The sequence below is a fragment of the Triticum aestivum genome, chromosome 1D (assembly GCF_018294505.1).
Source record: "Triticum aestivum cultivar Chinese Spring chromosome 1D, IWGSC CS RefSeq v2.1, whole genome shotgun sequence".
In the NCBI taxonomy this organism is placed as follows: Eukaryota; Viridiplantae; Streptophyta; class Magnoliopsida; order Poales; family Poaceae; genus Triticum; species Triticum aestivum.
Genome location: NC_057796.1, coordinates 375052356 through 375124444, shown reverse-complemented (window position 1 = coordinate 375124444; position 72089 = coordinate 375052356). Strand labels below are relative to the sequence as shown.

At 45.7% G+C, this 72089-nt stretch overlaps 2 protein-coding genes and 1 long non-coding RNA gene across 5 annotated transcripts; 1 reads left to right on the top strand and 2 right to left on the bottom strand.

Annotated features, from left to right (window-relative positions):
- Positions 1 to 48304: 48304 nt before the first annotated feature.
- On the bottom strand, positions 48305 to 57600 carry LOC123182185 (solute carrier family 35 member F2). Of its 2 annotated transcripts, XM_044594673.1 has the most exons (15): positions 56419 to 57599; positions 55600 to 55965; positions 54983 to 55161; positions 54134 to 54212; positions 51203 to 54032; positions 50969 to 51063; positions 50826 to 50883; positions 50520 to 50714; positions 49925 to 50004; positions 49756 to 49838; positions 49551 to 49602; positions 49384 to 49452; positions 48975 to 49061; positions 48830 to 48894; positions 48305 to 48738 (listed from the first exon to the last, which is right to left on the bottom strand). In XM_044594673.1, the coding sequence occupies exons 5-15, from the start codon at positions 51318 to 51320 to the stop codon at positions 48594 to 48596; spliced, it is 1047 nt and encodes a 348-aa protein (XP_044450608.1). In that variant the 5' UTR covers positions 51321 to 54032; positions 54134 to 54212; positions 54983 to 55161; positions 55600 to 55965; positions 56419 to 57599; the 3' UTR covers positions 48305 to 48593. The 2 variants fall into 2 exon arrangements, with proteins under 2 accessions (XP_044450608.1, XP_044450609.1); XM_044594674.1 differs by lacking the exon at positions 49551 to 49602 and having other exon boundaries at positions 49758 to 49838; positions 56419 to 57600.
- Positions 57601 to 57826: 226 nt separating this feature from the next.
- Positions 57827 to 62386, top strand: LOC123182183 (uncharacterized). 2 transcript variants are annotated; one of them, XR_006492054.1, is made up of 4 exons: positions 57827 to 58554; positions 59402 to 59469; positions 60919 to 60968; positions 61082 to 62386. It is a non-coding gene; the product is annotated as an uncharacterized lncRNA (long non-coding RNA). The 2 variants fall into 2 exon arrangements; XR_006492053.1 differs by lacking the exon at positions 60919 to 60968.
- Positions 62387 to 62515: 129 nt separating this feature from the next.
- On the bottom strand, positions 62516 to 65402 carry LOC123182182 (solute carrier family 35 member F2). Its single transcript, XM_044594672.1, has 11 exons — positions 65105 to 65402; positions 64891 to 64985; positions 64745 to 64802; positions 64439 to 64633; positions 63983 to 64062; positions 63811 to 63893; positions 63566 to 63617; positions 63382 to 63450; positions 63104 to 63190; positions 62961 to 63025; positions 62516 to 62885 (listed from the first exon to the last, which is right to left on the bottom strand). The coding sequence occupies exons 1-11, from the start codon at positions 65394 to 65396 to the stop codon at positions 62738 to 62740; spliced, it is 1224 nt and encodes a 407-aa protein (XP_044450607.1). The 5' UTR covers positions 65397 to 65402; the 3' UTR covers positions 62516 to 62737.
- Between the last annotated feature and the right edge of the window lie 6687 nt (positions 65403 to 72089).

Below are 72089 nucleotides of genomic sequence, written 5' to 3'. Positions count from 1 at the left end.
ACATTGTATTGAGGGCTAAGGATAAAGAGACGAAGTTTATAATACGGTAAGCATAGTATGACATCATTCATATCACAAAACAACTGAGAACAGACAAACAGGCAATTGTAACGTTGTGTGGGCAAGTCCAGCACGGAACTAGATTACGGGTCAAGATCAAAGGAACATCACTCCTCTCTTTTAAACCTTGTAAGGTGCAATGATACGCTAAGACAATTGTGTATAAAATTGAAAAGAGTAATAGACATTGGCTGCAAACCATGCAGTTCAAGGCACAAGTCAGAGTAAGTAGTAGTTAAAAGGTATGAGGATTAAGGACTTACAACAGCGGCTTTGACTGGTGTAGTCATGCCCTTCTTCTTGCTGGTGTGATAGTCCTTGAAGATTTCCACAGCATTTGGTTCAGGTACTTTTTGGTCCTTGCGGGCTTTCCTCTGCATTTCGAACAAGTCAATATAGATCTGATAATATGGTACAACGAAAAGAGTGAAACAGCAGCTAATTACAAGAGCCTCGCAGTGTGCAATATAGCTACGAGATCCTGTCGTCTGTTGGAATTTCACTTTCGTACGGTTGGCCTTGTTCTTTGAACAGTTCACCTACAAGAAGATAGATTTGTGTGGCACATGCGTAAATAGGACTTCAACATGTGATCTGATCACATATATATAATGTACCTGATACTTCGGATCAGACCAGTGTTTAACAAGGCCCCTCCAGTCTTCATCCGATATATTTTCCACTGGAGCTGTTTGGGAAAGTTCACTGTTAGCCTTGCCTTCAAAGTGAGTTTTCCTCAAGTTATACCGATACTGTCGCAGAGCAGACTTAAAAACATGGGTGCAAGCTTGTCTGGTTGCATCATCTTGGCTATCCAACTTGAACCTCATCTGTTGAAAATTATGGGAGTCTCATTATCAGCAACCTAGAAAGTATGGGATAGAGCAAGACGATATTACTAGTTTCCATACATAACCATACTTACAGATAAATGGTCAAGGAAGGTGTTGAACTGGGTTTCGTCTTTGTCATTCCTGTAATGAATCCATGTTGGGAGGATACGTACATGACACCTAACGGCAACCGCTGCCTCTGATACTAACTTGGCTGACTCTGTAGCATCACGTGGCCTTTTTAAATCCGCCTCAAAACGGATCTCTATTCTTCCTCCTCTAGATTTAGTTAACCTATCGAGCATTATCCCTGATGTTTGTTTCCTCTTGCGCCTAGGTGCTAGTCCAACAACAAACATAGGAAGTGTTAGTGTACATCAAACTGCGAGACTACATATAAAGAAGCATGCAACTATAACTTGACTCCACCAACTACCTTCTTGCTGTTGAAGCTCACAAAGTTCATCTGATCTTGCCAACTTATCTTGTGTCAAGAGTGCTTCGGAAGTAGTGTCAGGTGGCAAGGGAGCTTGGGAATATGCTGCTAGCTGAGTTGACCAACGAGTAAATCGTGCAGCTGGTGGTGCTGTGGAAGGTGTTGCAACAACTAGGGTTGTCTCTGCTTGTTTGGTGGCAGCTATTTGTTTCTTTTTGGCTTGTTTTGCAGCTCGTGTATCACGGGATACCCTGTCGGTACAATTTTCCACTGGACTTTGACCTTCTATTGCACCATCAGTACTAGCAGAATCTGCAGGATTGTTCCGCTTCCCTTTCCCTGTCGTTCTGTCTTGCTTCCTCTTTCTCTGTGCCATGTTAAGTCAAGCCGACAAGAAAAACGAATAACAATTTAGTTCTTCAGAACAAATGTACTTTGATGTAAGAACATGGTGTGATAGACAGATATTGTATGTTCTAGAAACAGGAACACGTGTCTTAGTCACAAGTATAATGTGTAAAGTAAGCAGATGAAATTCAACAAAATTAGAAGCAATACAAGCTAGACATCATACATAACATGCAACCACATATAACAGTGCCAAGTTAGAGGGAGCACCTGTGATGGCGCACTAGGGGAGACGTGCTCATCACCAACACAGCTACGTTGAGTGTCTATGCATGTATTGTCTTGGAAATCATCTTGGGGGGATGGAGGTGTAGAATCTGTAGAGGCCCTCCATTTGGAAGGAGCACCTTCATCCGTTGCCTTGCTAACTTCCTTCCGCTTTATTGATTTTGAATTGTCAAGTAAAACCGACAAGAAAAAGCAATAAAATTCACTCTTCAGAACTCATTCGTGCATGATACTGACAATCACTACTTTGATGTAAGGCAAACACATGATTCCAGGATGGAACAATTGTTTGTGTAAACTAAGCAAAAAACCAAATAAGAAGCAATGCAAGCTAGCCACCACGTGAAAGATGCAACCAATATGACTCTGCCAAGTTAAAAGTGTCCCATCATAAATGGCATTTCAACAAATTAGAAGCAGCGCATGCTATAAATCATATCAAAGATGCAACTAATATCACACTGCATATACTGAAAGTGTCTCATCATATTGATTTATGCGGGATACAAAAAAAACAATAGTTTTATGTGAGGACATGCTTAATAGACAGATGTACTATGTACTAAATATAGGAAGGCATGTCACATTAACAGGTATAATGTATAAGCTAAGCAGACTAGCACATGCAGTTTAACAATTTGGAAGAATTACAATCTAGACACCATATGCAACATGCAACCACATATCACGCTGCCAAGTTAGAGCAAGCACCTGCGATGCTAGTGTAGGGGAAATGCGGTTATTAACTACAGAGCTACGTTCACTATCTTCATCTAGCCTTGTTGTTTCTTGAGAATCATGTCGGGAGGCTAACGCTGCATTCTTTAAATGAGGAGTAATCCACTTGCCTGACTGCCTCATCATAAGTGATTGATGAGGGATGCACAAGAACATTAGTTTGATGTAAGAACATGGTTAATACACAGATGTACTAGTATGTACCAAAAACAGAAAGGCATGTCATATTCAAAGGTATAATGTCTAAGCTAAGCAGATGCAATTTAACCAAATTGGAAGCAATACAAGCTAGACATCCGGCTGGAGTGGTGAGCATGATCATCTAGGACCTGAGAGCCTGGTGGGAGGCGGGCTGCTTTGCCACCATCGCGGCTTTTTAGTTGGCTTCCAGGTGATGCCTCTCTTTGCTGGGCTTGTCACTAGCTCGGCCAGTGCCCTGACTAGCTATTTGTCTTCTGGTGCTCACGGGATGGTGGTTCATGTAAAAAATATCTTTCCTTATCTTAATAATGACCGACTTCGGCCTTTCGAATACAAGCTAGACACCATATGGAACATGCAACCACATATGACACCGCGAAGTTAAAGCAAGCACCTGGGATGGTGGTTCATTGCGAGCGAGGTCATCAACTCCAGAGCTACATTTACCGTCTCCATCTGCTGACACTGAACCTATTATAATGCTGAAACGTGTCTGGCCTATCCACGTACGACGCAAGAGCGACTTCTCTCTGTTCTTTTTTGCTTCTCTCATAGAAGCAGAGCCTAAAATACCCTTGCATAAAAACACAATAGTGAGAGTATGGGTGAAGTGTGTGTAGAACTAGTGCACTGTAAAAGTAGCAGATAGAAGGTGGCTGAAAAATAAATGACAGGAGACATATGATAGCTCTACAACATTGCATGGCAAACAAAATTAGATTCTACTCCGTATGATTTTGTAATATATGAGCACAGGAAATGCTGGTACTCCTGCAGCACACCACCACATGTGGTCATATCAAGATAACAGTCGACTGAAGATAAATAGGCCAGTCGTTTTTTTAATGAACCATCCGATCTATAAGGAATGAGCAGATGGCCTTCGTCTACCTCCCGCCAGTCACTGTTGACGATCTTTCTTGAACCGCCAGCGACCACCGGCCCAGACCCCTACCTCCGCCGCCCCGCCCTCCCCTCGACCTCACACCACCGCCGTGCTTGGCAGCGCCCCTAGGCCATCCCTTTAATCCCGACCGACCTCCAGATCGGGCGCCAGTAGCTCCAGGCCCCACACGCCCCTAAGATAAACACCGAGGTGCTGCTTCCCGGGTGTAATAGGTGGACTAGCGCCTGTTACGCCGGGGAATGCTTCCGTTAATTGGGAATCAACTGACCAGGAATTGAAATTCAGGGGGGCGACGAACGTCTAGCTAAGGTGAAATAGTATATGAGGAGAAACCTTGTGCATCACGAGTTACTAGGAGCATCTAGTATCAAGAAGAAGCGGTCAACTAGTGTCTTCTGTGGGATGAATACCGTGCAAGCAGACACGTAAGATTTGCATGAATAAGGGAAGAGGAGTACCATTTTCGGTTGCCGGTGTGGTCGCCTCCACATGTCGTGCCGATCTTCTTCTTTTTGCCGGGGAAACCGATGTTCTGGAGGGTGCAGGCTTGGTAGAACCCATGGCCAAATTGTTGACTGTGTTGCCATGGCCGTATGTCGGCGGAGGGGAAGCAGATCCGAGGCGGCGAAGGACGGCGTAGCAGGAACAGCTCCGGTGCGGTGGAGGGTGGCAAAGTTGGAGCGGCAACGGTGAGGCGCAGGACGGCGTGGTTGAACTGGCTCGGGTACGGATGGCTCGACCTCGGCTTCAACTACTAGCCGTGGAGGGTGTTGCGGTTGAGGTTGCGGTGGACGACGACGTTGGGGTATCGGCTCTGTCGTGATGGAGGAGGGCGGCAGTTGATGGGTGGAATGGGGTGGCGGACGGAGGACGCCGGGGTTTCGCGGCTAGTGGAGAGGTAGTTTTTGCGCCCACGGAGTACGAATGGGGAATCAGACAGGTGGGCGGGGGGAGGGGGGAGAACCATGTTTCGGTCTGGGACGCGCTTGTTTTTGGCTTTTTTGAAAAGAAGATGGGACGCGCTTGTTTGAAATTTGGGGAAAGTACAAACTTTGCCCCCCTCTTAAATTTCGGACCTACTGCGGGTCGGGGTAGGATGGTAATCCCAGGTGTCCCAAATAGTGGGCAGGAGCGATTTCGGCCGCGCGCATGTGTGCTTAGGCGGCCATTGTGTATGAATGTTTTTCGGAGGCGGTTGCATGGCGTCTAAATGAGGCTACAAACCTACCACGGTTTAGACCTTTGGACGTCGGGCCGGTAGGTTTCACGGGTCGGAGTTATTAGAAAAGTAATTTCCTTGTACTACCAAACATTGGTCTCACGTGGTTTCGGGCGAGTACAGGCTCTTTTGGCGCTTCGTTCGAAATTTTGAAACACAAGCATTCACGTTTAGAGTACTCTTGAACTTTCAGGATTGACCTAAATAGACAATGTTAAATTTGACCTTGTATGTTTGAAAACCTCATTAAATTATCCGCTTCTTTTTGAAATTTTGACACTTGAAAATCCTATAACTACGATTATTTTGGAATGGAGGAGCTAAATTAGAATCTATTTTGTACACGACTACATATGCTATTATGTACAAAATCAGAGCAAAGATTGGTGCCCCCATAATTTATGTATGATTTACAAATGCCATGATGTCAAATTCAAATAATTGAATGGACTTCATGTTGAATTCGATTTTTTAAAACCACCTTAAGTAGAATTCAAATGTATGCTAGTTCATAGGTAGCTATTTATAATGTTCATTGTGTAACTTTTGTATGTATAATGTGCTTTACACACACAACATGAACTATACTCACGTTTATATTCGATTGCTAAAGCGATGCATTGTCTGGAGTTCAAAATAATAACTATGTGGATCAATTGTGTCAAATAATAAAATAGACATGCTCAAATTCGATAGAATCTTGATGTCTGATGGATCAATGACCGTTCCTTACGCGAATTGCAAATATCATGATCCCATCCTAATATTTGGATACAATTTATATCTTTAATCAATGTGTACAGCAGTCTTTTACATGTAGTTTCACTCTCCATCGGTGGCCTCTCACACATGCTCACACACTCTCTCCCGAGGTGTCTTTCTCGCACACATGCTCTCGATATAACCCTCCCTCCCTCTCGTAACCATTTACGACTGTTTTCACTAACCTTTATCACAAGCACTCTTCCTCTCGCAAGCATACACACGCACAATCCCCATCGACCCTTTCTATGTACATAGACCTGCCTACGTGTCTCCTGTACGCACATTATCTTTAGGCCTGTCTCTCACGCATTGTCTCACACCTCTCTTCCTAATCGACGAGTATGATTCTAGCAGAGCATTTTGTAGGATGCCCCTTAAAGTTAGGTTGGATGAATAGTAATATCAGAGATAAAGGGGTTACCTTAGTCCGAGAACCTAGGGTTACAAATCCTAGCCGGCTTTGTCAGTGGACATAGAGTCCTTCACAATTATGCTATCTTTGTCTTGTACGACTAGTCATCCATGGGTCTCCCTAAATGCGTCACGGGCCGAACAATGTGGCGCAGGACGGAACCGAACGAAGGGCCTCACCTCGACCCACCGAACCTCACGCGGTGACACACCCTCTGCCCCCACGTCTCGTTATCTTCTCACACCCACACATACCAACACAGACACCACACACAAAAAATATATTCTCCTGGTGCCTCTATCCACTCCCCCCTTGCATATACACACTCAAGGGAATCTCTCGCCGTGACGTCATATTCGTCTCCCTCTCTCTAGACCACTCTCATTTCTCGTGCTATCTCTCCCACGCCCCCCTGTCGCCCCTCTATCCATGCCTCTCTCGAATACGTAATACACACACATACCTCTCTAGGCCCTACCAAATGCATCAACTACACATTCACACATGTTACATCGCGTACCCCATTGATCTAAAAAGCCCTCTCTTCAAGTTTATTTCACATAAAACATTCCTTACGAATAAAGTGTGGCCAAAAATATTTTAGAATTTCTACATATATACAACATTACAAAGTTATATGGAGGAGTATGAACGCTTACATTGCATGGTGCCCACAATGATATTTATTCCGCACTATGAATTTGTATATTTTTATACTATATATAAAGTTAGTCATAATAAAGACAAACGAAGAGCATCTCTCTCTCCATTGCATACCCCCCCTCTACGCCCCTTTCACGTACGCACACAAACTATCTCCAGGTCCTCTAAAAGTAAGCCCCCAGCACATCCACGCATGTTTCATCTTTCTCTCGCGATATATATACAGTGACGATCATTGTATTTGAAGCGAAAGCACGATACGTACATTGGACTTCAGAATCCACTCATTACGGTCACCATTTACGTTTTGTGGTTATTATACAGTCACGGGCTCACCGTACAACTCTGTATTTCCTCAAGACACGACTAGTTGACCAGTTAAACGCTCCACGTGGCACCTCTAGTGTTGCATCACATTATCTCACTACCATCGGGCCCACATGTCGGCTTGTATCTACTCTACATCTACACTCTTATAAAATACTAGCAAGATGCCCATGTATTGCATGGAACATCAAGATGCATTTGTATGAGTAGTTTATCTTGTGGGAGAAAAGGATGAACAAGGGAAGGCCTTATTTGCAACTGTGGTGAGGGGTGTGGGTATCTTTTTGCAAAATTGCCATAGTTTCCTTCCTATCCGTCAGATATGGATCGGACGGCCTATATTGCAGGATGGCAGGCACACGATCATCACCGACTATGCTTTTTATAAGAGTAGGGATAAAATACACTCTTATAAAAAACAGAGTTGGTGATGATGATGTGCCTGCCATCCTGCAATATAGGCCGTCCGATTTATATCTGACGGATAGGAAAGAAACTATGACAATTTTGCAAAAAGGTACCCACACACCTCTCCACATTTGCAAATAAGGCCTTCCCTCGTTCATCCTTTTCTCTCACAGGATAAACTAGTCATACAAATGCATCTTGATGTTACGTGCAACGCACGGGCATCTTGCTAGTAAGAATGACAACAAACGACAAAAAAATATTGGACGGTGGTTCGAAGTCATGACCGCGGGCACAACGGACAAGGTGGCCTTGTATTGGTATGTTGAGCCGTCTGTTTTAACAAACAAGAGCTAGTGTCATTCCTGTACTGAATCCATGTTGGGAGGATACATACATGACACCTAACAGCAACCGCTGCCTCTGATACTAACTTGGCTGACTTTGTAGCATCACGTGGCCTTTTTAAACCTGCCTCAAAACGGATCTCCATTCTTCCTCCTCTAGATTTAGTTAACCTATCGAGCATCATCCCTGATGTTTGTTTCCTCTTGCGCCTAGGTGCTAGTCCAACAACAAACATAGGAAGTGTTAGTGTACATCAAACTGTGAGACTACATATAAAGAAGCATGCAACTGTAACTTGACTCCAACAACTACCTTCTTGCTGTTGAAGCTCACATGGTTCATCTGATATTGCCAACTCGTCTTGTGTCAAGAATGCTTGGGAAGTAGTGTCAGTTGGCAAGGGAGCTTGGGAACGTGCTGCTAGCTCATTTGATGCACGAGTAAGTCGTGCAGATGGTAGTACTGTGGTAGGTGTTGCAAGAACTAGGGCTGTCTCTGCTTGTTTGGTGGCAGCTATTTGTTTCTGTTTGGCTTTTTTTGCAGCTCGTGTAGCATGGGATACCCTGTTTGTAGATTTTTCCGCTGGACTTTGACCTTCTATTGCACCATCAGTACCAGAAGAATCTGCAGGATTCATCCGCTTCTCATTCCCTGCCATTCTGTGTTTCTTCCTCTTTCTCTGTGCCATGTTAAGTCAAGCCGACAAGAAAAACGAATAACAATTTAGTTCTTCAGAACAAATTGATGCGTGATGCAGACGAACTGCTTTGATGTTAGACAACCACATGATAGGAGGATGTAATATGTATGAAAAATAGGACGGAAGAGATAACCAGAACTATGATGTGTAAACTAAGAAGAAGACATTTCACCAAATTAGAAGCAATGCAATGGAAGGTAGACACCATATGAAAGATGCTACAAATATCACTCTGCCAAGTTAACAGTGTCTCATCATAAATGGCGTTTAAACAAATGTGAAGCGGTACAAGAAATAAATCATATGCAAGATGCAAACAACATCACACTACCATGTTAGAGGTCTCTCGTCATTAGTGCCATTGCATATTCACAGCATTGCATATTCACATCATATGATGTGTAAACTAAGGAGAAGGCATTTCAGCAAATTAGAAGCAATGAAAGCTAGACACCATATGAAAGATGCAACGAATATCACTCTACCAAGTTAAAACTGTCTCGTCATAAGTGCCATTTCAACAAATTAGTAGTACAAGCTAGAAAAGAATGTGAGATGTAACCTATATCACACTCCGAAGTCAAACGTGTCTTATGATAAGTGATTGTTGTAGGTTACACAACAGTAGTAATTTGATGTAAGAACATGGTGTGATAGACAGATATTGTATATTCTAGAAACAGGAACACGTGTCTTATTCAAGTATAATGTGTAAAGTAAGCAGATGGAATTCAACAAAATTAGAAGCAATACAAGCTAGACATCACACATAACATGCAACCACATATAATAGTGCCAAGTTAGAGGGAGCACCGGTGATGCTGCACTAGGGGAGACGTGCTCATCATAAACAAAACTTTGTTGAGTGTCTATGCATGTGTTGTCTTGGAAATCATCTTGGGGGTGTGGAGGAGTAGAAACTGTAGAGGCCCTCTGTTCGGAAGGAGCACCTTTATCCGCTGCCTTGCTAACTTCCTTCCGCTTTATTGATTTTGAATTGTCAAGTAAAACCGACAAGAAAAAGCAATAAAATTCTCTCTTCAGAACTCATTCATGCATGATACTAACAATCACTACTTTGATGTAAGGCAAACACATGATACCAGGATGGAATATGTACGAAAAACAAGACGGCAAGGCATGTTCACAACTGTTTGTGTAAACTAAGTAGAAACCATTCCAGCAAATAAGAAGCAATGCAAGCTAGACACCACATGAAAGATGCAACCAATATGACTCTGCCAAGTTAAAAGCGTCCCATCATAAATGGAATTTCAACAAATTAGAAGCAGCGCATGCTATAAATCATATGAAAGATGCAACTAATATCGCACTGCATATACTAAAGGTGTCTCGTCATGTTGATTGATGCGGGATACAAAAAAAACAATAGCTTTATGTAAGGACATGCTTAATAGACAGATGAACTATGTACTAAATACAGGAAGGCATGTCACATTAACAGGTATAATGTATAAGCTAAGCAGACTAGCACATGCAGTTTAACCAGATTGGAAAAATTACAATCTAGACACCATATGCAACATGCAACCACATATCACGCTGCCAAGTTAGAGCAAGCACCTGCGATGCTAGTGTAAGGGAAATGTTGTAATCAACTACAGAGCTACGTTCACTATCTTCATCTAGCATTTCTGTTTCTTGAGAATCATGTCGGGAGGCTGACGCTGCATTCTTTAAATGAGGAGTAGTCCCCTTGCCTGCCTGCCTCGTCATAAGTGATTGATGAGGCATACACAAGAACATTAGTTTGATGTAAGAACATGGTTAATACACAGATGTACTAGTATGTACCAAAAACAGAAAGGCATGTCATATTCAAAGGTATAATGTAAGCTAAGCAGATGCAATTTAACCAAATTGGAAGCAATACAAGCTAGACATCCGGCTGGAGTGGTGAGCATGATCATCTAGGACCTGAGAGCCTGGTGGGAGGCGGGCTGCTTCGCCACCATCACAGCTTTTTAGTTGGCTTCCAGGTGATGCCTATGTTTGCTGGGCTTGTCACTGGCTCGGCCAGTGCCCTGACTAGCTATTTGTCTTCTGGTGCTCACGGGATGGTGGTTCATGTAAAAAAATATCTTTCCTTATCTTACCGACTTCGGCCTTTCGAATACAAGCTAGACACCATATGGAACATGCAACCACATATGACACCGCGAAGTTAAAGCAAGCACCTGGGATGGTGGTTCATTGCGAGCGAGGTCATCAACTCCAGAGCTACGTTTACCGTCTCCATCTGCTGACACTGCACCCTTTATAGCGCTGTAACATGTCTTGCCTACCCGCATACGAAGCTGGAGCGACTTCTCTCTTTTCTTTTTGGCTTCTCTCATGGTAGCAGAGTCTGAAATATCCTTGCATAAAAACACAATAGTGAGAGTAAGGGTGAAATGTGTGCAGAACTAGTGCACTGTAAAAGTAGCAGATAGCAGGTGGCTGAAAAATAAATGACAGGAGACATATGATAGCTCTACAACATTGCATGGCAAACAAAATTAGATTCTACTCCGTATGATTTTGTAATATATGAGCACAGGAAATGCAGGTACTCCTCTAGCACACCACCACATGTGGTCATATCTAAGATAACAGTCGACTGAAAATAAATAGGTCAGTCGATTTTTTTAATGAACCGTCCGATCTATAAGGAACGGGAAGATGGCCTTCGTCTACCTCCCGCCAGTCACTGTTGACGATCTTTCTCGAACCGCCAGCGACCACCGGCCCAGACCCCTGCCTCCGCCGCCCCGCTCTCCCATCGACCTCACACCACCGCCGTGCTTGGCAGCGCCCCCAGGCCATCCCTTTAATCCCGGCCGACCTCCAGATCGGGCGCCAGTAGCTCTAGGCCGCACACGCCCCTAAGATAAACACCAAGGTGCTGCTTCCCCGGCGTAATAGTCGTACTAGCGCCTGTTACGCCGGGGAATGCTTCCATTAATTGGGAATCAACTGGCCAGAAATTGAAATTCAGGGGGGCGACGGACCTCTAGCTAAGGTGAAATAGTATATGAGGAGAAACCTTGTGCATCGCGAGTTACTAGGAACATCTAGTATCAAGAAGAAGCGGTCAACTAGTGTCTTCTGTGGGATGAATACCGTGCAAGCAGAGACGTAAGATTTGCACGAATAAGGGAAGAGGAGTACCTTTTTCGGTTGCTGGTGTGGTCACCTCCACATGTCACGCCGATCTTCTTCTTTTTACCGGGGAAACCGATGTTCTGGAGGGTGCAGGCTTGGACGAACCCATGGCCAAATTGTTGAGTGTGTTACCGTGGCCGTATGTTGGCGGAGGGGAAGCAGATCCGAGGCGGCGAAGGATGGCGTAGCAGGAACAACTTCGGTGCGGTGGAGGGTGGCGAAGTTGGAGCGGCAGCGGTGAGGCGCATGACGGCGTGGTTGAACTGGCTCGGGTACGGACGGCTCGGCCTCGGCTTCAACTACTAGCCGTGGAGGGCGTTGCGGTTGAGGTTATGGTGGACGACGACGTCGGGGTATCAACTCCGGCGTGATGGAGGAGGGCGGCGGTTGATGGGTGGGATGGGGTGGCGGACGGAGGACGCCGGGGTTTCGCGGCTGGTGGAGAGGTAGTTTTGGCGCCCACGGAGTACGAATGGGGAATCAGACGGGTGGGGGGAACCATGGTTCGGTCTGGGACGCGCTTGTTTTTGGCTTTTTTGAACACAAGATGGGACGCGCTTGTTTGAAATTTGGGGAAAGTACAAACTTTGCCCCCCTCTTAAATTTCGGACCTACTGCGGGTCGGGGGTAGGATGGTAATCCCAGGTGTCCCAAATAGTGGGCGGGAGTGATTTCGGCCGCGCGCATGTGTGCTTAGGCGGCCATTGTGTATGAATGTTTTTCGGATGCGGTTGCGTGGCGTCTAGATGAAGCTACAAACCTACCCCGGTTTAGACCTTTGGACGTCGGGCCGGTAGGTTTTACGGGTCGGAGTTATTAGAAAAGTAATTTCCTTGTACTACCAAACATTGGTCTCACGCGGTTTCGGGTGAGTAGAGGCTCTTTTGGCGCTTCGTTCGAAATTTTGAAACACAAGCATTCATGTTTAGAGTACTCTTGAACTATGAGGATTGACCTAAATAGACAACGTTATATTTGACCTTGTATGTTTGAAAACCTCATTAAATTATCCGCTTCTTTTTGAAATTTTGACATTTGAAAATCCTATAACTACGATTATTTTGGAATGGAGGAGCTAAATTTGAATCTATTTTGTACACGACTACATATGCTATTATGTACAAAATCAGAGCAAAGATTGGTGCCCCCATAATTTAGGTATGGTTTACAAATGCCATGATATCAAATTCAAATAATTGAATGGACTTCATGTTGAATTCGATTTTTTTAAACCACCTTAAGTTGAATTCAAATGTATGCTAGTTCATAGGTAGCTATTTATAATGTCCATTGTGTAACTTTCGTATGTATAATGTGCTTTACACACACAACATGAACTATACTCACGTTTATTTTCGATTGCTAAAGCGATGCATTGTCTGGAGTTCAAAATACTAACTATGTGGATCAATTGTGTCGAATAATAACATAGACATGCTCAAATTCGATAGAATCTAGATGTCTGATGGATCAATGACCGCTCCTTACGCGAATTGCAAATATCATGATCCCATCCTAATATTTGGATACAATTTATATCTTTAATCAATGTGTAGAGCAGTCTTTTACGTGTAGTTTCACTCTCCATCGGTGGTCTCTCACACATGCTCACACACTCTCTCCCGAGGTGTCTGTCTCGCACACATGCTCTAGATATAACCCTCCCTCCCTCTCGTAACCATTTACAACTGTTTTCACTAACCTTTATCACAAGCACTCTTCCTCTCGCAAACATACACACGCACAATCCTCATCGACCCTTTCTATATACATGGACCTGCCTATGTGTCTCATGTACGCACATTATCTTTACGCCTGTCTCTCACGCATTGTCTCACACCTCTCTTCCTAATCGACGAGTATGATTCTAGCAGAGCATTCTATAGGATGCCCTTAAAGTTAGGTTGGATGAATAGTAATATCAGAGATAAAGGGGTTACCTTAGTCCAAGAACCTAGGGTTACAAATCCTAGCCGGCTTTGTCAGTGGACACAGAGTCCTTCACAATTCTTCTATCTTTGTCTTGTACGACTAGTCATCCATGGGTCTTCCTACATGCGTCACGGGCTGACCAATGTGGCGCAGGACGGAACCGAACGAAGGGCCTCACCTCGACCCACCGGACCTCACGCGGTGACACACCCTCTGCCCCCACGTTTCATTATCTTCTCACACCCACACATACCAACACAAACACCACACACACATAAAATTTCTCCTGGTGCCTCTATTCCCTTCCCCCTTGCATATACACACTCAAGGGAACGGAATCTCTTGTCGTGACGTCATATTCGCCTCTCTCTCTAGACCACTCTCATTTCTCGTGCTATCTCTCCCACGCCCCCCCCCCCGTCGGCCCCTCTATCCATGCCTCTCTCGAATACGTAATACACACACATACCTCTCTAGGCCCCGCCAAATGCATCAACTACACATTCACACATGTTACATCACATACCCCATTGATCTAAAAAGCCCTCTCTTCACGTTTATTTCGCATACAACATTCCTTTTGAATAAAGTGTGGCCAAAAAATTATTTTACAGTTTCTACATATATACAACATTACAAAGTTATATGGAGGAGTACGAACGCTAATTTGCATTGCATGGTGCCCACAATGATATTTATTCCGCACTGTGAATTTGTATATTTTTATACTATATACAAAGTTAGTCATAATAAAGAGAAACGAAGAGCATCTCTCTCTCCATCGCATACCCCCCTTGTACGCCCCTTTCACGTATGCACACAAAACTATCTCCAGGTCCTCTAAAAGTAAGCCCCTAGAAAATTCACGCATGTTTCATCTTTCTCTCGCGATATATGCAATGACGATCATTGTATTTGAAGCGAAAGCACGATACGTACATTGGACTTCAGAATCCACTCATTACGATCACCATTTATGTTTAGTGGTTATTATACAGTCACGGGCTCACCGTACAACTCTGTATTTGCTCATGACATGACTAGTTGACCAGTTAAACGCTCCACGTGGCACCTCTAGTGTTGCATCACATTATCTCACTACCATCGTGCCCACCTGTCGACTTGTATATACTCTACATCTACACTCTTATAAAATACATAAAATACACTCTTATAAAAAACAGAGTTGGTGATGATGGTGTGCCTGCCATCCTGCAATATAGGCCGTCCAATTTATATCTGACAGATAGGAAAAAACTATGGCAATTTTGCAAAAAGGTACCCACACACCTCTCCACATTTGCAAATAAGGCCTTCCCTCATTCATCCTTTTCTCTCACAAGATAAACAAGTCATACAAATGCATCTTGATGTTACGTGCAACGCACGGGCATCTTGCTAGTAAGAATGAAAACAAATGACAAAAAAATATTTGGACGGTGGTTCGAAGTCATGACCGTGGGCACAGCGGGCAAGGTGGCCTTGTATTGGTATGCTGAGCCGTTTTTTTTAACACACATGAGCTGATGTGGTGATTATACACACACACGCATGCACACGAACTGCATCCACGCAACACTCACACGAACACATGCACCCACGCACGCACGCAACACTCACACATACACACGCAGCCACGCACGCACGCAACACTCACACGCACACGCACGCATGCATGCACACACCAGTACACCACACGACCAACACACACTCTCACGCTCAAGTGCTCAACCTACACGTGCATGCGCACACATCAGGCCCTAACAGACACATACACAACCAGGTGATTCCCGCGCACGGGTTGGAGCCTTGTCGCGCCTGCGTAAATTTGTGTTTATCTGACCTTTTGCCTATGCGAACTGACAGGTGGGACCCACAAGGAACGTGGTCCATTTAACTAGTCAACATGGCGCCACGCAGACTATTTGGCCGGTCAACAGAGTGCAATCCGATGCTGAACTGTGAGCAAGTGACCGTATAATCACCGCAAAACGTATATAGTGACCGTAATCAGCTTATTCTGAAGTTCGGTGGCCGTATTACGCTTTTCTCTCTGTAGGCCCTCCAAAACTACATCTCTACACGTTCTCGCATGTTACATCTAACAACTATGCAATACAGCACTACTACTACACTCTAACACAATAAATCATATGTGTTTTTAGTTTTACTAGATATCATGTTGTTACGTATAATTATTCAGTTTGCATACATTAAAATTGCCTTTGAAATGTATGGACAGTATCATCTACCGCGCGGGAAAAATCCCGCCCTTTCCTGTTTAATCGGGTTTGTATCGATGGATCGTGCGAAACAGCAAAACTATAGTACTATACAGTACAAGTGACAGTTCACTGGGCCGTCGTGTCGTCTACTCCTCCGTCGTAAGAGTGGAGCGCTCGCTTTCATAAATCTTCTAGTCCCTTTCGCCGACATGTGGGACATCAAGCTACCGGGTCCACGTGCCATACCGGAATACAGTGCAGAGCAGCCGGGGTGAAGCACCCCAGTCATGGCGCCGACGTAGTAATGAGCAATGAGGCGTCAAATCACAAAGCTGCACCTTTCCCGCAATTAAGTTGGAGGGACGAAGCAACCATCATTTCACTCGTTGCTGAATCCGCTTCTCCCTCATCTTCTTCAACTTAACTACGTGGTGCTTCTGTCGTTGTTCTGCCTCATATGGGACGCAGATCGGCTTGGTAAAGCACTGACACGTGGGACCGCATGTTAGCAAACCGCCAGGACAACGTCCTCCGAAAATAAGAAGCCTAATCCTAGACTTACAAAGGGCTACGTAGCTGCTACGTATACTTTCCATCTAATCTATATATGCCCCCCTGATTTTCAGGTGGGGTGGGCCTAATCCTCTCCTTTAATCCAATCAAATAGTCTCACATCACATCAGTTCGTAACTTTACGTAAACCATTACGTGGATGTAGCATTGCTCAAATAAAAAACCTCCCGCGCCATCCGCGCGGCAAAATCACCTCCTTTTTACTAATCTTGATTCTATAATTTTTTAGATCAATATAATTGAGATTTGTATAGATAGCACACAGGAGCAAAACCAAGTGGTACGGTTAAGGGCATCCACAATGTGTAGCCAAATGTGAAAATAGCTTTTGGCATCGTGGGAACCATTGTGGACGGTGTTGCCAAGCCAAAAAGATGGAACCAAAGCTCCCTGATTGATTGATTGAAGGAATAGAAAAATGCAACGTCTCTCCTCTTTCTCCCATGCTTGGACACATGTAGTACAGTATAGAGCACAGAGTCTACTCCCCTGTCCCTTCTATCACAAATCACAAAGCAGTGAGGCGTCAAATCACAAAAGCATGGACGAAGCAACCATCATTTCACTCTTCGCTGACTCCGCTTCTCCATTGTCTTCTTCGAGAAACCATCTCACCGCACTAGTACTCCTAGTAGTACTAGTAAAGGACTTCCTGGATGCAAATAAGACTTCCTGCCGCATTAGTTATCGACCTTTATTTTTTAACATACAATCTGAGTGGATAGCTCCTGTGGTCATCACACGTGAGCGGATATATAGGTGGGCTAGGTGGGCAGGCGGCAACAATCTAAGTGCTAAAAGTGTTGATCTGGACAAAAGAGTTGATCCAATGCTTGGTTTTGTTTGGATTTTCCAACTATGACCATTGGATAGAGTGGATCAATGGCTTACGTTCAAAGTTATTCTCATTCTATAGAATGGTATAGGAACATGGAGAGATTTGGTTGATTTTATATCGCTGAATAATATAAAATATTATGAGTGCACACGCTCCACCCCGAGGTTTGTAGCTCCTTCTCGGCCGTCGGGAATCTATGTTCTTCCACTCTTTCATTTAAGACATGAGCTTTGTTCATCTTGTTGCCGACACGCGGGATATCTATATGCCTCCATTTTACAAAGTCATACTATATGCCTCCATGACACGCGGGACATCTAGCATCAAGGTGGCGTGTCATGCAAGAAAATGGAGATATGCAGTGCGTAAGTGAGTCGTGCACTTCGATGGCACCTAGTACTACGCAATATTTTTTCTCCTCGATGGCACGTGAATAGTGCACGTACTCAATGACAGAGCACGGGATGGTAGCCATGGACATGGTCGGCCCTTTTTGAAGAGAGTACTAATAAATAACTTTGATGTGTCCCGTCAACTCGCAAAACGACGAGAAGCTTGCTTACTACGCCTTCTCCCTCGCCAACGCGTGCACGGTGGCTCGCAGCACGAGGAGAAACTTTTGCTTACAAGCGGTGGATGTGCAGCAGTTCATTTGGTGTCAGATTGCCAAAAGTATTACTGTAGTGCCATAATTATTGTTCGACTTCCGGAAGAGGAGAAGATCCAAGTGCAAGGTCACCTACTAACCTAGTACAGTACTACTATAGCCAAAGCTGGTCCACCTTATTAGAGCATGGTTAATTAATATAGGCGGCTCTTGCAGCGGCACATCATTTAGAGCAAGTACTCTCTTCGTAGGAACAAAGGAAGTGAAACAAAAGTTGGAGTGGATGCTAGATTGCCAATTAAAACATGATTACATAGGAAAAAAATCCTATAGCATTCTATCCTATGAATCAAACGACCAATGTAGGAAAATTATGAGGGGGGTATCTCCAACAGTGTTCATTGGCTCGCACCTAGCATCACGGTGGTCGTACTTGGAGTCATTCATCTGGTACACGTGGCATCTCAGATCTGGACACAAGGTGACGCGAAGGAGGTACACTTGCGCACGGCTGTCGCGGTCGCACCGCACCCTCACATGGTCGCTCCTGCACGCCGCGGTCGCACCGCACCCTCACACAGTCACTCCTGCACGCCGCAAACCCAACCAAGGGAACGCACCCTCACTGACACGTGATGTCGCATGTGAACAAACCAAATTCAGCCATCCTATCGCTGACACATAATTTTTGTTCATAGAGTATGTTTATCCAACCGCATGTTGGGGAGTATCCGTACGGCCCGTGCGGTGGTCTGTTGGGGAAGAAGAAGAGGTGAGGAAGAAGGGTTAGGAGACGTAGGATATTCATCCAACCGCCTGAAATGGTAGACTGACCCAAGTCAGGCGACTTGCATAACAAATATATGTTTTTACATAGCAAAAGATCCATAAAAACAACAACATAAAGAAAAACTATCACTGCTCGCGGAAAGAGACGGCCTCGTCGTCTTTGGCTGCCGGCACGAACCAGCCATCGCTGCCGACGTGTGTCTCCGCACCGTGGTTGTCCTCGGCCTCCAGCTACTCGTTCAAGCGGAGCGTGCGAGCGCTCTGCACGGACGAGAGCACAGCCCGGTTCAAGTCGAGGACATCCGGTTCCGCCTGCAGGAGGGCCTCGATGGCAGCGGCATCCGCGCGCTCAGCGTCGAGTCGAGCCTCCGCCGCCCGGTTCAAATCAAGGACGTCCGGTTCCGCCTGCAGGAGGGCGTCGATGAGAGCGGCATCCGCGCGCTCTGCTTCGAGTCGAGCCTCTGCCGCCCGGTTCAAGTCCAGGACGTCCGGTTCCGCCTGCAGGAGGGCCTCGATGGCAGCGGCATCCACGCGCTCCGCCTCAAGTTGAGCCTCCGCCGCCCGGTTCACATCCACGACATCCGGTTTCGCCTGCAGGAGAGCCTCGATGGCAGTGGCATGCGCGCGCTCCGCGTCGAGTTGAGCCTCTGCCTCCCGGTCCTCCTTTAGTATCGCCATGTTGAACCGCTGGTCCGTCTGCACCATGGGGGACTCGGACGCCGGCACGAAGTCGACGTCCATCGTCTCATACCCATCCGGGGCCTTCTACGTCGCGACCTCCGCCATGAACATTGGATCGGCTTCCTCCTCCTCGTAGCTTGGCTCAAGAGAACTCGGGGATTGGCCCGCCGCAAAGCGAGCTTGGGAATGGAGGTCTATGGCGCCGGCCGCCGCCGCGATTTCTGCGCGGCGCTCCGGCGTTAGCATCTTGTAGTAAGTGATCTTGCGGCGCACCATGGCTTTCCGGCGAACTAGGAGACGCTTGATGCGGGCTAGGGGATCGAAAGGTGGGGGAATGGGCTGGAGATTTGGTGTGGTTTTAGGGCAGTGGCTGGTGCAGGCCGAGCAGCGAAGGTTCTGGTGTGGATAATGGTTCCGGTGACGACCGATCAATCGGTTTTGACTGTACATTGCTCTTGTCGTGTTCGCGTTGCAGCCCGGCACGCTGGACCCTCCACGTCGATCATCGAATGGAACGCGCTTCGTCTTGCGTTTTCGCTCGCTTGTGGGACCGCAGTTGTGAGCAAACCGACGTCCCTCCCCCTCCCCCGCCCGCGTCATTTATTATGCCACCACTCCCTCCGTTTTATGAGGAGTAAATAAAAACAGAGGGAGTATACTACGGATGAGGATCCCCTGACGTGGCCGAACCCATTGAGTAACTGACATGCAGGGCCTAGCAAGCATGGGGTCCGCCAGTAAGTGACCGAAAGGGAGGGTAAGGCAGGGATACCTACGTCAGAGGATCCACTTCCACTATACTACTTTGACCAAATGTTAGAGTAATAATATATGACATGCAACTTACACAAATGTTAGAGTAATAATATATGACATGCAACTTACACAAAGCATACAGGGTCTAATGCGTTTTTCGAGGTTAACTTTGACCAAATGTTAGAGTAATAATATATGACATGCAACTTACACAAAGCATACGGTCAAATTCGTATGTGAAAGGAGTTTCCAATGATATAATTTTCACATTATACATCTCATGTACTATTAATCTTGTCAATAGTCAAATTGGAAACCATCTCGAGTACAAATCTAGGAGTACGTACGAATCTAGCAATATTGATTGGGCGTTGTTGAATGTTGATACCTTTTTGATCAAAGTAGAGATACTTTGACTACACATAAAACTTATATGTAAACTAGAAAGGATAGAGGAGTATATTGTACGTTCAAAAATGAAACGAACATTGAATACCCTTTATATATGATTTGCGGATGCTATGATCACCGGTTCAAAATTTTGAATCCGCCTTAGGTATCATGTGCCCCCACTCGTTCCCTCTCGATTTCATCCCGGGGTCCGGAGATCTATTGAAAGAGGACTAGGGTGGGTACATGCGAATGATACTCGGCGGAATGTTCAAATGAGGAATGCGGGAGGATGGACTCGACTGGAGGGCGACATGATCGATGGAGAAGAGGGTTGGAGAGGAATGAGAAATAAGCAAACGCCACATGATTATACTTGAACGGCTCAAATAAACAATAAGTTGTCTCGCTTGGCCTACATAGTGAAAGGCCTAATGCGCAACACGGAGCACTGACGCTCGAATATGGCCGGGAAAACAGGGAAACCGACATGTGGGGCACACCTGTTGGGACGACGTAGTGCAGACTAGTCCAATGGAGGAGCTGGCCCACGACCTCCTCGCCACCGACAACCGTTCATGTGGGTCGTTGGGGCCAACAACGGGGTGCAGCTCCAGCGCCGCCTCTGGACACGGCGACCGCGGTGAGCGACACGCTCATATCGTCGCTAGAAAAGAAATGGCAACCATCCAAACAAAGACCAATCTTTGGGTCATGACCAAAATTTTGGTTGAGGTATTGGTTGCCCATGATTTGGCCGACATTGGCAAGAAAAATGAACTAGAGTTGGCTAGAGTTCATTAGCATGCCAAAAAAATGGCAACCATCCAAACAAAGACCAATCTTTGGGTCATGACCAAAATTTTGGTAAGGTGCACTTTGGCCACAATCCAAACACACCCCAACACCCGGCTCGTCGAGGATGCACGGGGCGCCGCGACGCGTCCGCGGAGTGGTGTAGCGCGGCCAACTGCATCCTCTGTACTTGAGACCATGCCGGGTCATCTTGCTTTTTCAATGACATGCGGGGATCGCATGTGAGCAAAGGGCATCTCCAACGTTGCCACGACCGCAGCTCACTACCCTGGCACACCAAAACCCTCGTCCCTCGCGCCGTCGCGCGATGCGTTCCCAGCCGGCGCCAGCTGCCCGCATTCATGTCGTCCGTTCGTATGTCGTTGTTAAGAGGCTCGGTGCCCGAGGAACCAACTCCGGTGACTTAATGACGCACCCGGATGCTTGGCCTCACCGGAATGCGCTACTTAAAGCGGCAACGCCCAGCTAACCTCCACACCATAGCGCATCGTCCTCCTACCTGGCACCACATCCGCCATGACCGCAAGTGCGAACGCTCTGCGGGAGAGCTTGTCTTCGGGGATGAAGCTCGAGGTCGCCGCCCTCGCTCAAGTCGCCTCTCGCGACGCAATAGCGGCATAGCCGGACGCGGACGCGACCGCACAAGCGGTGGCCACGCTCGCGGCCGACGACGGGAGCACCGTCAGCCACGCGTCCTACCTGCCGCCGTCCAATGTCCGGCACCGCCGAGATCGGGGACTCCTCCGAGGATGAGTAGGGCATGGGAGGCGGCAGGGCATGGTGTGCCAACTGGACGGTCTGTATCCCGTGTTCTACTCTTCCTCGCCGGAGACCGCACCTTCACTTCACGGGTCTTGAACCCCGCCCCCGTACATAGAGATCGCAGATGGAGGACGTCGGCCGCCGCCGTAGAATAGGTTTAGGGTTGGGTTTCTTTTATTTTTTTGTCCTATAAAAGTTCAAAATGTAATGAAAATCTGTCGTGTTTGCATTAATCTCGGTCGGTGTATATGAACTTTCACAATAATATACATATTGTAGGAGTACTAGCAAGATGCCCGTGCGTTGCACGGAAGATCAAGATCTTGTGGGAGAAAAGGATGAACGAGGGAAAGCCTTATCTGCAAATGTGGAGAGGAGTGCGGGTGAATTGTCATAGTTTCCTTCCTATCCGTTAGATATTGATCGGACGACCTATATTGCAGGATGACAGGCACACCATCATCACCAACTCTGCTTTTTATTGAACCGAGACAAATCTAACATGCGAAGTAAAATAAACACATAGGGTCTATACATACACAATTTATCTTAGGCACTCCAATAGTACGTCCACTACACATTCACGCATTTCACATCTTTCTACATCTAAGGGAACCTACGAAAGGGTTAACGTAAATTGCCTCTCTCTCTCCTCCCCTGATTTTCATGGTGGTGGGCCCCTCCCTCCCCCCAATCTACAATCAACAGCTCACACGTTTCACATTACGTTAATTACGTAAATGGGATTACGTAGGTGTAGCATTACTCGTCCTAAAAAACCCAACTAAGCCAACCTCCCAGCATATCGCGCGGGAAAAGACCCGGCCGCGCCGTTTTAGTCCGGATTACCGGATTACTAGTAGTAGTATCGACGGATCGCGCGAAGCAACAAATATTTTTTGAGGGGGCGAAGCACCTAGTTTAAAAGGAAAAAAGGCGGTACACTCACAGCACTCCTGTCGCGGTCGCATTGCACCCCACACACGTTCGGTCCTGCACACGGCTCACGCAAACGGAACGCGCTTCGGCTTGCCTCTTCACTGACACGTGGGACTGCACTTGGAGAAACCGACCATGCGCCAAACTCCCCCCGCCCACCGTGCGAAAATCCCCCCCCCCCACACACACCCAAAAATTCCCCCCAAATCCGATTCAACCGCCCTTCGGCCAACTAGCCAATAATATTCCCCAAACCCCCCTCCCCCTGTCCCCCTCCACTCCATTCGCTCCGCCAAAGCCGCCCTCCCCGCCGCGCCGCGGTTCAGCGATCCTCTCGCTCCCACAGTACGCTCTCATAGACAGTCGTCCTCTAGCCACGCCGCCACCTCTGGCTACATTCTTGTGGAGGCGCACGGCGGTCAGCGCCGCCACCGCTAGCGATGTTCGTGTGGAGACGCACGGCGGTCAACTTCTCCCACGGTACGCGCATTCTAGACTGAGGCCCCGTTCATGTCGGTGTAGCGCTGAATGTTAGCTGATAGACGCTGTTAATCTTACTGTTTGCCGAAGTAGTTTACTGTCAATATGCTCTTCTTAAGAAGCTTCCTTGCCCTGTTTTGCACTCAATCTGCTTAGCTGAGATGGCATGCCAAGGCCGATTAGTTGCTAAAATATCCTGCCATATATTTATTGTGACGTAGATTGCCATGGTCTAGTAGCCAATCTGTTAGGTGAAATAGCTCTACACCGTTTTATACTCGATCTTTGTTGCGGCGATGGCCTTCGATAGTTCGATGGCTGTGTGCTCGGCCTCATTGACTGCTGAAACAGCCTGCCATAATTTGGCACTCAAATCTGTTTGCTGAATTAGCTTTACATATATTTCGTTACTTAGATCTGCTCGTCCAAATATCTTGCCATAGCTTTAGACATCGACCTAGGTATTTTTTTCTAGACTTCATAAAAAAGCATATATGTTTTTCCTGTAATATCTAGTGGAAGAACTAATTTGTATGTCTAACAGATGGACAGGACTTGGATAACTTTTGCTCGAAGATTCTCCGCTGCATATGTCGAGGGGGTTGAAAACTTCATGAACTTTATCAGAGCTGAGTACGGTGGTCCGAAATCAGATGTGCTCTGCCCGTGTAGCAGTTGTATGAATTCAGTTACAAGACTCCAGTCAACTGTGCAAAATCATCTACACTTGTATGGGATGTCGGTCACATATACTAGGTGGGTTCATCATGGTGAAGCTGTGAACGTCAATGTTATTGACTACGTGGAAGCAGCAGATCACCATCTTGATCTGCCTGATGCTCAGGTGGAAGAGGAGGAGGAGGTGGTGGTGGCGGAGCCAGTGAGTTTGACCAACATTGAAACAATGCTACGAAATGCTCGTGCATTCCGTGAACTTTCACCTGCTGAAGAATAACGGTGGGCCCGCATGTTGGAACAATGCAACGTTGCTGTCACCCCAGGAAATAAGCTGTCAGTATTCTCAGCTATGGTTACCTTTCTTCAGGTGAAGACATCTGAGCGGATGCCCAACAAATCATTCGATGCGATGTTGGCTGCTTTCCGCAAATCTTTCCCAGATGCGTCTGAGCTGCCACACACCTACAGTAAAATGAAGAATTTCCTTCGTGCAGTTGGAATTGGATATGATATGATCCATGTTTGTAAGAATAATTGTGTTCTGTTCTGGAAGGATTATGCCAACTTAAGTGAATGCCCGAAATGCAAATCATCAAGATGGAAAGATGGCGATGCTGTGAAGAGGATTCCTCATAATGTTCTGAGACATTTTCCAATTACACCAAGATTGCAGAGGTTGTTTCATGATGCTGAAACAAGAGAGGATGTACTGTGGCATTCTAGGAACCAGGAGTACAGAGATCAGCATGTAATGAGCCATCCATCTCATGGTAGTGAGTGGAAAAGCTTCAATGATAAACACAAAGAGTTTGCTGCTGACCCGAGAAACATTAGACTTGGCTTAGGTTCAGATGGATTTAACCCATTTGGCCACCAGAGCGCCACATATAGCATGTGGCCAGTGCTTGTTGTCCCTTACAACATGCCTCCAAATGTCTGCACCAAAAAATCAAATAACATGATGGCCTTGCTCATCTCAGGTCCAAAAAGTCCTGGAAAGGATTTTGATTTGTTCATGGAGCCTCTTGTGGAGGAACTTCAACAGCTATGGAAGGGTGTTCTCGCTCGAGACCTATATAGCAGCCCACCAGCTGATTTCTTTCTGCGTGCTGTTATAATTTGGTGCATCCGTGATTATCCGGCTTTGGGCACTATGTCAGGGCGAACGACACATGGTTACAATGCATGTGTTCGCTGTGACAGGAATCCGCTGTCATACGCAATACTTAGCAAGATCTGTTACATTGGACACCGTCGTTTCCTTGCCAAGGACAAGCCGCATCCTAGAAAATACCGAAGACATGTGTTCAATGCAAAGCATGAAAACCGTGATGCGCCAAAGAGGCTCACCGCCGATGAGTTGCAAGTGGAATTAGAGAAGGTCAGGCATATTACACCAGGAAACCATCCTGGTAATGGTAGCGGGAAAAGGAAGTGTGGCAGGGTAGAAGAGAGATTATTGTTTACCCGCAGGTCCACTTTGTGGGACTTGGAGTATTGGAAAGATTTGGATCTGCGGCATAATCTTGATGTGATGCACATCGAGAAAAATATATGTGACAGCATTATCGGCACACTTCTTAATATTGAAGGCAAGACGAAAGATACCATAAAATCTAGGATTGATTTGACACACCTGAGTATCAGAAAAGATTTGGAGGTGCAAGATGAAGGTAAACCACGGGATATGGCACCAACTGTGTATGTCTTGGACGAGGTAAAAAGAAAAGAATTCTGCGAGGTCCTGTCACGTGTGAGATTCCCACATGGATTTGCTTCCAACCCTGAAAGGAGAGCCAGTGCAGATGGAAACAAGGTACAAGGGTTGAAAACTCATGACTGCCACGTCCTACTTCAAAGGGTTTTACCTCTTATCCTTAGAGGATTGGGCCGCCCTGACTTATACAGAGCAGTTGCAGAGTTGGGACAATTCTTCAGGGAACTCTGCAGTAGGAATATCAGGATAGATGCTTTGGAGCATCTTAGAGACAAGATACCAACTATCCTATGAGACCTTGAGAAGATATATCCTCCAGCCTTCTTTGATGTGATGGTGCATTTGGCTGTTCATCTACCTGATGAGGCACTACTTAGAGGTCCAGTACAGTATGGTTGGATGTACCCTATTGAAAGGCGGCTAGGCACTTTCAAGGGCTATGTTAGGAACAGAGCTAGACCCGAGGGTTCCATTGCAGAGGCCTACATTGCTACAGAGGCGTTGGCATTCTGCTAAAAATACATTGAAACAGCTGATCAGCTTAGCAAAGAGGTGGGTGAAGACAATCCTGGGCTCAATGTTTTCGATTATTCTGTTCGAGTTACAAGGAAGAGTCGACAAGAGGACAAACCTAAAGATTTGGACAAAATGGTTTGGTATGTGTTGAATAACTGTCCTGAGATACTACCTTATATCAAGTAAGTGCAGTACTGCAGCTTATACATCGTAATCTACTAAACTTGCAGCACATTCTTATATATTTAGATGTTTGACGCAATCACTATGTTGTGCAGCATCTACAAAGAGGAGTTACTGCCGCAAAATCCAAGAAACATTGACAAACTGGTTATGGCAGGATTTGCGAAATGGTTCAAGAACCATGTAAGCTTTTGAAGTGCACTGTCAGTTTTTTTAATATATTGAGTACATAAGATGATCAGCTTGTCTATTTTCTAACCATAGGTTAAGAAGATGCGGGAGGATGGGCAGGCAGTTGATGATGCCCTTTACTCACTAGCAATGGGTCCTGATACTCGGGTAAGACATTATGAATCTTGCGGTGTTGGAGATGTGCGCTACAACACCCTTGCACGAGACGAAGGCAGGAAGACACAAAACAGTGCCATCATGAGCACGGATACGTATGACAAAGAGACAACTGAAATGGATGCTAACATAACAGACATTGTTCAGTTGCAGTATATCTCCAGTTTCGAGGATCATCGGTGTGTGGTTCTGTTGTGCTGTCGTTGGTATAACCTGTTTTCCAGGATCGCAAAACCCAGAGCTGATGATTACTTCAAATCCATCAATGTCAAGGCGGCGTACCAGACCAACGAGCCTTTTATTTTGGCAAATCAAGCAACACAGATATTTTTCTTGGAAGACACATTTGCACGTAGCGATGATTGGAGAGTATTGCAAAGGTTTGAGCAGAGAAATTCGTTTAATGAAGTTGCACAACAAGATGATGCTTACACTGCTCCAGATGTACAAGATAACACAGATGTTCCTAATATCTTTGAGAACCATCACGTCAATGACGCCGGCGAAAAGATTGCCTGTCGTGCTGTGGACATACAAGAGTTGATCAAGAAGAAGCCAACGTTCGAGGACGTTGAGGACGAAGAAGAAGATGACACCGTGGGGAATTACGATTCAGACTGATACACATGGCGAAGACGTTAACGCTGCTGCTGCGGATGATGATTACATTGCTTTTGTCGTATTTGCCTGTCAGAAGAAGTTTTTTTATCTACTATGTGAAATTGTGTTTGCTATGACAACTGAAACCTGATGAACATGTTGTTTAGTATTTTGCTGTGAGAACATCACTTGTTATGTATGCTGATTTGTGTTTGGTGATTGTATGACAACTAAAACATGATGACATTGTTGTTTAGTTGTACTCATATTTGGCTGTGAAACTTGAATTTGATGACATAGTTTGCTGTTGGACTGCAATTTGCTCGACGTCTTCGAATGAGAACAAAGCTGACCCGACAGGGCCTCTACTATTTATTTATTTATATGAGCAAAAGGGGATACCCCCTGATTTCCGTTAATAGAAATCATTAGATGTTCACAACACTACGCCCAGCCTGCTACACAGGTTTCATTCATTACTAGTTTCAGCAAAGTGCTCATGTCGTAGCCACTGAATACATCACGAGTGCTACATACACTGCAAATAAAGAGGCAATCATCCTACAGAGCACATCGATTTTGCCCATTATCTTCACAAGCTCTTTCATCTCCTCATTGCTGTCAAGGCCGTTCAGCAGCTGTTGCTTGGCCATGATCAGAGGAACTGCATCTTTAACCTTCTGCTCTGCATCTTCCTCTTCTGCCGTTCCTTCAATTACTTGTCCAACACCCCAACCTGCTGGTATTGGGATTCCTCGGCTAACCAAATAATCAGCGTAGTTGCATTCCCCACATCAGCAACTTCCCAGATACAAATCACACGAATCTTCCCTTTTCTGCACGAATCAAATTGGAAGATCATCAACCAAACTATTAAAAAATCAGCAACTGAAAGCAGCAGAACAACACTTAAACATATTATTACCCCATGATTCGGGCATTTGTAGAAGACTCGGCCTGGGTTGCGGATTGTGGTTGAGACGCGACGGATGACTCTGCGTGATTTGCAGCAGTGGCACCACACCAACGGCAGCGGGTTGCGATGAGCAATCGGCTGCGGTGCGCGTGCCAGCGGGGGTGTGATGAGACCCACAGGCGATGGTACGGGTGGCGACTTGGCGCATATCTGGTTGTTGCCTACTGAAGAGCAGGTGGACGAGCAGCCAGCGGACATGGTTGTTGCGGCCAGAGCTCCTGATGCTAGGCAGAGTAAGTAGAGAAGAGGAGAAGCGAACGTTGGATATGTCAGTTTCATTACTTGCAGAGTAGCATAGCACCATATATAGTCATAGTCTAGGTTTGGATTCGAACTAGCTACAGGAGCATGTCTTTCTTTTTTCTAACTCGGCAACGTCTCTTTACTGGTACATTAGCTTGTTCTGTACGCCTTCCCAAGACTTTGATTTTCTTTCCCTTTTTTTGCGAGGAAGGAAGGAGGACAAAATTGATAGTTCCTGGGACTCAAACCCAAGACCTCTCGGTTGAAAACCAAGGGTGCTAGTCACTTATGTGGCGAACGTTCCCTATGAGGAGGACGGCAAACGAACGCATTTTCCTCGCAGTTTTCTTCCTATATATAAAAAAGTATGCTACTTGGTGTCCGCTTAGTCAACAAACGATTGTGCCAACCTTGACCGTTGGATTGACATTCAACGTCTGTCGCGTTTCTTCATTCTCTTCTTCCTCGAGCCGCCAAAGCCAAACCAGCGCCGACGGGACCGCCTGCTCCCGCCTCCCACGGCTGGCTGTGATCTTCCCCGGCTCCTGTTCGTTCCCGTCCGAGGCCTCACCATCGTCCTCCGCCTTGGTTCGCTCGCCGCGGCGCCGCCCTCCGGTGTTGTCAACATGGTCAACAACCGAGAGGAATAAGGAGATGACTGTACATGGTGAGGATGACAGTAGGGACCCAGCAGCGCACGCAGTAATTTTGTTTTTTCGGGATGGAGAAGGGTATCATCTGGGTTGTGCGGGACCCGTGGCCCGTCTAGCCCAGGCTTTTATTTCATATGTTTAGCACATGACCAACCCAGTTTGTTTTTTTCCTTTCTGAAAATGGCTAGCCAACTATTTTGTTTTTTGCAGAATAACCAACGTAGGCCTACTTGCTTTTCTACGCCCTGCTGGGCCGGAAATCTTTCAAGACGAGGAGGGATGCATTTTGCCCAGAAAATGGGCTATAAGTAATAAGAAATGGGCTATAAGTAATAATAAATGGGCTGTAAAATGAAAAAATACAGGCAATTAGTTCCAAAATATTGTTTTCTTTCGGATTTTGATATTTTAAATTTCATTGTTTTTGTGCGGGTAAAATTTCATTGAATTTAAATTAAGGTATATTTAGATTTAAAATTAATTTGAATCTGGCTAGAAATTTCGGGCTGTATGCTGTTTGGGACAGGTTTGGAGGCTGACTTGTGGGTCTACTAGGTTAACGTGTACTTTGGCTTTGTCAACTTAGTCCACAAACGATTCTAGCAGCAGTGACCGTTGGATGTTAATCCAACAGCCGTGTTGCTTCTTCAATATCTGATCTTCTTGCTCCAGCCGCCCAAAATAGCTCCGGTGGGACTGCCTGCTCCCGCCTCCCGTGGTCGGCTGTGCTGCCGCACAGGCCGCACCGCCCCACCCTACTTCATTGCTGGCCAGGCCATTCCTCTACTCACCCACACCTCCTGTTATTTTTCGGCGACGGCAGCCGGACCAGTGAACCCTCGTACTCCCCACCGCGTGGGCAACCATTGCCGAGTCTTCCCCGGCTCCGTGTCGTTCCCTTCCTAGGCCTCGCCGTCGTCCACCGCCATGGTGCTCTCGGCGCGGCCAGGTCAACGAACGACATCCATCGGCCGTGGACTGTACACACAAAATAATGATTCCTCCACCTGACAGCTGGGACCCACCGGATGGGCCTCTGTATTTCACAAAAAAAATGTTCCCCCCGCTGACATGTCGAACCCACCAGCTATATCTTCGCACGCAAGGAAGTGCCTCCTTATTACGCACAAAAAAATGAATACCCCCCTGCTAGTTGGGACCCACCATAGTGGGAGGATGACTTGTGGGCCAACTAAGTTGACGGGGACGGAGGGCTTTGTCAACTTAGTCAATATGAACGATTCTAGCTCCAGTGACCGTACGATGTCCATCCAACGGCCGTAGTGCTTCTTCAACCTCTGGTCTTCTTGCTCCAGCCGCCCAAAGCAGCGCCGGTCGTGTCGCATGCTCCTGCCTCCCGTGGCCGGCTGTGCTGCCGCGGAGGCCTCACCGCCCCTACTATTCCCACCGCTGGCCAGGCCCTGCGGCGACGGCAGCCTCACACCGCAGCCGAACCAGTGAACCCTCGTACTCCTCTCCCCGCGGGCTTCCACTGCCGCGTCTTCCCCGGCTCCGCGTCGTCCCCTTCCTAGGCCTCGCCATCGTCCACCGCCATGGTGCTCTCGGCGCGGCCTGGTCAACGTGGTCAAGGAACGACTTCCATCGGACGTGGACTGTACGTGGAGAGGCTGACAGCTGGGTCCACGGCCGCAGCAAAGAAGTGCCTCCTTATTACGCGGAAATAATGATTCCTCCACCTGACAGCTGGGACCCACCAGACGGGCCACTGTATTTCGCGGAAAAAACGTTTCCCCCTGACTGTTGGGACCCACCAGCTTCATCTTCACACGCAAGGAAGTGCGTCCGGGCAAAAAAATGATTCGCCCCCCTGACTGCTGGGACCCACCAGCTACACCTTCACAGTCAAGGAAGTGCGTCCGGTCAAAAAAACGATTCGCCCCCCTGACTGCTGGGACCCACCGGCTACATCTTCGCATGCAAGGAAGTGCGTCCGGGCAAAAAAAATGATTCGCCCCCCTGACTGCTGGGACCCACCAGCTACATCTTCGCAGGTAAGGAAGTGCCTGACAGTCGGACCCACCTGGTCGAAGCGTACGTAGCGTTGTCATTCTGGTCGCGAACGTGTACGTACATACTGGTCGATGTAGAGGCGCGCACGTGTCGTAGTAGAGGCGTGCACATAGCATGTACACGTACGTACAATGGCCAGGGTGCAAGAAAGAAAATACGGCCACGTATGTGTACATATGGGCGGGGTCTCGAACGCCTACTCGCGCATACGTACGGCCAGGGCTCGTGTACATGGCTGGGTCAGAACGGAGAAACAACGTCGTCGTAGTGTTCATGGGGAGGCAACGGAATGCGTCGTGTTCATGGGGAGGCAACAAAATGCGTCGTGTTCATGGGGAGGCAACAGAATGCGTCATGTTCATCGGGAGGCAACCGAACGCGTGGGAGCCAACCGGCTGGGTCGGAATGGAATGCGTGGTCGTGTTCATCAGGAGGGCTTGGACGGAACAGGCGATGGAAACAAGGCCTGGCGTACCGCAAAATGGAGGAAACAGACCTCCTACGTTCAGAACGGGGTCCTGTTGATCGGGAGGGGTGTGGCGTACCGCAAAACGGAGGAAACGGACCTCCTACGGTCGAAACGGGGGTCCTGTTGATCGGGAGGGGTGTGGCGTACCGCAAAACGGACGAAACGGACCTCCTACGGTCGAAACGGGGGTCCTGTTGATCGGGAGGGGTGTGGCGTACCGCAAAACGGACGAAACAGACCTCCTACGGTTGAAACGGGGGTCCTGTTGATCGGGAGGGGTGTGGCGTACCGCAAAACGGACGAAACAGACCTCCTACGGTCAAAATGGGGGTCATGTTGATCGGGAGGGGTGTGGCGTACCGCAAAACGGACGAAACGGACCTCCTACGGTCGAAACGGGGGTCCTGTTCATCGGGAGGGGTGTGGCGTACCGCAAAACGGGACTCCACGGGATACTGTTCATCTCCACCGTCGACCTCCTCCAGCCTCCACGGGCTACCGTCGACCTCCTCCAGCCTCCACGGGCTCCTGTTCATCCAGCCTCCACCGCGCGCTACTCCACCGGCTACTGTTCAACCACCCCTCCACGGGCACCCCTCCACCGTCTACTGTTCATCCAGCCCTCCACACCACGGGGTCCTGTTCAACCACCCCTCCACGGGCACCCCTCCACCGTCTACTGTTCATCCAGCCCTCCACCACACCACGGGGTCCTGTTCATCCAGAGGCAACGCCACCGCTCACTGTTCATCCAAACCCCCCCGCAACGCTCACTGTTCATCCCAGAGGCAGCATCGATCGGCTTCAGTTAGCAGCAGTAGCGAAGGAATCGCTCGATCGGGTTCAGTTAATAGCCATCGATCGATCGCTCGGGTTCAGTAATGCGTAGCCTGCAGTGCAATCGCTCGGATTCAGTTAGAGCCCAACGCCTCACTCGGGTTCAGTTAGAGCCAACGCCTCGCACACACGCGCGTACATGTACGAGAGAAACGCGCATCGCTCGGCCCCCGACCTCCCACTGTAACCGGGAACTCCCCGAAATTTTCCTCGCCCTCGCTTCTACCACGGTTTTTCCGTCATGACGGCCCAAAGAATGTCATGCAACTGCGTCTCCGGCCCGCCCAGGACGAAAAGCCCATTTTCTGTCATGATTTTTTATCGTAGAAGTAGGAGCCCACCACATCTATGATGATACCGGGTTTTGTCACAATTATCGTCATAGAAGTGTCATATGTATGACAGAAAAAAAATTCGTTTGGCCCAAAATGTCACGGATGTGTCTTTTTTTACTAGTAGTTGTGACCCGCCGGGTTAATATCTTCATCGCGTTGTGCAGCTGAGGTTTCTGGGTCATCCTGTGCCGGTTCTTTGTCTCTTGCAATCTGAAGATTGTCGGACGTCCAGTCGATGCCAGTTAACACTTCAAAGGTTGCTTCATCGTTAAGGATACAAGAAGGGTGAATGCCAGGACCAAAAATATGCTTACGCCTTTGAGGAGTCAATTCCACAATTTCGTGAGAAGGCGGCTTGATACGAGCGTTATTGCTGTTGTAAGCCGGCTGATACTTGGTCAGGTCCAGCTCTTGTGCAAGTGCTACATGCCTTATTTCTTTGGCACATCTGGCAAAGTCCGCTTCTTCGAAGGCGGATCCATCATCATTAAATTATCGACACCCGCCAGCTATCTCTGTCGGGTCAAGCTCTGATTGCCAAGCTTTTGCCCGGCTTAGCGCAGTAATAGCTCCTAGGCGAGCAACTGATAATTTTATCTCCTCAATCTATGATGGCACTGTTGATAAATGTTCCAGCACAGTCTTGATGAGAGTTGGAGGTTTTTTGCTGCTTCCTATGGCTATAAGTGTTCGCATGCTTCCAACATATAGCTTCTCTGTTAAAGAGTAAACAACTTTAAGCTTCAACAGCACATTTTCGCCAAGGTTAGCACTCCTGGCACCTGTCATACAATCAAGGAGCAAGTCAGCTAAATTAGAAATCAAGTATTTTGAGTTGTGAGGCTAGTTAAAACACCTCAAATGGTTATGAGTTGCTTCAATTGAGTACAAGTTCAGATACTTACCAAAGATGGCAGTTGTCATTTGCGATATGTTAAACGGGCAAGTTCTTCATTGACTGGCTTAAGCTGTTTTCCAGCCTCTTCCACTCTTTTTAGTAGCATGGCCCTTTCAATATCCCACGCGGATATCTTGGCGTCAAAATCGGCCTTCGTTTTTTTCATTATCTTCCAAGGCATGTTTCAACTTTGACTCGGCCTTGATGGTTTCAGCTTGTTACAGTTTCACGCTTTTCTTTAAGTCGCCAAGCTGCGACTCCTTCAGATTTAAGGCTTCCTGCAAGAAAGATTTAAGGACATAGTTACAGATCAATATTGAGCAGGTTTACCATGATAAGGATTATTCAAGTCCCAAGCACACTGCAAGCAATACACTTGGCACTTGGGGGCTAATGTAGGTCATTCCAATTTATATTATGACCCGGCTCAGCAATAAGCCGGCCTTTGGGGGCTACATACTTTCTTTTATGGTAAAACCTGAGTTATCTTATCAAGATAACCTGGCCCTTGGGAGCTACGCGCGGTTCTTTACAAAGTGGTTATTTGAAAGACCCACCTCATTTTTATCAACATAAGCCGGCCCTTGGGGGCTGCAGGTGATCCTTTTCAAAGTTGTTCTCTCACAAGACCCGGCTCATCTTATCAAGATAACCCGGCCCTTGGGGGCTACGTGAGTATATCTGTGTAAGATGGAGAGAAGTTAGGCTCGTACCTCATATTTTTTTGCTTCATCATGTTTATTAAGCCGACTTCCATGTCACGGCTTGTATAAAGGCAGCTTAGATAGCCCGCGCGCAAATCGCCTGCACTAAAATCCGCATAGCTTTGCAGATCCAATTTGGTCTTGCCCTTCTCTAATGAAGGCGCCTCTTCTTTAGCAATGTGCTTGGATAGCACAGTGGATGCTCTTGGCGCCTCATAACCCGTACCGGTGATAGCAATGTCATCAGCGCTCTTCTCAGAAGGGATTTCTTCAACTTGTTTGATCAGAGTGGGATTTGGCGGATCATGACTGTCTGCCAGGTTAGCATCAGTGTCCATGGGCTGAAGAGCTACAGTGTCAGTCTGTGGAGGCGAGTCATCTTGTTGGTTGATAGGATCTTCAGGATTCTGGATTGGGACCTCAGTGGTATCCAACACCTGCTTCTCCGGCTCAGAAGCCTCGGGGGCCTTGGAAGAGCCGCCCACCTTTTGCTTTTTTACCAGTTTTTGCTTTGGCCCTATGACAAGAATATAAGAATTTTGTGAGTATAGGACAACAAGTTTTTGTCAAACAAATGAAAACACTTACCCTGGGATAACAACGAAGGCCGGAAGTTGCATCCCAGTTGAGTCGCCAGATGACGGAGGCGTTCCCTGATAGTTAGAATTAGAAGGGTTAAGAGGTTTCCCCACGAGACCGGCTCGTGGAAAAGATAGAGTCAGGCTATGAGGCACCTCATTGCGACGTTTCCGAGGAGTCGGCGTGTTGGATAGGCCGGCCACAAGATCTTTAGTACCACCGCTCCGGGTCTGACTCATGGACTCATGCTGCGGTTTCTTCAAAAGAAAGTTGGGGTCCAAGTAAGCATGAGGGTGAGAAAATCTTACTTTTCGGATGACCCGTCGAGTTTTCTTTCTTGGTAAGGGTTCTGAGTCGGAGGAGACATGAATTACCTCTGCTTCATTGGCCTAGCTTGCCTCCGCATCATCCTGAGAGGGATCAGCATCAATAAGTTGCATAAAAAGAAGACCAAGGGAGTCAAGTTCTACCTCCGACTCATCTAATTGGAGTAGCTCTTATGTTGTTTGTTTCTTGCGACGAGTCAGACCGTGAGTCTTCACGGCCTTAGTTTTCTTGGCTTGCGTGGCTATTATTATTTTCCTCTTCCAGAAAGTAGAGCTGGCCTACACATATATCGGCAGAGATTTAAAAGGATATGAAGCACAAAGGATAGAAAAGATGAAGATTTTCTCAAAACACTTACTACACGAGACGGGTTTAAAATGCAGAAAGGATTTTGACCCGCCTTGTTACAGGCCTCTTGAGGTTCCCCGAGCAGTGATTTAACCATCTCATTAATCTCCTTATCAGTCAGATGCTTCTGATTATAACATTGTGGGTCCTTCATGTCACCCGTATACTGGCACATTAATTCGTTGCGCCGGCTTAGGGGTAAGATCCTCCATGAGACCCAGCAATGAGTCAAATCGACTCCGGTTAAGCCGTTGGCGATTAAGGCCATGATCTTTGAATATGTGGGTGCATACTGAGCACGTTCTGTGGCAGTTAATCAACCAGGAAGCTCGCTGCTGGTGCTGAGCCGGTAGGGGCGATAACTCGTCAAGGGGTTTTCCCCAACCGGAGCAGTGTTTTGGCAATATACGATTCCAGCCCTTGGGATGGCTGGGCAGTGCAGCTGAGGGAAAGGTCACATCTCTCCGCCTCTGTATGGAAACACCTCCAAGTTCTAGACTGGGCCCATCTGTCATCTCAGTTTGGCGGTTGATGTAAAAGAAATCCTTAAAGAGATCAACAGTGGGTTCTTCCTGCAGATATGCTTCACAGAATACTTGAAACTGGCATAGATTGGAGACATAGTTGGGACCGATGTCTTGAGGATGAAGTTTGTAACAATGCAGAGCGTCCCGGATTTTTTTTGACCCGGGTGGTGAAAAACAACGAAGGAGGTGATCCGTGAAAATTACAACTTCACCCTCCCTAGGCTCAGGAACAGTTTCAGGACCAAGAACCCGCCAGTGGATAACTTCTTTAGCTAGTAAGAAGCCCATGTCCACATATTCATTGAGCATGAGCTCTGAAACTTGGGAGGCTTCCCAATCACAACAAGTGGGAGTTTTAGACATGCTTGGCGGGTTAAAAGCTGCGGATAAGTATGTGGCGGGTTAAAATTGTAATGGTAAGCCGCCAAGGTAATTCCATGATATCTCAGAAATAATAAGTCTGTTATGATTGAAAGACTACATGTTGCAATAAACCGTTGAGAAATTATGAGCCACCCTAATTTTGGTGAGGTAGTTGTCAGGCTGTTAAGCAATGGCGGGTTAAATTATGAAAGTATAAGCCGGCAGCATGCTACCAGGTCATCTGAGCAGAGATTTGCTGAGGATATTGCTAAGTGTGGGCAAACAAGTTTCACAAGTTGCAGCTATATTCACGGATCTACGGGCAGTTCAAAAACAAAAATAATTGCAAAACCTAATGGTGGCAGTGGAAAAGCTAGTGGGTTGTTCATCGATTCTAAAGAAAAAGAGATCCGTTTAAGATTCAAGATGGATGCTAAATTAGCCACCGCAATGTTTCTGTAGCATTGTTGGATTGGATACAAGTTTTAGTCGAAGATATGAAGAACTACGATGAACGTCGTCGAACTCCTAAGAACTTGGGTGACCTAATGCAGATCTGAAAAGGCAAAAAAATGGTACCTGATGGCAATGGAGATGAGCAGATGCGTGCCGCCGAGTTCTGGTAACAACATGGTGATGCAACGGCCTCGACGGGAGCGGCTGGTGCGGTTCGACTGACGCGGCGGAGCTCCGGTTGCGGCAGGCATCATAAGGAAGGAGAAGAAGAGGAGGCGACGGGGATAAAAAGTGAAAGAGTAGGCCCCCGTGCCTATTTATAAGGAGAAAATGGTGGAACAGTAACAGGCATGTGTGAAAATCGAGGAGATATAATAACTACTGTGACAAAGGGGGCGCCTCGACTCTCGGAATAATTGATTGATGCAAAAAAGATCCAATGTGACGTCATGAGGGTTTTTCTAAAATCATGATGATAACGTCATTCTTTGTGGGTTATGAAGATATGTTCATGATAAAACATTCCAAAGAAGACTCGCCAACCAGAAGCATTAAAGATTGACATGAACAAGTTCACATCAATCTGGGGCCTAATGTTGGGAATATGACCCCACGATATGACCCGCCCTAGATGGGCCGGGTTAAGATATTGGCGGCTTAACAGTAAGGCCTTAGACAGGCCCAAGAGACCAAGACATGGAACCAGGGAGGCGACTTACGTGGTGAGCCGGGCGGAGGCCCAAGGCCAGAAGACGGTGTATGACCCAGAAGTGTAATCCGCCCGATGGCGACTTGCCTTGCAAGGCAAGGCGACTTAGAACCCGGGTCGGTCACGAAGTATGACCCGACCCAGACTCTTGTAAGCCCAGGGCCTCGACCTGTCTATATAAAGGTGAGTCCCTGCGGCGGGTAAACTTAAGTTACAATCAATCGATAGCTAGGTTAAGAAAATCCACTCCCTTGTAATCGATACTCAAAGCAATACAACTCAAAGCAGAACGTAGGTTTTTACCTCGATCGTGAGGAGCCGAACCTGGGTAAACTCGTGTCTCTCGTCCCGCTCAACACCTTCAAGCTAGTCACCGTAGCGATGGCCTCGCACCTAAGTCCTTTCACTAGGGCATCTGCCGTGTTAACCCCATGACAAGATCCCTCTTGAATATCTATCACTTTGGGACTAGTTTCATATATTGCAATTTCTTTTGACAAGCTCAAACAAATCTAAGTGAAGAACATGAGCACAAAATTTTTTGTCCCTCAAAATAATATAAGTGAAGCATGAGAGAATTTCTTTAAAAATTTACTAACTCTCCAATAAATCTAAGTGAATCAGGAGAGCATTTCTTAAAAAATATTAAAGCACACCATGCTCAAAAAGATATAAGTGAAGCACTAGAGCAATTCCATAGCTCGAAAAATTTAAGTGAAGCATAAAGAGCAATACTAACAAATCATAGAATAATTTTGGCTCTCTCAAATAGGTGTGTCCATAAAGGATACTTGTGACAAACTAAAAATAAAAACAAGAAAAGACTCATATAATACAAGATGCTCCAAGCAAAACTCATGATATGTGACGAGTAAAAATATAGCTCCAAGTAAAATATCGATGGTCATTAGAAGAAAGAGGGGATGCGACTCGGGGCATCCCCAAGCTTAGTTGCTTGTTTCTCCTTGAATATTATCTTGGGGTGCCATGGGGCATCCCCAAGCTTAGGCTCTTGCTACTCCTTATTCCTTCATCCATCGTGATCTCACCCAAAACTTGAAAACTTCAATCACACAAAACTTAACAAAACCTTCGTGAGATCCGTTAGTATAAGAAAGCAAATAACTACTCTAAGTACTGTTGAAAACCCATTCATATTTTATTATTGCATTATACCTACTGTATTCTAATTTTACCATGGCTTATACCACCCGATACAATCCATAGATTCATCAAAATAAGCACACGATGCAGCGAAAACAGAATCTGTCAAAAACAGAACAATCTGTTGTAATCAGGGAACTTCGTATACTTCTGTAACTCCAAAAATTCTGAAACATTAGGACAACGTGGGCAATTTGTATATCAATCTTATGTAAAAAATTCAGATCAAAAGCACGTTTCTGTGATTTTTTAAAAATTCTGCTACTAGGTGCAAAAGTTTCTATTTTTCAACAAGATCAAATCAACTATGACCCAAATCATCCCAAAGGCTTTACTTGGCACAAAAACTAATTTAAATCACAAAAACACATCTAATCAGAGACATCTTTGTATATTTATTGCAAAACAACAAGAAAACCAAAAACCAAAAAGATAAAGATTGGGTTGCCTCCCAACAAGCGCTATTGTTTTATGCCTCTAGCTAGGCATAAAAGTTCAATGACGCTCACAAGAAAGATAATAATTGAAACAAAGAGAGCATTATGTAGCATGTGACAAACACATTTAAATCTAACATAATTCCTATGCATAGGAATTTTGTAGGTAAACAAATTGTCAAGATAAGACATATCAAGCATATGCAAGTAAGAAGAAAGAAACAATAGCAATCTCAACATAATGAGAGGTAATTTAGTGACATGAAAATTTCTACAACCATATTTTACTCTCTCTCATAATAATTACATGTGGGTTCATATTCAAATTCAACAATATAGCTATCATATAAAATTTTCCCTCCATGATCCACATGCATAAAAGTTTTTACGATCTTCCAAGAGAGTGGGATTAACATCAACTAAAGTCATGACCTCTCCAAACCCACTTTTATCAAAATTTTCATAAGATCGAACACTCTCCAAATATGTGGGATTATTTTTACTTAAAGTTGACGCTCTTCCAAACCCGCTTTCAATATTATTGCAAGCATTATTATCAATAACATATTCATCATGAGGCTTAAATAAAATTTCAAGATCATAAGAAAAATCACCCCAATCATGATCATTGCAATAAGTAGTGGTAGCAAAATTTGCATCCCCAAGCTTGGGGTTTTGCATATTATTAGCACAATTGACATTAATAGAATTTATAGTGAAATCATTGCAATAATGTTGTTCATTCAAGGAGTTATCATGAATCACTTTACAAATTTCTTCTTTCAACATTTCATCACAATTTTCAGATTCAAGATTTTCAAACAAAACTTCACAGAGATAATCAAGTGCACTCAACTCACTAGCAATTGGTTCATCATAATTGGATCTTTTGAAAAGATTAGCAAGTGGATGAGGATCCATATCTATAGATTTTTAGCAAGCGAAGATGCAAGCAAATAGAAGGCACATGGCAACACAAGCACACATATTTTTGGTATTTTCTTGAGACAAAGCGACAAAGCAAACAAGAACACAAGCAAACAAGAGATCTAATGAGAAAAAGGCGAATGAAAACGAATGTGAATAAAACGGCAAATTTTTGTGATGTGGGGGAGATGAAAACGAGAAACAAATGGCAAAAAATGTAACTTGCAAAGAGATGAGATTTGTGATTAGGAACCTGATAGATGTTGATGATGTCTCCCCGGCAACGGCGCTAGAAATTCCTTTTGATGTCGCTTGAAACTGCGTCGGTATTTCCCCAAAGAGGAAGGGACGATGCAGTACAGCTACGGTAGGTATTTCTCTCAGTTATCAAACCAAGGTATCAATCCAGTAGGACAACCAAGAAACACAATGTAAACGGTACCTGCACACAAAGAACAAATACTTGCAACCCGATGCGTAAGAGGGGTTGTCAATCCCTCTCGGGTAACGTTGCCAGAAATTGGCGAATTGACGGGAAAATATTTGTGATAAATTGGTAGATGCAAATAGAATAATGGCAAATAAAATTCAGCGAGATATTTTTGGCTTTTTGATAATGTAGATCTAAAAATAAAAGCTGCAAATAAAAGAAAAGGCAAATAGAAATATAGATCTGAAAATATATGATGGGAAAATAGATCAGGGGGTCGTAGATTTCACTAGCGGCTTCTCTCAAGAAATACACACGGTGGGTAAACAAATTACTGTTGGGCAATTGATAGAAGATCGAATAATTATGACGATATCCAGGCAATGATCATTATATAGGCATCACGTCGAAGATTAGTAGACCAACTCCTGCCTGCATCTACTACTATTACTCCACACATCGACGGCTATCCAGCATGCATCTAGTGTATTAAGTTCTTGGAGAAACGGAGTAATGCAATAAGAACGATGACATGATGTAGACGAGATCTATTCATGTAGGAATAGCCCCCATCTTGTTATCCTTAATAGCAACGATACATGCGTGTCTTGCTGCCCCTTCTGTCACTGGGAAAGAACACCGCAAGATCGAACCCATCACAAAGCACCTCTTCCCATGGCAAGAAAAATCGATCTAGTTGGCCTAACTAAACCAAAGATTCGAAGAAGAAATACGAGGCTACAACTAATCATGCATATAAGAGATCAAAGAAGACTCAAATAACTTTCATGGATAAAAAGATAGATCTGATCATAAACTCAAAGTTCATCGGATCCCAACAAACACACCGCAGAAAGAGTTACATCAAATAGATCTCCAAGCGACCATTGTATTGAGAATCAAAAAGAGATAAGAAGCCATCCAGCTACTGCCTACGGACCCATAGGTCTATGGTGAACTACTCACGCATAATCGGAGAGGCACCAATGAGGATGATGAACCCCTCCGTGATGGTGTCTAATTGGATCTTGTGGTTTTGAAACATGCGGCGGCTGGAATTGTGTTTCGTCGACTCCCCTAGGGTTTCTGGAATATTTGGGAATTTATAGGGCGAAGAGGCGGTGCAGGGGGGCTCCGAGGTGGGCACAACCCCCCTGGGCGCGTCTGGGCCTCCTGGCGCGCCCTGGTGGGTTGTGCTCCCCTCGGGCCTCCCCTCTGGGTGTCTTCTGGTCCAAAAAAAATCTCCAAAAAGTTTCGCTGCGTTTGGACTCCATTTGGTACTGATATTCTGCAGTGAAAAACAAGCAAAAAACAACAACTGGCACTAGGCACTATGTCAATAGGTTAGTCCCAAAAAATGATATAAAGTTGCTATAAAATTATTGTAAAACATCCAAGAATGAGAATATAACAGCATGGAACAATAAAAAATTATAGGTAAGTTGGAGATGTATCAGTGAGTACCCTGAAGAGCACGTGAAATAAAAAGAGAAGATTCTTGATGAGGTGCAGAAGAAGGAAGATGATTGTAAACACTCTTTGGCGATGGAGGTAGGGTTCTTCGTAAGCATTGATGAATTCCGCGAGCTCGATCGACTTGTCAAGACCCGGGCAAGTTATTGGATGGGCAATCAAACAGGGAGTGTCTGAGAACCCGAACCAACGTGCTCGATGGGCGTGGTTCCGTGAGGTGAAGGATGTGTTGATCCATTGGCCTGGACCCAATGATATTCGACTGAGGCCAAATCTAGAGCGTGATGCACAAATTAAGCATATCAAAACATTCAGGAGCTATTTTCCGGTGTAGAACACTTGTCATTTGGATACTTGCCATTTGGACCAATGCTCTAAGTAATTTAAATTTTGTAGATGGAACTTGATGTAATGATGTGATGTTATTTATGCATGTCCTTGGTATTTGAACGTGTTAGTTTGTTGATGTAATGATTTAATGGACATGTATGCTTAAGGTTGGCATGTATGTTTTACGGTTGAAGAATAAGGGAAAGTGCTACCATACCGCCAGGGCCCTCGGCAGTAGGGTAGCTAACCCTACCGCTAGAAAAGCACGCATTTTGGTTACAACAATTCTGCTACCCTACCTCTAGGGCCCTCGGCGGTAGGGTAGCTAACCCTACGGCTAAAAAAACACGCATTTTCGTTACAGAAATTCTGCTACCCTACCGCCAGGGCCCTCGACGGTAGGGTAGCTAAACCTATCGCTAAAAAAGTACGTCCTCTCTTCATAGCACGCAGAACTAGAGGCGGCCTGGCCTACCGTCGGGTCCCTTGGCGGTAAGGATCATCACCTTACCGCCGTACCCCATGGCAGTAGGAGTGGGAAATAGAGTTTACTCTGTTTTTATTTTGTGCACAGTCACAACACAACAAATTTAGTGCACAATCATGGAAAAAAATAAGGCTAGGACATAGTTCACGATTTGCAAATTAAGTACATAGTTCATGACAAGTTATCGAATCGAAGACATAGTTCGTGACAAGTTTTCAAATCAAAGACATAGTTCATGACAAGTCTCGAATCGAAGACATAGTTCATGTCATCTTGCAAGGCCATTTTGGGTCACACGAGGCCATTTTCCTTTCTTACAACGCGCCTCATCCTCCTCTTGGGCTTCACGAGCCCTTGCAAGCTTTCTTGCCCTCTCCTCTTCACGAGCAACCTTCTCTTTGTGTGCCCTCTCCTCCTCACGCTTCTTTCGCTCCATCTTCTCCTTCTGACGACGCTCTTCATCCGAGGCTCTCTCAAATGCTTCTTCAAACAACCGCTGCCTCCTAAGACAATCTCAATGTTGATCCTTTTTAACATCTTCTGGCACATCTTGATCTATCCATGTGAAGTACTTGCAAAGTGAAGGCGGCGACTACATAGGAAAAAAAATTTGGTTATTAGTAATATAGGCTCAAGTTGAAGCAACGTTGAGAATACTCTTTGAACTTGCACAACATACCGGCGAAGTGGGAGGTACCTTGGGTGATGCAAATGCCCCGGATCCACCGGACAAATCTCAAGTAATGGAGGGGGGGTCTAGTGGGTGCTTTGGTGGGTGCTTTGGTGGGGCAGAAAAGGGGGGAGAGGGCTTGAGCTCGAGGGGGGGGGGGAGAAGATGGTTGGGGGTGGATGGGTGGTGGGTGGGCCCCACCACCTTATCCTCCATACAACCCTACCGCCGAGGTCCCTGGCGGTAGGGTGTATCGACTTACCGCTGGTGCCCCTGACGGTAGGTTCCTTTGCCATGTAAGCAGCCGTTAACGGCTAAACGGCCGTCACCCACCCCTACCGCCAGGTTGGGCGGCGGTAGGATGTGAAAAGCTACCGCCAAGGGTAGTGGCGGTAGCAGAAAGGGTCAAATCCCGAAAAAAATTCAACCAGGGTTAGATCCAGTTAAACTAGTGCAAAATGGTCAAAACATGAAATTTTGCCTCGAGGGGTACGCACTTATCTCGGTGCTCTCGAGAAACTAGTAAGTAATTCGGAACTACATCGAATCTTGTAGTCGTACGTATCATTACAAGAGAGTTGGTAAAAGACAGGCCGGAGCTGCAATCCATGTGGTTGACCCCGGAACAGTGGACTCCGGGGTCCGGGCATATGTGGTACGGCGCCGCGATGGTCGGTGGTCCGACCACGAGGCTATTGTGTGCGTCGTGGTATGGAGACGAAGGACCGGCGTCCATGCATGCGATACGTCGTGGTACCGGGTTCGTAGCCGTAGCCGGCGAGAATGAGTTGATCGTGAGAAGAGGTTGCAAGCAGTTTAGTTTTAAAGGAACGGGGGGATTTATTGACCAGTGTTCATAGGGATACACGCGATAGTCCTACACTTACTAAGACATGCGTAAACTTTTAGAGCATCTCTAATGGCCGCACAAAAATCTCGCGCCCAATAAAAGTTATAGCGCGCCACTTTAGCACTTTTAGTGCGCTGGGACCAATATTGCTTTAGTAGACGCCTAAAGACACGCGTCCAAAAAGCAGACAATGCAAATTGTGAAACGCGCGCAATCTGAAGCCCAAAATATGTTACGCGCGATAGCGTTTTTTAGCGCGCGCCCAAAACCTTTTAGCTGTTGGGCGCCCAAAAAAAACGAACTTTTAGTGCGCGAAGCTTTTTTTGGGCGCCTGTTGGAGATGCTCTTGTCAGTTACCTTCGGAATAGCACCATAACTGGTAAGCATGTTCCCATAATTCGAATGCTTGACCACCTTGAGGCATTCCAATATGCCAAAGAGAGAGCCTCGCTTATCGCCATTGTTTGAGACACAGTAGGATCTACACTATAAACTACGCCTATATACATCTGTACGTAGTCTATATTGAAATCTAAAAAGACATATTTAGAAGCGGAGGGAGTAGTACCGGTTCAGAACTGCCTTGGTAAATTTCATGATCACTGCGCGCGACAGCTGCCGCTGCAGACTCTTGATCAGCCCTGAAAATTGGAGGAGTCCAGATAGCTAGTGGGTTGCACCAGCCGGCAATGCATCGTGGCGTACTTGTCCAGTGGGCAAGCTAGGATCACCGAAACCGGTAAAGTCGCACCAACTCTGCGCCCTAAACCGGATGCCAGACATGACATAATGAGGATCTGGCATGAGCCGCAACGACGGCGAGACCCCCGGGTGCGCGCGGCGCGGTCGGCCAGAGCCCCGAACGTAGTAGTACGTGCTACGTGTGGCCCCCGGCCGTGGACATGAACTACTGTAGTTTCACAGGGAAAGCATCATGGCCCAGGCCTATCGCTGCTGCCGCCTTCAAGAGCGGACGGACAGACAGGCCTCGCGGCGTGCGGACCGCAGATACGTACGGTTCGCGTTAGCTCGAACCGTGGAGGATCTATCTATCTCTCTATCTATCTCCACGGCGTGCAGCGCGTGGCCAATTCCTCGGCGCCCCGAACGTACTGCGGACAAGGTGGTGCCTCGCTGTTGCTTCCGTCCATTGCATTGCAATTGCATGCACGGACTGGCTGTACCATCTTCGATCGATCTGGTGGGAGACGAGAGCGGTGGCGCCAAGCCCCAAGGAGGCGGTACGGTGAAAGCTGTGGGCGCCTGGCTTGGTCTGCGACGCGATCCATGCGGTTAACCGCGGAACAGTGGAGCTGTGGAGGGATCGGGTGCCTCCGGCTCCGGGGTCCGGGCAGATGTTGTACGGTGGGACTCGCTGTTGTTTCAGCGGCAGTCCATTGCATGCATGCGCGGACTGGCTGGACCATCTCCGATCGGGTGGGAGATGGGATCCGTGGCGCCAAGGCCATAGGCGGTACGGTAGGACTGTGGGCGCCTGGCCTGGCCTGGCCTACGATGCGATCCATGCGGTTGACCGCGGAACAGTGGACGACGAGGGGTCGACCGGCTGCGTCCGGACAAACGTGGTACGGTGCCGCGACGATCGGTCGTCAACCTCCAACGACGAGACTGTTTGCATCGTGGTACGGTACGGAGAAGAAGGCCCGACATCGCCATTCCCATGCATGTGAAGCGTCGTGATCATTGTCAAGAGGTTTTGAGCAGCCGAGACGTAAATTGTTTCGGGACGGCTCTTTGCGGCTCCAGGACATCGCGCATGGGGATTTGTCACCAGGGACAGGGAGGACATCGATCGGGGCACTGCTACAGAAGTACTACCACCAAAATAAAAACTGATGAAGTTTCTTCTCTGACAGGAACAGAGGGTCTGTATTACTGGATATCTTTTGAACAAAATAAAAAATACACGGAAATGTAACGATCAGATTTGCCATGTGAAAACAGATAAAACTGTGGTAATGATAACTTCCGAATGTTCGGGAGTTAAGCATGGCAACCCGAACAGGTTTAGATGGCAAGTTTAGTTTGCGTGAGATTAGGGAAACATGGCAATTTTCTGGAAAAAAAAGAAAAAGGATAAAGTTGCCATCCCCTATGAACTAAAGTTGCCATCCCCTATGAACTAAAGTTGCCATATAAAAACGTTCGGGACGAAACGCTCAAAATCCGTACGTTTGGGAGTTATTGGATTCCTAAAGCTGACATACTTGTGTATAAGATTTGCCATGTTCTTATAGTGAAAAAGATGATAAATAAAACAGTTTTGCTAGAACTCATCTAGATGAGATATAGTTTGGTCTCATTCACCTTTTATAGCCATTGGATGTGATGCTATAAGATGCGTGTGTGCTGACGTGGGTTGTTTTTGTTTTCGTTTTCAAGGTGAATGGGACCAAATTATATCTCATCTAAATGAGTTCTAGGCACTCCCTAAATAAAATTGAGAAAAGCATAATGAAAGCGATCAATAATGAATACTGGCAAATTCTGAATCTATAGGTGGATTTTCGCTGATTTACTAGGCAATTCTCTTCTGCTTAATTAATCGATGATGCAAATCTTTTACCTCCATTTCGAAAAAAATCTACACGTGGAGAGGCGGTGGTTGGGGGAGGGGGTACAGCTGCGCAACACGTGCGTATTGTGGATGAATTATTGGATAACTGTTGGAGATGCTCTTATGTTGCAATTTTTCTTTCCTTGTGTTGGTTTTAAGCAATTTATTAACTTTCTTCAGTACATTAATGAAAGCAATACATTATTTTAAGAATTTATATACACACAAACTCAGCGTAGGCGTAACCAAGTTTACCTGTTGGAGAGAGAAAAAAACCGATTATAGATGACGTGTCGATTCATCTACAATAGAAGTTACAAGGTTAAACAAATCCTGAAGGTGAAAAAAGAGTAATGTTTCTGTTATGTACATCCTAAAACTGGTGAGATTGTTGCTCGATTATTGGTTTCGTTGATCTTGCAACTGGAGATAATGTTTCAAGCTGCACAGCTGATCACATGACTGCGGCTGATGAGTCGGAGAAAACAAAAGAACATTACAGATGAAAACGAGGAAGATTTTAAAGAATGGTGATCCGAGACACCGAGTTTCAGTAAGGTAAGAGAAGTGCTTCTGGTGCGACGTATCTTATGACAGACTTACGATGAAGAGAACAGATTTCTCTGTCATGTTAAGGAACATTCACACCTAAAAGTGATGCATAGTACTAGCATCTTAAGTTAAGTCGTATGGAAACTGATGTCAGATGTGCGAGTGGTAAACTGCTGCAACCTGCCGATTCATTGTAGAGTATAAAAGTTCATGAAATATCAATTAGTGTGATAGAGAAAGACCGGGTTTGCTAATTCTCAGCTGCCTGAGAATTAGTTATATCTAAGTCGATACGAAGGACTGTTGATCCAAGACTGAGATCCATGCAAGATTTCATATATCTCTAAACTATGAGAACAAGATTGCACTAGATGCATAAATTGTTATATCATGGGAAACATTGTATTAGATTTGTATGCATAAATTTGTAAAATCAAATGAGAATTAGTTAATTCTCAGTCGACCAAGACATAGACACTTCTTTTATGAACACGCAAATGGCATAGCATGAAATCTATGTTGCTTCTGCTGAGCAGCTGCCCTTACTTGCAAGGATGTGGCAGCACAGGCTCAATCAGACCGTATGGCTCCCTTAACAGATGTGAGCTTCTTGCTGCTTCCTTTCTTTTCTGTCCAAAATAGAACCACTTCCTGTTGAGTTATCCTCACCTGGAAGTTGTTCATAGTGAGCTGCTGCTTCTGTACTTGTAGCTGTTGCATCAGCTGAAGAACTCTCACTTCATACATCAGGGAGCAATTAAGCGTGTTAGGTTTCCGCGATGAGTCACATATCTGCCTATGGATCTAGAACAACTTCAACAAACTTACTTCAGTGAGTAGATGATCAATCCAATGGCCACAACTGCGAATGCTAGATAGTACAACCAGTTTATCTGTTGGTTGCATGTAAATCATTTGAGCATATAGTGCAACATATTATGATCTGCTGCAAGGATCAGACAGAAATTGTCACCTGTTGCTGATAGAAAAATACTCGAATGGCGACTGCCCACATGTCAGATGTTAAGAGCGAGAGGTTAAGCAATGTTGCTCCACTCATCTGCAGGAGTCATGGTCATCAGAAAGAGCTAAACTACTACTGGAAATGGGAAATGGAAGGGCCTTTTGGCTGATACTTCCTAATGAGCTAATATTACCCATTTAGATTATGTTTATACGTTGTTTATTCTGATAATTCATAACCACTTGACTGGATAGATTCTCTTTGTTGCCTACTTGTGTAGCTAATTTCTACCTCTGTTCCTAAATGTAAGACGGTCCGTCTTACATTTAGGAACAGAGGGTCCCTAAATGTAAGACGGTCCGTCTTACATTTAGGAACAGAGGGTCTATCTGATTAAACATGTTGGAGGGAACTTAACCTCGAGGACAAAAGGAGTAATGGTGTAGAACATAAATCCTGCAATGCCGTATCCTGCAAACAAACTTATCTGAAAATAAAAATATAAAGCAGGAGTGAGCTTCCTGTCGGACAATTCAAAAAAGAGTATTGCAGATAAAGAGACAAACCAAAACTATAGTTTGCTACCATTGTTGGAGACCAGACAATTGCTTCTACGCTCTTCCTTTCGAATATAAGTCTGATGTTTTGTCAGGTTAAAAGGTAACATGAATATTTGCTCCGGAAAACAATGTAGTAATGTTTAACAATGCAAGAATAAGAGTGACTCTATAGATAGCAATATCAACGGATAACGGCAGTTTTCTCTGCTGATGAACTGTGGAGAGGATACACCTGAATTGTACTGACAAGCACCCCAAATAGTCCAAGCATTGCGACAACTTCTACTCTGTCGTTCTTCTTGACGCAGTGTTCCTACATAATCAAGGGAATGATATCATTATCAGACTTTTGAGACAATATTGTTGATAGTAGCAGGATATATATAAGACATCACCAACCTCCCCGACATTGCTAAATGCATAACAAACTGTCCCGGCAGTAACAAGGGCATCCCCTAGAAGTGGTATTTTATTTGGATCTGCAGACAAATGAAGTTCTTTTAATCTGTTGATACTTATTTCTCTGTAGAAATTGGGGAAATGATTTCAGCCTGGAGGTTTCTAAAATTAGGTTTTGACTTGAGCACATCTCTACCTATTCTATCGCCAATTTGCCATCTTATTCATCCAGGATCTTGCCATAAAGAACAACAACCTAGAGAGAATCATGGATTGTGAGGCTGAAAAGTTTAGGCAATAACAAGAAAGGAGGATGATGGGAAGGATGCAGAAAGAGCAGCTGAATTCTAGGGATAGGACGATTGCCTTTGGTGCTTTATTATATTGCACGTTGTTTGCCAAATTGCCATCATGTTTGCTACAATTGTTAGCAAATATCTGATGGCTCATGTATGTTGTAGAGATTTTATTCAACGCACAAATAATTTTTTTTGAAACTAAGTTGTGGGGATGGGTTAGAAATTTAGAATCCACTGTCCAATACCCAGTAATTTTTGGGCACTAAGTTTTAGGGATGGATTAGAGTTGCCCTTACCCTGTGCATCTGGAGTATTTGCATCTGAAAGGAGCACAAGAGCTAGCCCAGCCACACAGGTCCCTGCCCCCAGAAATTGCCAGAACGAGTATCTCGTGCCTAGTGCGTACCAGGTGAGTATGATGGCCCATACAACAGTCCAACAATCCAACAATGTCACGCTGGTGATGGATGAGTACTGGTATGCCTCGGTAACTGCAACACAAGTTTCAGGTTTATAAGATGGTTATATAAGTATGTTTGTCATCAGTAGCAAGGAATGCATTTAGTATCTGACTGAAATGCGTATTGCTTGTTTGTACTCACCCAGATAGTTCCCCTGGACATCGACGAAGGCCAGCACTAAGTACCAATACCAAGGTATCTGCAAGACAGCAGCGGCCAAAACAGTGAGACGTGAAACCACATCAGGTAAGCTCCACGGTTGATTCTCATGCAGCTATGCTCACCCGCAGCTTCTGTCGTCGACGCAAGAGGATCGGCACATAAACTAAGGTCAACAGGAGATGCGTGCAGAATGATTGTGCGAGTGGTGCGTCAACTCCTGCATAAACACATGGAAGTATATGCTTTACCGAGTGATGATTTCTTGTGTAGGAATTAGGGTCATTGAGTACGAAGATTAGCAAGTGCTGTATGAAATGATAATTTGGATCTATGGAGATCGTTGAGAAGGATGATACCGAGATTGGCAATGAAAGAAGAGGCGAAGCTGCAGGCCGCCATGGAGAAGGCCACGAGCTGGCCGAGGAAGAGCACGAGCAGCAGGCGCCATGCGTCGTCCTTGGTCCGGATCTCCATGGGCCTGCCTGACCAAGGTGCACGCTGAAAACGCAAGCCTCAGATTTGTACTAGATGCAGAGGAGAGTCTCCATGGGCCTGTCTGCGCATGGATCAGAGCAGCACGCCAGTATGTGACAGGTCCATTGATTTATGTTTTTTCTTTGTGCTATGAGGTGTCTGGATCTCATCATTTAAGTGAGCAGCTCGTGTCTCATTAATTCCTCTCCTGTCGAGGCATCCCGACCGGGCCTGTTTTGGTTTTTGATTCACTATTGCAACTGCCTGAAAGGAGTTGACAGTAGACAGTTGGCAGTTGGCAGCTGATACGCCCATGTCAGATTTGCTGCACAGAAAGGGAGAGGATCTGATGGAGTCTGCTGGTAGGCATGCTGGGACAGTTTTGAGCAGACGAAACGAAATATCCGCTGCATATAGACATGCAAGTACGTCAGATGAGTACCAACCATATTTATTCATAAATAAGCTTTATATCAACACAAAAAAACGCAATTTGATGCTTGTGGTGGGATTTTCGGCACCATGGCCGTCACTCAAAACATGACAAAATATTCACTCCCCTGTAGTAGGTTTCATCTGCATTAGCAAAACATCAAAAAGAAAAATGCTTGGAACTAGTAATCTCCACCATGACATTTATTCCAATCTGAATATACAGTATTTGAAGGGGAGCCTTGGCGCAATGGTAAAGCTGCTGCCTTGTGACCATGAGGTCACGGGTTCAAGTCCTGGAAACAGCCTCTTACAAGCGTGGAGCTACATGCACCGGGCTGCCCCTTTTTTTGAATATACAGTATTTCCACATAAACTTATTTTGCACTAGGCAGCCAGCTCACACATGGAGCTCGTCGGTACCTGCTCAGGGAGTAAAAACAGGCATGATTAGCAGTTTGATTCACAGCAGGGGTTACGGCAGACGGATATTAAAAAAGAAGAAATTTATAGCAAATAATTCAAATTGTAGCTGTTGAAGGAACGTGGCCTTTCACTCTAATTTTCGCCTCACAGGTTGCTTGTGGTAAAATCCTGTTACTTTTCCATATTTTAAGCTTTGCTAGTGCATGCTTTTGGTATAATCCGCAGAAAAAGAGTTTAAAATTTTTGTTCTGGCTAGCATGAAAATAGGATAGATATATCCGACTACGTGGTAACTGTAGTATTTTTAGTCTGCTGTTCTAAGAGTTCACTAGATTATAACCTTGTTTTCCAAACAGAGACATACTTTTCCAGGGCATCTTATAAAATAAGTTAAGCACAGCACAGTTTAGCGACCACAAACCGTGCCTTTGCGGTACAAGGTTGCTTGCTGTTTAGAATATCCACATACAAGCTTACTGGCGTGCAGCACGCCAGTATAGGAGCTCAAGGCACTTGGTATACGTGTACCTAAATTAACCAACCTAAGAGCTCCTTGAGCCTTAAAGTGAAAAAAGAGCCGACGAGGACATCACAAATGTATTTCAACCAACCATATCATTTTGACGCAGTACAGACTTGAACTCTATAAGTTATGATGATGATGACTTGGAAAGATTTAGCAAACATAAATGCATTTCATATAGCCAGAAGTTGAAGAGGACACTTTTAGACTGTCAAAGAAAAGAAAAGAAAAACTAAATAGCAGGGTATTATGATTGGATCTGGCTGGTATTAGAAAAGAGCACACAACTTTTTAGCTAACACTAAAAGGATATTAGCCTAATGAAATAATGCTAATAGCTTCAGTTCTCATTTGATTAAGATGCATGGGCCCTACCGGGACAATATCCAGACCGAGTTCAATAAATGTCCTGTATAGATAGATGCTCATGGAAAGAAAACAAATTAAGATTTTCACCTCCCTAGCAATTTCAGAGATGTTACCTCCCTCCGTAGCAGCTTCCGTATAGAGTGATCGTGGCTTATTATTCAATGCAGATTGATCCGCAGCTTCCGTATCTCTAACGTGGTAGAAACTAGTTAATTGTTGCGCAAAACAATGTTAGGCCCTGTTCTGTACAGTATGGAACCAGAATCTCCCAGGCCAGCAACACACCCGTAAAGTCTTCTTCTCTTGTTTTTCTGGACCTAAAAATGTTTAGGATGAATGAACCTTACTTAAGAAAGCCTGCAAACAACCACACCCTCCCCTCCTCGTGATCATTGGAACATATCTATCAGTCCCCAAACCACCATAATTGCAAGTTCCAACACAGGAAGGATACACAAGTGAGGCTTGATGAGGGCAAAGGCCTCCATATATATATATATTCACCAGAAAGCAAAGTTTCTGCTTCCTGAAAATTTGTACCATACTACTAAAGCCTCTAGCCTGAGTTCTAGGTGTTAGACAAAGCAATAGTGCCAGGCTTTCGAACAAGCCCTGGGTCCTCAAATGCTTCAAGAGCTTTCTCAGAAACCGCATTGCTTATCATACTGTCTTTAGCGTAAAGTAACATGGCACTTATCAGACTATCTTTAGCGTAATGGCATGCGGCCGCATTAACCACATAGCTGCAGCCTCCCTAGCACTAAAGCAGTTAGAAAAAACTCATGTATTTGTGATCAAGGTTCTTTTGTCCAGAGATTTTTTCCTAAGGACCATCACCGCTAGTTCCTAAATCAAAATAGTTGTCTCATGCCTTTGTGGACATGTAGATAGTGTTGCTCTCCTCATCAATAACCATGTTCGATCAACAGCTGAGAAATTAAAGGTACTTGGCAGGACCCAACCTGAAAATCAAACTAGCTGAATAAGCAGGTGACTGAAACACATGAGGCAAAGAGAAGCAGGACATACAGCTTCAACTCAAGCGATGGTGTTGAAAGTGAACCTGAAGAAGCATCTTAGCTGTCTGTTGTGGAGCCAGTGATTATATATACATCTCTTGGACAGGAACAAGAGTTGGTATGCTGCAGGTAAAGATAAGTTCATGAGCTGAGAATCTGTGGTGCTATAGGATTAGAAGTTTATATACGTTAACCATGAGATGCTACTTCTATTTTCACTATTGCTTTGATTGACAGGAAGGCCTGAACTAAAGCATCTTCTTCATTCAGGTGAACTGGTAGTGATAGATAATAACATGGTTAAAATCAAACATTATTATTCAAGGATGATCAACCAAACATATGCAAACAGAACAATTATTACTAAACAAATGCCAATAGCCCCTCAAGGCAAGTTGAGGTGATGGACGGAGCTTCAGGGCAGACAACACAATTGCAGCAACTATATCTGCCATGAATCTTCTATTTAGATCTTTAATGTAATGCTGGGAACAATTACAAAGTACTATGAACAGAATGCCAGAAAACTATTAACTAGAAATCCTTGTTCACATCAATGTTTCATTCTGCTAAGCTTGACTTTTAAGTTGTCATTTGATTCTAAGAGATATTTATGCTACCCGGAAAAATAATAAGAGCTGTCTCCACAATAATTTCCAAGAGTAAAACACTTAGGTACAAAAAAACTGCTTATAGCATCCAGGAAAAATTATACAGGTGTATTTACAATGCATGAACCAACGTCAGTATGACACAGAGAATGCTAGAATGCATGATGATTTGTTACCTCAACAGAATTTGTACCAAAGACTTTTACGTGAGAACCATCATATAACATTGCAAGTCATCCTGATAGCTCAACTTATATAGGATACGTTGCAGGTGCAAAATACCTGAAATTCTTCAAAATGGCTGGAATAGATGACTCTGGGGCAATCAATGGTGGTGAGTATTTCAAGATTCAAAGCCCTAGTCTGATACGCGTCTGAAGCGCATATGAAGAAATCTTCACAATATGGAGCAAACAATAATGGGGCAGTCTTGGCAAAAACTAGTATATTGTGTCAAGCATCTGCAAGAACAAAAAAGGGACAGCTCAATAAGGAACTAACGTCAGAAAAATACACATCTGTTGGAAGATTATTAGATTCTTATGTCCACAAGAAATGCCTTAATATTTGATTCCCAGACATAATAGAACAAAACCAATGCTCAGCTTTTTAGCTTCATCTAACACAAAGCTGTGAGTGCAAAAATGTGTGTGATTGTGTTATGGAGTTGAAGCAATCGTGGAAAAATAACATAAAGCATGACAGCTGACCAGTCTACAGTAGCACATGAGCATTAGGAAATTGTTATTCAGACCCACTATGATATGATATTTATGTTCATAAGCTGATTCCTAAAATAACATACATGATAATAGAATGATTAGTTAAACATACGGCACCATAGTTATTCCTAGGTGGAATCTGGGTTTTGAAACAAGGGAAAAGCACGTAGAAAGTACCGCATATGCATCAGGGGATGAGTGTGGAGTAAATAAATTCGGCCCAACGATTCTCTTCACTTCCTCAGCTGGAGCCACTATCCAATGAACACTTGCTGCCTAAGTATCCCTCCACTATTGTCTATTTTGGTCCCTCAGAAGAGATAATGTGCATTTCAAAAGAATAGTGGCATCATCGTTGGTGCTGGCCGTGACAGATGGAAAGCTGAATTTCACATTGTCTCTATCAAAACATCCTGGGTATTCTTTAATGTAATGCCACAACAACATGATGTTTGGCATAGTACCACGACTTCCATTGACAATAGTTTCAGCTTGGATGTGAACCCTATCACCCTCGATCTCCAAAGACAAATTTGAAGCAAACTGTCAGGACCAGAGTCGAATTAAGACGAAAATTGAGAGAATTGAGCTAGGGTTTCACTTGCAGGAAGGGGAAAGGTAGTTTAGCACGCCACCGGCGGCTAGGGTTTACACCCAATAATCTTTTACATGCCCCAAATGAGAGAGAGAGCTGGCTTATATAGCCATTACAGTTGCTAGAAAGTGAAAAAGAAGAAAAAGCAGAGCACATTCATTTCAAGCATCATTCAGTTCATGGTCCAATATAGGTAACAAAAGGGCAGAGTATTAACGAAGCAAATTCATTTCAAGCATCATTCAGTTCATGGTCCAGTATAGTATACTCAGGTGATCTTCTCTGTTTGCCCGGTTACTGGTACTTCCTACGCAGGAACAAATTCACAGGCAGGGAGGAATCACTCCGAATTTCTACGGCGTGGGATGAGGCGAGAGGAGGGGGATTTTCCAGAACCGAACCTGCGGGAAGAGGTGGGTGACCTTGTCGGCGTCGAAGCGGGAGCCGAGGAACGCGGGATGGCTGCGCCGTCGTACGAGCAGGTGCGCGTCCGCCCCGGCCACGCACTCCGCTCTCCTGCGGACCCAACACACCCTCCCGTCTCTAGGGTAGGCACGCGTGCCCCGGCTCTCTCCGGTGGAGGCGGCGGGTATCTCGGCGGCCGCCGTGTTTCGACCGTTGCGTTGGAGAAGAGAGAGAGATGGGGCGAGACGGACTCCTTTCCGCTTCCGGTCCGAGCTATCTACGAGGTGGGCCGATAATTCGAGCGGGCCTTCTAGGCCGTGTATATACCTGCACAGCCGAGCGCCCGAGCCCACCACAGTGTTTCGATCTGCGCCATTCTCCCCACCGCACGCCGGCGAGAAATTGGATCTTTTGCCGGGAGTGCTCGGGACCGTCTTTTGCCCCGTTTTACTTTTCCATTGGATCATTTGCCCCATTAAAAATCTACCGGATGGGGCCCGAGGCCACTGTGACGAGACAATCAAAGGACAAATCATTCAACCCCTTATAAAATGGGGTAAATCATCCAATCCCCCGCGCAGCTGCCTCCGCCGCCGCATCCCTTCCTTCCGCGAGGACGACGCGGCCTTCTCCACCGCAGTGTAGCGCAGTCTCGTCACGTCACCCCCGCGCTTACTAGCTCGAGGTCAGTGAGCACCGGAGGAGGCGACCGGCGGCCACCGTGGGAGAAGGAGGAGCGTGGTGGCGGCGCCTCGGCTCGTCTCTGTCACCCCCCACGCCGGCGACGCGTGCGGAGACGGAGGGAGGACGCGGGACTCGCGGTGGAGCCGAGCGGGAGCAGACGCCGCCCGGCTGCTGCGATGTAAGAGCACCTGTACTGTACTGACGCTGATTTTTAGTCCCACTGCACATCGAGAGTTTTGTGCGATTTGCAGGGATTTATAAGCGTTTGCCTGAGCGATGGTATCACACGGAGCAGTAGAAGGAGATAGTAGAGTATGCGGTCTATTTTTTTTTTGAAAAATCACCGGGGGGAGCTCCCCACCTGAATATATTTCTCAATTTTGTAATCCAGCGTTTCCCTGATTATGATTACAAAGGTGAATTACATAAGTACCTGTAATCGTGATAAGAGGTAGGAACGCCATGAGGAGGCGGCCTGTTTGTGTGCCAGTTTCTTCATCCGCTGCGTCCAGAGCATGAGGTGGTCGGTGATTCGCTCAAGGGTGAGAGTATGCGGTCTAGTATATAGATACGGTAGTGGGTGTAGATAGGGCTGCAGGGGTGCAGGCAAAGGGGGGGAGGTATGCCCGACAGGGCGGCTGGGGGTGGGTGTAAGGGGGCCGGGGTATGCCCAGCGGGGCGGCTCGGGGGGGGGGGGGGGGGGGCAGCCTGGCTGGGCGGTGGGGCGTAGGGGGGGGGGGACCTGGCCGGATGGTTGGGCAGCAGGGCTTTTCCCCGGGCCGAGGAACCACATACTAAATTCTCCCCGGGTGATCCACCAGCGCATTTGGAGGCCCAAGAGACAGGGGCAGCCCCGCCCTTTACGCGGGTGAGGCTTCCACGCCTGGTGAGGTCAGGGAGAAAACCCTCGTCGCTTGGTCTCGCGAACGAGAGGTGGCGGCGACCAGATCGAGAACTCCTCCGCCGTCCAGCGCTCCGCCCTTCTTCGTCCAACGCTCCACTGTCCCCCGGCCCTCCTCCGGCAACCGGAAGCGGCGCACCCCCCATCTCCCTCCACCTCTACACTCCGCGCCTCTGGCGGGGGCGACGGCGACCGAGGTATGTCTCAATGCATGCGAGAGCTTTAAGTATAACCATCCAAGCACAACGGTATGTCTCAGTGCTTTGTTATCTTGATAAGTGATCTCTCTTGTTTAATGAATATAATTTATCTTCTGTTTTTTGGACGTAGGTTTGTAATGAAAAAGTAGAGGATTTTTTTTCTTTTCTAATGGAATGGTCTGTCCTATGCGACAAGTACGTCCATAAAAATAATGGTGATGCCTCAACTAGTTTGTTCGAGGATGAAGGGGAAGACCATGAACCTAGAAAAAGCAAGCATGTCGTAGAGAAACTTAGTGCGATCTGCTATGGTGGCGCTCACAGAAAAAAAATGCATATACTTTAAGGTACTCCTCATTCTCATCCTGTTCATTTGTAGTGTTGGTATATTTGTTGTTTCCGTACGTGTCATCCTAATATAATTTTTTAATAAGTGCAATGGAAGGACCATCGGGTCGAGGATTCCTAGGAGCCCATGGAGAAACTCTGGATAGTATCTAATCTGAAGTTATTCTTTGAAAAATGTATTTCAAGTGCAATGAGTCCTTCAATGTTCAGCGTTTTCCTACTTAAAATTAAAGAATTTGTTCAAGAAGGCCATAGGCGAAAAATCTTACCACTGCCAGGAGTACATTGAAGCCCTTAAGGGGGGTAGGGGGGGGGGGGTCAAATTCTCTTCTAATAAAAAATGCCCTTAAGGGGGGGTAGGGGGGGGGTGTTCAAATTCTCTTCTAATAAAGCAACTTAATAAAATTAGAAGAGGTTCAAATTCTTCTAAGCAACTTAATAAAGAGGTTTAAAAAAATTGGTAGGTCTTTTTTTCTGTTTTCTTAGAAAAACTACAGAATTTTGCTGTTTGGTGAAACAATAAAAAGTGGAATTTTTGTTTTCTTTTTGTTTTGGTAGTCTACACAATCCAGTGAATGAGACTGAAGAACCATGTTTACATATTTTTGCTGTACCGTGTCTTGTGTATCAATAAATACTTTCGTAGATATTATGTGTTGAACTATATTCCTGTGCAATCTTCATCAGGTAAACCACGGGTCTATGTTGGAGGGAAAGTTTTAAAAAGGAGTGCCTGCTAGATTTTCGTGACATGCCATTTGATATCCATTGTTCGAAAAGGAAGTTTTGTTGAACGTTGATGATAACCGGAAACTGAAGTATGTTACCTTCTTCTTGCTGCTGCAGAGACAAATGAAATGTGGCAGGGAGGGTGTCTAAAGGAAATGGCCATGCTTTAACTATGGAAAGAGAAGGTAATTACTTTCTGTTCTCGGGGGCAGCTTCGAACTGTAGATTATTTCTTCAGTGATGTTCTGCAAAAAGAAAAACATCTATCCCGAGCTGGCTTCATATCTCTTCTGAAAACTGGTGTTGAATCATCTTCAAAATTTGGGGAACATGGAGACCTTGTGATTCTGTTTTTCGGATTGTTTTGATTCATTTCAATTATCATCATGTTTCCAGAAATTACCAGTTTCACACTGCCATACCGCTGCAATTGAACCTCTTTGTGGTTGCCAGTTTCCTTTGGGATCTTTTGCTAGAATTTCCTACTTCCGAGTGCAAGCCGATGCTGCCGCGTTTAACATCATATGCAGACACCGTTGTCTTTTGCAAAATGTGTTGAAAATTGAGGAGGTATACCTTGACAATTATGCCCATAGATTTTCATCAACTATACAATATACGAGCAATCAGTGTTTATCGATACGAAAAGTAAAATGGACTTCCGGATCCCTGAACTTCTAGATGTATCGACATGGTGTTCTGCTTCTAGTTTGGACTGTTGCTATCTGTTGGGAACTTGGGATCCTATGCAGCTTCAGTTGTGCTAGTGTCATGCTCGCTTGGTAAAATCCCTGAACCATTCAACCATATAAGACCCAGAAAAAAAATGTCTGTTCGTTTTGTATTCTTATTCCTTGAGATGTATCACTTCACACATGTACTATTGTTTACTGAAAATCTCCCCTGAGATACGTCCAGAATGCATATTCTGAACTTTTTAGGATTTTTGAATAATTATCCATGTTAGTGTCAACCTGCTGCTGAGATTAAAATTGATTCAGTGCCCACATGAAACTGTGTCTCAAGTGTATAGGTCGATCAGTCACCGCCACATATGATTTTTTTGTGAGCTGAGGATTCACTTGGATGTATCTTGACAAAACAAAATATAATGTCTTGTCTAAGTCTAACTGAAAGTAGCAGAAAAAATGTCGATCAGTCAGAGGATACAGCTACGCTGTCAAAACATTTTTTTTCAGGGGGTGATAAAATTAGGCCAAAGATTATTTACTTCAAATATGGCACTAGAAATCCTAATCTGCACTTCAAATATGGCAAAGGTATATCCTACTGCAATTTTTATAAATGGCTGTTAGGAGATGGTTCCTCCATTAGTTTTTGGCATGATGCGTGGCTTCAGAAATGCTCCCTTAAAACTACTTTCTGGGAATTATTTGATATTTGCAATCAGCCGAACATTCAGTTGCACAAGTCTCGGATGGGATGTCCTTGAAACTTACCTTCCGTGGATGTGTTTTGTCCTAGACTAATATAGTACGCCTTTTGGAAAAGCTTTTGACTTTGGTCAGAAATGCTCATTTTACTTCTGAACCAGATAAGCCCAAGACTTGTTTATTTTGTGCACCGAGGAAATCAATTTCAACACGTTATTTAACTGTGCCGTTGCTACACAGGCTTGGAATTTCATTTTGGAGGGTTTTTTATATTGATTGTTCTTGTTCAGGTAAGGATATTGTTCATTGGTGGGCTTCTTATAAACTTTTTCACGCTGTTGGAAACACTAGGTGCTGAGACTCTGGAGTATTTTGACCTTACGTGATGAAACTATGTTTCCAGGGATGCAGATGGAAAAGCACGAAGCCTCGCTTCAGGACAAAGCGGCGTGGGGAGCTGCGACGCATCGCTTGGGGCTGATCCTTCCGGTTGAGGCCTCGAATGCTGAACGGCGTGGTTCCCAAAGATTGAAGCAAACATGGATGAAATTCACTGTGGCGTCCTGTAGGTTGTTTGGTCGTTTAAGCTTTCCTCGTGCTTCCGCTGAGCTGTAGGACTGGGTAACCATGTTGGCTTTACCCTGAGAACCTGAATGTTTATGAACCTTTGTTCCATTGCATCATTGGCTGCATGGAACAAGGAGTTCTGCTCCTATCTTCCTAAAAAGGGGATACAGCTAAGTGGAAACCGATGGGTTTGCTTACCCAGGGTGTCCAACTGTCGGATCAGCCGGACAAGATCTCGTGGCTTTGGACAGCTGATGGCTCTTACACGGCGGCATCTGCGTACAAGATTCAGTTCATGGGAAGTACATCCTCAAACCTGGAGGAGCTCATCTGGAAAACTCCAGTACCGGCAAAGCAGAAGCTCTCGGCTTGGATGTGTATTTCAAGATCGCTGTCTGACAGCGGATAAGCTCGCCAAGAGGGGCTGGCAGCATAAATGGTCTGCGGCGATTACCCTGGTTTGTTGGTTCATTTGGACTGTGCGGATCTTTGATGGGGTGGCCTGCAGCGCTGCTCGGGTAATGTGCGAGAGTGAGGAAGAACTGTCGGAATGGGGAAGCGCCCGGATCAGCGGTGCGCTATTACTGTCGCATATTCATCCATGATGCACACAATATGGTCTGATTGCCTGAGAAGATGCCGTTGAAAGGAGCTACTCAGAGTTAGGTGGAAACCTCCGTGAGCTCCTACTCAATGCTACTAGTGTTTCCTTGATTAGCCTTTAGCCTAGGTTTTTCCCCATGTTGAGCTATGTCATGTATCTCTGTAACATTTCTTCTCCCCTAATATAATGAAAGCAGAGCTGCTGCTCTTCGTAAAAAAAGAAGGGAGTTTGCTTGACTGAATTCAGTGGATCATGATGTTTCAAGTTGCATATCCTTTCCTTAGAAAATGGAATGATAAATGCGATGGAGATGACCAGTTTGTGTGATGGAAAAGGACCCTTTATGAATCTGCAGATGGCATAGCATCTTTGACACATGAAATTGGTGTTGCATTTTCTTAATTCCAAGTATGTGGAAGCTGAAGGCCAATCAGAACTTCACCGTTGTTCAGATTATTTTCAGTCTGTGGGCAGTTTCCTATTTTCAAAAATCTTGTTCCATGCTGTAATGATTCCCAATAGGCACCAGTGATGAATTTCTGTGGAGACTACTGATTCATGAAGGAGGTAAGTAAATCTTGGAACTTTCACCTGTTGTTCCCCTCTCCATATTTTGCCTGTATTACCTTACTACAAAGTACTAGTACTTACACAAACCACTGTAAGTGATGATGAATTTCTTTTTCATTCCTTTGTTACCAAGTATGTACTGGACTACATGTTACAAAAAATATTCTGATAACCATCCTAACACAAAATACTCTTTCGGTTGAAAAATAATGGTTCTGCTTCTGCATATACATGATTTTATTCTCTGCACATTTTCTGCTGCTGTATTTGATTTTGGTCATATCCGAAACCATGGAGCTGACTTTGTACGTTGACCCCCTAACAGATACCATGAGCTCCTTCCAGTTGCTTCTTTTCTTGGCTGTCCAAATTAGAACCACTTGTTGAGCCATCCTCGCTTGGAAGTTGTTGATAGTGAGGTGCAACTTCTGTACCTGTAGCTCTTCCATCGGTTGAAGAACTCTCACTTCAAACATTACAAGGAAAGTGTTAGGTTCTAACATGTCTGCACATGGATCTATAACGACTCCAACAAACTTACTTCAGTGAGTAGACGATTAATCCAATGGCCACAACTGAGAATGCAACATAGTACAGCCAGTTTATCTGTTGCAACTAAATCTTGTGAGCATATATATGCAATGTATTATGATCTCGTGCAAAGGATCGGTCAGAAATCTTAACCTGTTGTTGGTAGAACAGTAGTCGAATGGCGACTGCCCACATGTCAGATGTTAAGAGTGAGAGATTAAACAATGTTGATCCACTCATCTGCAAAAGAGCTGTGGCAATCAGGAAGGGCAAAACTATTAATGGACTGTACAATAAGTAAAGAAATGGCCTTCTGGCTTTAGATCTTATACTTAGTTTATTCAAATACTTCATAACTTCTTGATCAACCTTTTATTTGTTGCATACTTGTGTAGCTTATTTTCTGCTTAACATGTTGGAGGGAACTTAACCTTAAGGACAAAAGGAGTAATGGTGTAGAACACTAGTAATGCAACGGCAAATCCTGCGAACAAACTTATCTGAAAATAAAAATGAAAAAAAAACCAATACAAAGCAGTTGTGAGTTTGCTGTCAAGACAATTGAATAATGTGTATTGCAGATAAATGAGTCAAACCATAACTATACTTTGGTACCATTGTTGGAGACCAGGCAACTGCTTCTAGGCTCTTCCTTTCGAATATGAATCTGATGTTTTGTCAGGTTAAGTGGTCACATGAACAGAAGAGTATTGTCAAAACATTCCTGTTCCAATAAAAAGCGTAGTGATATTTTAACTACGCGATAACGAGAGCAAATCTATAGATGGCAATATCAATGGATTATGACATTTTTTTCTCTGTTGGTCTGCTTGCTTAATAATGAATTGTGGAGAGGATACATCTGAATTGCACTGACAACCAGCCCAAATAGTCCAAGCATCGCGATAAGCTCTACCCGGTCGTTCTTCTTGACACAGTATTCCTACATATTCAAGGGGCATGATAAACTTATGAGAATTTTGAGAAAATATTGCTGGATAGTAGGAAGATACATATAATGGCATCACAAACCTCTCCAACATTGCTAAATGCAAAACAAACTGTCCCGGCAATAACAAGGGCATCCCCTAGAAGTGGCATTTTACCCCCATCTGCAGAAAATGAAGGGTTTGTAAGCAGCTAGCACTTATCCACGCTGTAGAAATTGGGAGACGATTCCAGCTTGTATGGGTCTTAAAGTTTGGTTTTTATTTGAGCACATCATATACCTGTTCTTATTGCCAGTTTGCTATGTTATTCAGCTGTAAAAAAATTGAACAAGATTCAGCAGTGAATATGATCTCCTGGACTACTGTGCTACTCCCTCCGATAGATCCGTTTGAGCGACAAGTAATATGGATCGGGGGGAGTATTATGATTTCTTGTAAAGAAAGAGGATCAAGAACTTCATCCTGTGCCTATCCTAGGTCTGTCGCAGAGAATTTTCGTAACTGACACTCTAATTTAACTTGTTGTTAGGACTCATACCTTGCTGTTCTGGGGATTTTGCATCTGAAAGGAGCACAAGACCTAGGCCTGCCACGCAGGTCCCTGCCCCCAGAAATTGCCAGAAGGAGTACCTTGTGCCCAGCGCGTACCAGGTGAGTATGATGACCCATACAACGGTCCAGCAGTCCAACAAGGTTACGCTTGTGATGGACGAGTACTGATACGCCTTAACAACTGAAACACAGGTTTCAGAATTAGAACTAGTTTATTTATACGCTACGCTCACTGGGATCAAGGAATGCATTTAGCATCTGACTGAAATGTGTGTTGCCTGCTTGTGCTCACCCAGATAGTTCCCCTGGACATCGACGAAGGCCAGCGCCAAGTACCAGTACCAAGGTATCTGCAAGACAGGAGTGGCGTAAAGAGTGAGGAGGTGTGCGAAACTGAAACCACACAAGGTAAGTTTCATGATTGAGTTTCATGCTCACCCGTGACTTCTGCCGTCGGTGCAAGTGGATCGGCACATAAATCAGAGTCAACAGGAGGTAGGCGAAGAAGGACTGTGTGAGTGGTGTATTAACTCCTGCATAATACGTACATGCGACGGGTAATTCGCAATTGAGTAGTATAAAGATTCGCAAGTGCTGGGGGAAATGATAATTTGGATTGTTAGGCTACTGAGGCAGTGAGAAGGATGGGTACCGAGATTGGCGAGGAAGGAGGAGGCGAAGCTGGCGGCGGCCATGGAGAAGGCCACGAGCTGGCCGAGGAAGAGCACCAGCGCCAGGCCCCATGCGTCCTTGGCCTTAGTCTCCATGGGTCTCTGTCTGTCTGACCACCAAGCCTCGGTCAGATTCGCGGAGATGCAGGGGAGAGATTTATACGGTTTGAGCCGGCCGGAGCAGAGGAGGAGACTGGACGGGTAGCTAGGCCTCGTGCAAGGCTCGCTGGGCTCGTGCAGTAAAATATGGTTAGCTGAGTGTGGCATGCCCATTTTTCAATCAACAAAAAAAGGAAAGCTGAGAGCAGCTTGTGATAGCTACATTGATTATGTTTTCTTCTTCCCGCTGTCACGCGTCTGGATCTGACCATTGATTGGGTGCGGATCTGCCTCTTGCAAATAGTACTACTCCATTATTAATTTATTAGTATTGTCTATAATTGTGGGTCCTGCACCTGTTTTGTTTTTTGATTCGCTCTTGCATCTGTCAGAGAAGGCCCAACGGGCCCAATCATGGCAGCCCATGTCCCATTTCACCTCTGCTCCGTGCAGTTGGTGATGGCTACGCCCGCGGAAATGGACATGGTGACTTCTGTGGCAGGCAGAACGGAAAGGGAGAGGACCGGATGCAGATGCAGTCTGTTGTTGCGATGTGTGGTGTGGATTTATAGCCGTGCTGCCGGCGTGGCACGGTTATAGACCGGGTACGGAACATCGGTTGCGTACGGGCACTTGCGTGAAATGGGTATCTCGGCTCTCATCATGTTCAGAAACAAAATTCCTACGGACGCTGAACACGACACGTTTTGTTTTGTGCACCGCTTGCCAGTTTGATGCTTGGGACCGGTGGGCTCATCACATGGTACCATGCCATGATGGATGAGAGAGATTTTCCTTTCTCAAGTCATGATGTCCTTGGAACTCTGATTTATGAAATGGATAGACGAAAATTGCCAGATTAATTGACAAAAACCTAGGCGAAAAATGTTACAACACGTCCATAAAGAAGGGCACCCCGGTCAATCTTGCTACCACCAAGACCCGCGCATACCACCGAGAAGAAATTAGTCGAGGTCGCCTCAATGTCATCGCCATCGTTTCTCCCCGAGCAAGTGACTCCAACTCCATTGTAGACAACCAACCAAGATATCGCAAAACGAGCGACACATGGATGGGAGATATTGAGGCGTCGTGGCAAAAAGGGTTCTCCGAATTATTGTTTTAGCAACGCCTGAATCATTGTCCTCGGTTCATTATGCCATTGAAAATCAGGCCAGTTGGTTGTAGCCCATTGGTCCATATGCACATGTGCCACATAGAAACAAGACGTATGCATTGTGGCATAGGATAGCCAATTGGACCATGTGCCACATGAATGAACAATGAAATAAGCCCTAAATGTTAAACCTGGTCTCCCAAACTCCTAGCTCCAAGGCTTTCTCCGCTTGTTAAAGGTATGGCAAACAAAATGGATAGGTTGCTAGTTAGGGGTACCCCTGGCAAACTGTAAATGTTATGTAAGCCAATGAAAGCACGAGGGGACAAGCAACACATGCCCTATCATTGCAGATGGACAAAAAATACCATAACTTAATCTCCAATCCTTGCAGGAGAGGCTGATGTCATATGTGATTACGCTCGCAAGAATGTGAGGCATAGCTGATTTTCCTTAGAAAAAACTCCGATTTCTTTCTTTCCTGAGATTCCAAACAATAAATTGCTCAAGTGGGATTTCCTTCTGAGTGTATTTTCCCCTTGTATTCATGGTTCTTCACATTACTTTCCAGCACCAATTTTCTGACTGATAAAGCTTGGCTAGTAGCTTGTCAAAATCCTAGGGTTGTAGCCTTGAAATTTGCCGAACACTTCTTAGGAAAACGACAAAATAAATAAATAAATAAATAAATGAGACAAGTCAAGACAATCACACGCTCTCAACATTTCTACTATCCAGTTTCTATTCTCACTACGTACTAGAATCTGGTTTTGTGCATAGTTTCATAACTTTGTCGAGTTCATTCTATCGGAAACTTGACAAACTTTTTCCTACTGAATTTGATTCAAAATTGGGCTCGACGGTGATAGGCAGAGCGTTGACTTTACCTAGTTCCAACGACGAAAAAACTCGGTAAAGTCTGACACATGGGCCCTGCTTGAGAGCAAGCGACGGAGCCATGTCAGCGGTCTTTCTTTGCCGCGTTTCGGTCAACGGAGACTCGACAAACATTTTTTTCTTTTTAAAAAAAAATTGGAATGCCACGGTCACTGCTTTGCCGACTCCTCAATAGAATGAATTCGACGAAGATATGACTCTTCGTCTACCAGGCGGCAAAAGAGAAAATGTTTAGTCCCACCTCCAATGGAGCTTGTCCCAAATAACTGGGCAGGCCGGCTTATAGAAACATCTACTGAGCTTGTGTTTTGTGGCCAAAAATAGATATACTTTGAAGAAAATCAAATAAGCTGGGCGGGCCAGGGCCCTTTGGGCCTTGCTGTAGCTCCGTCACTGCCCACCTCCCCACGCGAGGAGCGACGCAACCAACTTAAATAGCTGTGTCATCCAAAAGCCGTAAGCTTGAGTCATCACTGTGAAGGATATGGATTGTCATTATGAATCTTCTTTGCTTATACGCAGAGAAGATTCATATCCATTGTTCATGTCCCTTTGATGGTTGCTAGGCTCTGACCAGTGCTGGTCTTTGGTGGATCCGCTTGGATCCAGTCTTCGCTCGTGTGTCTACTGGTTGGATTCTTCTGATTTATACTTAACTTCATCAGTGATGGTCGCTATTCTGGTGTACTGGTCCTGTGGGGTCTTAGTATGACAACTTCTCAACTGTCTACTATAACAAGTTTGGACCGGCTCCAGTGAGGGAGGGGTGATGATGACGGCGCGCCTTCGACTCACTCCAGTGCTTAGTCGTCGCTAGGTGGTCTATGGACATAGATGTAATTTTTGTTACTTATGTATTCTTTATACTGCCATGCTATAATGAAAAGATCGAAAGTTTACTTGCAAAAAGAAACTCTTATTAAATACTCACACGCTCCAAAATATAATGTGTATTATTTTTTGAAGTCAAACTTGTGTATGTTTGATCAAGTTTTTAGAAAAAAAGGTATTGATATCTACAATATCAAATTTGTATTATTAGATCCATCATGAAATGCTTTTTCATATTTTGTTCATTCAGTATTGCGGACATTGATATTTTTCTATAGCCTTTGGTTAAACATATATATGTTTGACATGCATGAAAATTGATTATTCTGGTGGGAACAGTGGGGGTACGATCAGAACGAGAATACTAGAAAAAATTCCCCTCGCCCGACCCGCTCCCGTGAGCGGGGGGGGGGGGGGGGGGGGGGGGGTGGGGGAGCGATTCCCTCGACCGGCCGCCGCCAGCCCGCTCCCCCTCCATCTCCTCCCCCCCGCTGTCGCCGGGCAAAGCCCGGCCGCCGGCGGCGGCGCCCTTCTCACCCTTCGCGCGGGGAAGGCTGGCGCGGGGCAGCCTCCTCGGGTGCTTGCACGGCGGCGCGGCATTGACGGCTGTCCCGGCGGCGGCGTGGGCTGCTGGCGACGCGCGGTGGGCTGCTGGGCGGCGGTGTACCCCGTCGCGGCCGCGACGGCGCGATCCGGCTCGACCCTGCCCGAATCCTGCTCATGGCGGGCGGTGGTGTTGGGGAACGTAGTAATTTCAAAAAAATTCCTACGCACACGCAAGATCATGGTGATGCATAGCAACGAGAGGGGAGAGTGTCATCTACGTACCCTCGTAGACCGTAAGCGGAAGCGTTATAACAACGCGGTTGATGTAGTCGTACGTCTTCACGATCGACCGATCCTCAGTACCGAATGTATGGCACCTCCGCGTTCAGCACACGTTCAGCTCGATGACGTCCCGCGAACTCACGATCCAGTAGAGCTTCCGGGAAGAGCTTCGTCAGCACGACGGCATGGTGACGGTGATGATGATGCTACCGACGCAGGGCTTCGCCTAAGCACTGCTACGATATGACCGAGGTGGATTATGGTGGAGGGGGGCACCGCACACGGCTAAGAGATCAACAGATCAATTGTTGTGTCTATGGGGTGCCCCTGCCCCTGTATATAAAGGAGCTAGGGGGAGGCGGCCGGCCAGGAGGAGGGCGCGCCAAGGGGGGAGTCCTACTGCCACCGGGAGTAGGACTCCTCCTTTCCTAGTAGGAGTAGGAGAAGGGGGAAGGGAAGGAGAGAGGAGGAAGGAAAGGGGGGCGCCGCCCCCTCCTTGTCCAACTCGGACAAGAGGGGGAGGGGGCGCGCGGCCTGCCCTGGCTGCCCCTCCTCTTCTCCACTAAGGCCCATTAGGCCCAATATACTCCCCGGGGGGTTTCCGGTAACCCCCCGGTACTCCGGTATATGTCTGAAACCTCCCGAAACACTTCCGGTGTCCGAACATAGTCGTCCAATATATCGATCTTTACGTCCCGACCATTTCGAGACTCCTCGTCATGTCCGTGATCATATCCGGGACTCCGAACTACCTTCGATACATCAAAACACAAAAACTCATAATACCGATCGTCACAGAACTTTAAGCGTGCGGACCCTACGGGTTCGAGAACTATGTAGACATGACCGAGACACGTCTCCGGTCAATAACCAATAGCGGAACCTGTATGCTCATATAGGTTCCTACATAATCTACGAAGATCTTTATCGGTCAAACCGCATAACAACATACGTTGTTCCCTTTGTCATCGGTATGTTACTTGCCCGAGATTCGATCGTCGGTATCTCAATACTGTTGGGGAACGTAGTAATTTAAAAAAAATTCCTACGCACACGCAAGATCATGGTGATGCATAGCAACGAGAGGGAAGACTGTTGTCCACGTACGCTCGTAGACCGAAAGCGGAAGCGTTAGCACAACGCGGTTGATGTAGCCGTACGTCTTCGCGATCCGACCGATCAAGTACCGAACGCACGGCACCTCCGAGTTCAGCACACATTCAGCCCGATGATGTCCCTCGAACTCCGATCCAGCCGAGTGTTGAGGGAGAGTTTCGTCAGCATGACGGCGTGGTGACGATGATGATGTTCTACCGATGCAGGGCTTCGCCTAAGCACCGCTACAGTATTATCGAGGTGGACTATGGTGGAGGGGGGCACCGCACACGGCTAAAAGATCAAACGATCAATTGTTGTGTCTCCAAGGGGTGCCCCCCTCCCCGTGTATCAAGGAGTGGAGGAGGGGGAGGGCCGGCCCTCTCTATGGCGCGCCCTAGGAGGAGTCCTACTCCCACCGGGAGTAGGATTCCCCCCTTCCAAGTAGTAGGAGTAGGAGTCAAGGAAAGGGGAGAGAGAAGAGAAGGAAGGAGGGGGCGCAGCCCCTCCCCCAAGTCCAATTCGGACTAGGCCTTGGGGGGGGGACACAGCCTCTCCTCTCTCTTTCCCCTAAAGCCCAATAAGGCCCATATACTCTGCGGCGAATTCCCGTAACTCTCCGGTACTCCAAAAAATACCCGAATCACTCGGAACCTTTCCGATGTCCGAATATAGTCGTCCAATATATCGATCTTTACGTCTCGACCATTTCGAGACTCCTCGTCATGTCCCCGATCTCATCCGGGACTCCGAACTACCTTCGGTACATCAAAACACATAAACTCATAATATAACCGTCATCGAACTTTAAGCGTGCGGACCCTACGGGTTCGAGAACTATGTAGACATGACCGAGATACGTCTCCGGTCAATAACCAATAGCGGAACCTGAATGCTCATATTGGCTCCCACATATTCTATGAAGATATTTATCGGTCAGACCGCATAACAACATACGTTGTTCCCTTTGTCATCGGTATGTCACTTGCCCGAGATTCGATCGTCGGTATCTCAATACCTAGTTCAATCTTGTTACCGGCAAGTCTCTTTAATCGTTCCGTAATACATCATCCCGCAACTAACTCATTAGTTACAATGCTAGCAAGGCTTATAGTGATGTGCATTACCGAGAGGGCCCAGAGATACCTCTCCGACAATCGGAGTGACAAATCCTAATCTCGAAATACGCCAACCCAACAAGTACCTTCGGAGACACCTGTAGAGCACCTTTATAATCACCCAGTTACGTTGTGACGTTTGGTAGCACACAAAGTGTTCCTCCAGTAAACGGGAGTTGCATAATCTCATAGTCATAGGAACATGTATAAGTCATGAAGAAAGCAGTAGCAACATACTAAACGATCGAGTGCTAAGCTAACGGAATGGGTCAAGTCAATCACATCATTCTCCTAATGATGTGATCCCGTTAATCAAATGACAACTCATGTCAATGGCTAGGAAACATAACCATCTTTGATCAACGAGCTAGTCAAGTAGAGGCATACTAGTGACACTCTGTTTGTCTATGTATTCACACAAGTATTATGTTTCCGGTTAATACAATTCTAGCATGAATAATAAACATTTATCATGATATAAGGAAATAAATAATAACTTTATTATTGCCTCTAGGGCATATTTTCTTCAGTCTCCCACTTGCACTAGAGTCAATAATCTAGTTCACATCACCATGTGATTTAACACCAATAGTTCACATCACCATGTGATTAACACCCATAGTTCACATCGTCATGTGACCAACACCCAAAGGGTTTACTAGAGTCAATAATCTAGTTCACATCGCTATGTGATTAACACCCAAAGAGTACTAAGGTGTGATCATGTTTTGCTTGTGAGATAATTTTAGTCAACGGGTCTGCCACATTCAGATCCGTATGTATTTTGCAAATTTCTATGTCAACAATGCTCTTGCACGGAGCTACTCTAGCTAATTGCTCCCACTTTCAATATGTATCCAGATTGAGACTTAGAGTCATCTGGATTAGTGTCAAAACTTGCATCGACGTAACCCTTTACGACGAACCTTTTTGTCACCTCCATAATCGAGAAACATATCCTTATTCCACTAAGGATAATTT

Excerpts from the sequence above, each read along its gene's own strand:
- LOC123182185 (XM_044594673.1), bottom strand. The coding sequence starts at position 51,320 with ATGGAGATCCGGACCAAGGACGACGCATGGCGCCTGCTGCTCGTGCTC. Across the intron at positions 50,715-50,825 it reads TGTCCAGGGGAACTATCTGG|TTACCGAGGCATACCAGTAC; the intron begins GTGAGTACAAAC and ends CTTGTGTTGCAG. Across the intron at positions 48,739-48,829 it reads TTGATCATCTACTCACTGAA|TGAGAGTTCTTCAGCTGATG; the intron begins GTAAGTTTGTTG and ends TGATGTATGAAG.
- LOC123182182 (XM_044594672.1), bottom strand. The coding sequence starts at position 65,396 with ATGGGCATGCCACACTCAGCTAACCATATTTTACTGCACGAGCCCAGC. Across the intron at positions 64,803-64,890 it reads ACCGACGGCAGAAGTCACGG|ATACCTTGGTACTGGTACTT; the intron begins GTGAGCATGAAA and ends CCTGTCTTGCAG. Across the intron at positions 63,894-63,982 it reads CATTTAGCAATGTTGGAGAG|GAATACTGTGTCAAGAAGAA; the intron begins GTTTGTGATGCC and ends TTGAATATGTAG.